Source organism: Dreissena polymorpha, chromosome 2 (assembly GCF_020536995.1).
Source record: "Dreissena polymorpha isolate Duluth1 chromosome 2, UMN_Dpol_1.0, whole genome shotgun sequence".
Taxonomy (NCBI): Eukaryota; Metazoa; Mollusca; class Bivalvia; order Myida; family Dreissenidae; genus Dreissena; species Dreissena polymorpha.
In genome coordinates this window covers 79,963,173-80,024,120 of record NC_068356.1, presented here as the reverse complement: position 1 = coordinate 80,024,120, position 60,948 = coordinate 79,963,173, and the positions used below count along the sequence as shown (strand labels likewise).

Here is a 60,948-nt window from a genome sequence, read left to right as displayed (position 1 = left end):
ACAGCAACAAAACCATAAAAACTACTTCTATAACTACGTTTACCACCAATACCAATTCATCTAACAAAACTGTTGCTGCTGCTGCTGCTGCTGCTGCTACTACTATGCCAAGCTTTATACATTCCAAAGATAGTACTACTCTTAAGCGATAAATAGTTTCATTTGTTCACAAGTCGAGGTGTCAAAAGTGATGAAAAATTGAAGAAAATAAATTTAGCAAATTACCCGTACTTAGATCTGTCGAGGCCCATTGTACAAGTAGATACGCGATACAAAAATTAGCGCCCTCTAGCCCGGCAACCTAGGTGGTCGGACGGGATTGGGATTCTAGAGTTGTGTGCAGCCTGTCGCATAAATCAGGGAGAACATGTCATCAGTTTGATTTTATTCTTTTTCTTTACAGGACTCTCATATACAGCAACCTCTAATGTAATTATACTTATTTATTTACAGTGTGTGTATACATTTTGTGTAAAACTTTGATTTAAAACAGTGTTGCATAAGTACATAATTATAGCTATTATACTATAAATATGAATATGAGTTTTTTATCGACATTTTTATTCATTTTGCCATGTTTAGTTAATATCCAATGAACGAATGCGCGATTCATGAACCTGTAGCGAAAACAAATGTCGTGTTGCACTCGCGTGTTTGTATTAAAATAATTTCTCTCTAAACACTTTGAAACCGTATTAATGGAGATTCGAATTAAAATATTACAATTTCATTATCTGTGTTGCAAAAACGGCTGCGTTATCAATCTCTGCATTCAAATGCTTGTTTTTGTTTCGTGTCGCCATCATCTAAGTCAGGTATGCGCTTTGATCATCCGGGTATTTCAAGCGATAGTCACGCGCCGTTGATCCGCCATTGTTGATATCGAGTCGCACGCAGGAAAACTGTCTTAAGAACAAGATTGACGAAGTTCAAGCGGCGCATATTTTTCTATTTGCTCAAATATTGCAACATTCCCATTGTGTCGACGAGTAGAATAAATCAGTAAATGTCGATGGCTATGTGTTCAAACGCTGTTGAGTTTAGTTTTATTATAGTTTTATCGTCCACGGTTGGTCAGGCACTGACGATTTATATTTCGCGATGAAACGTATGCGTTTAGAGTCCGGATGCTGGTGACAGACCGTTCCCGCGGCCGTCCGGGAATGACAGCGTTACAATCGGCCCGTTGTTAGCTTGCGTGAAGAGGATCTTGGCACTTCGATGGAATTGTTTAATTGATTGTAGGAAAATAAAATCATTTTACCTGTTCAAAGCAGAGTGCTCCGCCAATGAAACGAAATATATTGTCCTCATCACTTGAACTAAAATTAACCAATTTAAAACATATACCTGGGTAACACTAATGTATTATTTTCATTAGCTTATTTTTTATTATATATTTTTTACTGTTAACAACAAAACAGTTCCTTCCGAACTATCGATATTTTTAGGAAAAGTAAGATCCCGTTTGTAGTTTGGATCTGTCAAACAATCAAATCATGTTCAACTTTCACTGAAATCTTCGTGTTTCAAGTCAACGTATGTTTTGCTGATACTCAAAATGTATTTAAAAGTATTAATTAATAAAAGAAAGCATGAATATTGAATCAAGTTTTCAGTTCAATAATTTGACACCACCGGTATGTTTAATAAAGGGCTTAACTGTTTTCTAGATGCGAAAAACTTCGGGCGCTGTTTATTTCTTGGTGTACGTCCATCTGAACTGCTTGACACGGTGTCTTTTTAAAAGCTCGTTACTAACAATTACAGCCTTTGTTTGTGGTCATATTTTCTGTCTCCCGCCGCGCAAAAATAACAGCACTCGCATTTCGATATTTTATCAGCACATGCACGCACGCGCCTATTCGTGGCAGCTTCCTCGACTATTTATGCTATTTTTCTCTGAAGTGAGGCGACTTCCTCTCCGAATTCCGGTTTCTTTCTCAGCGGTAAATTGTGCATCATGTATTGCCCCGAGGCATCGCTGGAATCACTTTTAAATGAAGTAGCCTTCATATTAGATCAAGTCAACATAATCAGATACGGTTATATTTCTCTTTTTGTGACATCCGCCATGTTTCATGTCCGCCATCTTTAACCGGAAGTGAATAATGGGACTGGTTCTGCGATGCCGCCGCTATAGAATACCAGACTGCGCGTCGAGCGCTTATGCCGTAATTTTCTACAAGGGGAATCTTCAGAAATCTCGCAGAATTCTGATTAAAATATCGATGTTGTATTTGCCCGTTGGGCCTTGTTAATATATCTCATCCAATTATTTGATATGATTTATGACACTTGGTTCCATCCAGAGACTTCGGATCGTAGACGCGCTTCTAGCATTGCTCTGTACCGTTTGGATTACAATAAAAGATATTTATCATTAAATAGAAAACACAATTAATAAACATTAATAAAAACAGTTTTTATAGTTTCCTTGAGAAAATAATACAATAACAAAATAGTGTCATGTCTATGTGCGAATCTTATATACATGTATCCACGTTGTGATAAAGTATTCCCGTCCGAATACTATTAAACGGCAATGTTGGTGCAATTTCGCCGTCTTTGCAATGAACCGTGCTGTGTGAAAAAGGGGTACAATGCATGTGCGTAAAGTGTCGTACCAGATTAGCCTGTGCAGTGCGTACATGCTAACCAGGGACAACTCTTTCCGCTTTTATTATATTTTTCGTTTCAAGAAACTCTCTTCTAAGCAAAAATCAAGTTTAGGCGGAAAGTGTTGTCCCCGATTAGACTATGCGGACTGCACAGGCTTATCTGGGACGACACTTTACGCAATGCATTAAACCCCCTTTTCACAGAACACGACCAATTGTATTGTTTAAGAAAGACATTGTGCAGCTTGTTTTTCATATAAGTTTACTGTGTTAAATCCGAATTCGGATCTATTTGAGACGTTAGCTGCGTAAGAACTAAACAAGTTTGTATGAAGCAGCATTTCAAATGCATGTTTGTAGACACTGCATTTTTTAATGTGTGAAGTAAAGCTTCTTTGATGAGGTAATATGTAATATTTGGTTGTTAATTTATTTAGATTTCCGTGCAACAACGAGGCAGCACGTTAGTTTGTTTGGTAGCCAACACACCGAACAGGTTGGGTTTCTTTGTTGCGGAATGTTAGACGCCCCAACAATTGACACGCGTTCGTATCGTTCTCACCCTTCTATCAGGAAAGACAGCGCGGTAATTGTTCGTAAAAACATAATTGAACACTTCTGCAATAACTTCGATCGCAATAAATAAACAACATTCAAAACACCACCTACCGGTACTTTCGATTAACCTGTTCCCAGATGCAGTCGCTAAACGATGATAAGACAAATTAAATCCATCGAAAAAACATTTTGAACACCTTTTCATAAACTTGGAAGTAGTGAACAACATAAATATATAATTGTTATCAGACAAATAAATCAAACAATCCATCTGAAACAAAATTTGACCATTTGCATATCACCGGACGGTCAATATAGCCTGTGTGGGATTGGTCAAAATTGCGTGACCATCTTGCAATCGAAAATATTATATTTGTAAAATCCGTAGTTCATCCGTCTTTCTGTCCGTTTTCCTACAAGTTTTCAACGAACATCATTTTAACTTTGCAGTCATTGTTCATTGCGATATAAATTTATGAATATTCATATCAAACATATTTTTTAAGGAAACATAATACAACAGACTGGACCATTTGAGTTTTAATTTACAAGTCTGTGAAAAGTGAAAAAGTAAATGGTAGTTTACTGGAACCAGAAGAATTCTATTTGTCTGTCTGTGCCCGTATGTCCGTTTTTTTCTGTTCGTTTTCCTGCAGTTTTCAATGTACGTGTACAACATTAAAACTTGCAGGCGTTGTTCCTCATGCAATGCAGTTGTGCAAGTGCGATTTTTATTATTCCTTGTTGCAAATTACAAAAATATACCCCTATTTCAGGGAAGTCATTCCATAAAAACATGATCATTAATTATGATCTGGTCTCCTGTATTTGTTACCAAAAATACAACAGTATTTCAGTCAAGTATATTTGAACAGTGCTCTGTGAAAAATGGATTAAATGCATGTGCGCAAATTGTCGTCACAGTCTAATCAGGCACGACACTTTTTGCTTTTATGATATTTTTCGTTTAAAGATAGTCTCTTCGTAGCAATAATCAAGTTTAAGCGGAAAGTGTCTTTACTGATCAGCCTGTGCGGACTGCACAGGCTACTCTGGGACGTCACGTTATGCACATGCGCGAAACCCCCTTTTGCACAGATGGCTGCTCATTTGTATAATGACGGCTTATAATACACTTACTTAAAAAAAATTGCTCTGAAACCACGAGGCGTAAGGCTGAAATATTTGGTAGGTAACCTCGTATTGCGATCCTCATCAAAACGTGTAACAATCATGCCCCTAGTGTCCAAACTGACCATACACCGCGGTTCACATGATTAACATACATTTATATACATCAAAATAACTCTTTCTCTGAAAACCGCAGAGTACCGAAGTATTTGATATGTATCAGTGTATAGTGATCCAATATAATTTGTTTAAAATCATTACCCTGTAGTCAAAGACTAAGACCCATTGTCACTTTTTTTATTAACTTGCTACACAGGACGAGATGAGGCTTACAGGTTATTGTTCGACACTCTGTAACAAACTTTACTTGTTTTGTTTTTTGCTGTTACAAAACAAGTACAGAAAGAAAAATCTGCATAGTCGGATGTATCCAAGAATGACAGATACATTGAATAGCGATTAAGATCGAACAGATGGCCGCCTTGAAATCATTTTAAGTAGAAACAATTGACATTTAAAACATAAAACACTGCCATGAATATATTACAAATCAATCCCATCCCATCTCAAACAAGGCCCGCATATCAGAATCATGCTCGGAAAATCCCCTCTTCCCAATCCATTCATGTTACTAACTAGAACTCCCAACGGGACCCTCCTAGGGCCCTATTTATGTCCCCTAATAACACGATTAGCCAGCGATCTTATTATATTAGCGCAATGGCTGTTGTTAAAGACGGCTTCTACGATGCCACAACCAGCGCGCGCATATGCTGGTCATTTGTGCCCGGAATGTTTCGAACTTGATCTTCAATTAACAGCCAATGTGTTCTACCAAGATGGCGAAGCCGGGTTTAATCGGGGTTAAAATTGGATTAGCAATGAGACGGGCGATACTTCAGACTTTGTCGCAATCAATGTCAAGTATGGGATAGGACAGAGGTTAATTGGTTATGACTGAGGGCTTTACTAATTTGCAGAATGGGAGTCGTTTGTGAAGAATCAACCTTATGAGAAGAGATTTGAGCCTCGCTCTGAAAAAACGGGATTAATGGAGTCGCGTTCTGAGCAAACTGGGCATAATGCATGTGCGTAAGTGTCACTTTCCGCCTAAATTGGATTTTTGCTAAGAAGAGACTTCATTTAAACGAAAAATGTCATAAAAGCGGAAAGTGTCGTCCCTGATAAGCCTGTGCTAACTGCACATGCTAATTTGGGATGACATTTTACGCACAAGCATTATGCCCAGTTTTGTAAGAACGCGACTCATTGAATAAGCGAGAAGTATCGTCCATACAAGGGACGACAGTACGCTTTAATGAAATGTTTCGTTTGAATGAAGTCTCTACTAAACGATCCTCCAGCCTAGGCGGTAAGTGTCGTCCCTGATAAGCATGCGCGGACCGTACATGCTAACTTGGGACGATACTTAATGCATACATTAAGCCCCATTTCCCTGGATGAGGCTCAGTTCTTGATTTTTTACAAACTATGCTTCACAAATAATGCTGCTTTTCGAATATTTACTTCTCCAAACATATGTGATATATTGCAAGAATTTCGGAAGTGCCGATAGCTTGCTGATGAAATTGTACTGTTCAAGTGTCGGACCTGTCAACGATTCAAAAGAACAATTGTACATATGCAAAAATTATGGCATTTGATGATATGTTAATTTCTGGAAAATAAACATATCCATAACAGATTCAATCCAATAATTAATTATTAATATTTGCAAAATCTAATTACTAACATTTTTAATTAAAACAATTTCTTATATATAAGGAATAGTGGAATCTATTTGTGTCGTGTGAATGGGATACTGAGATCCTGTATATTTTATTGATCAGTGGTAGACAACGCGTTCAAAGATTTCAGAACATAAGCTACCCGGTGGTTGAACGGTCTGCAATAATTTCATAACGTGAACTTAGCCGTCTAAAATTATACAATTTATATAATATTTATAAGCATTTTCTATATTTATTGTGTGATTTGATACATTTTTACTCAGTAAACTGTACACTAACATATACATGTACTTGAAAAAAAAACAATGGTGCCGCAATAAGTTACCTTGGTAAAGTTCTTACTTTTTAATGCACCCGAAGAACATCTCTATTACAGATTGCCTGACAGGATACCACTTTCTCAGAGGACTAAATCTTGAATGGTAATTACTTTCCTTTTATGTTGAATTAAGATTCTTAATTGTATTTAGACGAGAGACTAAACGCGCTGTTGCCCATATGTTTGTCCTGCCACGTATGCTTTATGATGACAGGCCGGCTAATGTTCCGCCAGCATCACCCTTGGGACTGCGGGTCAGTAGCCGTGCTGTCCAGCGTGCAGCTTATTCAGGCAGTCAGTGCGCGCAGCTCAAAGTGCCTACACGTCTCTCTTCCGGCTATGGATTTTTGTGTTTAGGACATTTTGTGTAGCTTTTATATGATTGCATACCTGCGTGTAATTAATTGAAATCATCATGGAAGAAGAGGTCGTTAGAGACAATAGTGACTTTCAGTTCGATAACTGGGCGGTAGACTTAAAACTGCCACGTAAAGTTATTCAGCAACTCCGGCAAGAGGAACTCGTTACCAAAGAGGCGCTGCTTCTTGTCGAGGAAAGCGATTTGAAAGCTCTCGGTTTGCCATTAGGATGCACTAAACTTATCACCCAAGAAATTCGGAAATGGAAGGGCAGCATATCTCCTGCGTCTGGGAACCAGATGAGCCCGGATGCAGCTTCACTCGACGGAGCTGGTAAGTTACTAGATGACCTACTTAGCAGCAGCAATGGAGTACTAACCGGTGGCGACGAAACACCCACATCTACTTTCATGGACCCTCGGTCCCTATTGACAATGAAGTCAACTTCAAAGAAAGCTGTCCATATTACACAGTTCCTGTCAGAAGTGACGAAACGCCGACGACAAAGCAGGAGGAAAGATTTCGTATTACGTTCTTCGGGCACAGAGACAATCGTACTAAAAACAGAAGAGGATCATCCATACCTTGGTGTTCTCCTTGAGGAATGGGGTGCCGCAAATATGAGACTCTTGAATTATTTGCTAGAGACAAAAGAACTCAAAAGAGAGGATACTGAATACTATCTGGCCTACACAGCCCGAATCTTCGAATTTGCGGAGAAGTATGAGTGGAATAGTGTCCTTCACTACGATTTCCGATACAGAGAGCTCCAAGCTGAACACCAGTTCAAGTGGGGCACATTTTCCCCGTATATGGAACTCCAAATACTAACGCCTAGAGTCCAAAAGACCTCATACCAGCTTGGCACAGGACCAACAAGCAAACAGGAAGACTGCAAGATATTCAAGGTCAGAGGGGAATGTCCATTCGGCAACAGATGCCGGTATCGCCATAACAGAGCGACCACCTCTGACTCCCAAGAAGCAAACAAACCAAAAAACCACTAAGCCGACCTACGTCTTTAAATTTTGAAGCATGGAACCGCTATCTACCGACCAATTACGAAGAAAGAGAATTTTTATTATCAGGAATAAAGTGTGGATTTAATATCGTGGATACAGATCTCATATCGGACAGTGTCGCAGTTGAAAATTATTCATCGGCCACAAATCTTAAAATGCGCGCGCTTTGTGAAGCCCAAATTATTACGGAATTAGAAAATGGGCATTACAAAATCGTCGATGATAAACCCCTGATCACCTCGGCACTAGGAGCTATCCCCAAGGGACTTAACTCCTCAAAAGTAAGACTCATCCATGATTGCAGCCAACCGACGGGACAAGCCGTTAACGATTTCGCAAAAACTAATCATTTTAAGTACCAGTCAATAAAGGACGCAGTCAGAATGATAAGTCCCAATTGTTTTTTGGCTAAGATGGACCTGCAAAACGCGTATCGCAGTGTTAAAATTCACCCATCGAATTACCAAGCTACGGGAATAAAATGGCGATTCCACGGCTCTTCAAAATTCACGTACATGGTTGACACTAGACTCCCATTTGGCGCTGCTCGATCCCCGGAGATATTCAACAAACTTACGCAAGCCGTGCGAGTGATAATGAAAATGCAGGGACATAATTCTATTGTTGTGTATCTGGACGATTTCTTAGTCATTGATAAAACCTATGAAGGATGTCAACGTTCACTTTATGCACTAATGAGACTAGTACGTGAGCTTGGGTTTCAAATAAATTACAGCAAACTTGACGGCCCTTCCCAGGAAATCACCTTTCTCGGCCTAGTTTTAAACTCCGTTGAAAGGACTATAAGAGTACCGGAAAACAAACTACATGACATCCATTGTCTTTTGCACAAAACGCTTAACGCTCATAAGGTTACGAAACAGCATATACAGCAAATTGTTGGAAAACTTAACTGGATAACTCAATGCATCTATGGTGGTCGTTTTCATATGCGCCGTTTAATAGACCGTGCAAATACTCTACGCGCTAGTGGACACAGAACCCGTGTCACAACAGACATGAAACTGGATATATTGTGGTGGCTGGAATTTATGAAAATATTTAACGGAACCATGCCGATGATTGACGATAGGTCGGCAATTTCTGTCAGTATTGACGCTTGCAAAACTGCTTGTGGCGCCTTCTACGAAGGAGACTTTATTTACATGCCATGGACACAAACTACTTCTCAACTGCCTATTAATTATTTAGAAGTCTTATCACTGGAAATTGCTGCAAGACGTTGGTCACATATATGGTCTAATCAGATGGTTTATGTTCACTGCGATAACATTGCAGCCTGTGCCATTATTAACAAGGGTTCGAGCAGACACCCAATCGTAATGGACTCGTTACGCCGTGTTTTCTGGTTAAGCGCAGTGTTCAACTTCCGTATGCGCGCTGTTTACTACCCAGGTCGTTTTAATACACTAGCTGACAATGTATCCAGGCTTCATGAGCCAAACGGCATAAGGCGACTTGTGGAAACAATGTCTCAGGTCGGTTTTTCTACTTACAGGTAATCAAACTGAACGAGAGAGGGAGTTAGATCGTGAAGTAGCATTCTATTACAGCAACGCTTTCTCCGACAATACGAAGAGGACATACACAACACACAGAAATTCTTATATTAAATTTTGTGAGCATTTCGGCTACGCTGCCGTTCCGGCGTCGTCGAATACTATATGCCGTTATGCTGCTTTTCTTGCCAAATCCCTCAAATTTAACTCCGTCAAACAGTATCTGAATATAATCCGCCTTTTGCATGCCGAGTGGAATCTTCCGAACCCGCTTTCAAATGACTTCCGCCTTACCACAATGCTGCAAGGCATACGCCGACACCTTGGTGATAATGTGGTGCGCAAAAGACCGATTACCCCTGCTATGCTCCTCGCTATCAAATCAGCCTTGGATTTTACAAACTCGCTTGATTCAACCGTATGGGCAGTCGCACTTACGATGTTTTATGGACTTTTACGGAAAAGCAATGTTTTACCGAGTCTTGCCAAGGCCTTCCATCCTGATAAACAATTACGACTGTGTGACATAACGTATCATAATTGGGGTATTCGGTTGCACGTTCGATGGAGTAAGACTAACCAGTTCCAGTCTAAATCATTGGACATTCCTTTACCACGCCTTCAACATCATCGTCTATGCCCGGTGCAGGCAATTTTTCACGCTGCCCGACAGACTGCCGGAGCTGACCCCTTTGGCCCCGCCTTCCTGTGTGTTATCGGGGGTAACGCAAAACCATTAACTAGCGAACAATTCATAGTGCGAATACGTCAGTGCTTGGAGGCGGCCGGTATTCCTTCTTCCAACATCGCAAGCCACTCATTCCGACGCGGCGGTGCAACATTTGGTTACAGCATCGGCCTTTCTCCCGACGCTATCAAACTGTTAGGGGACTGGCGCTCCAACTGCTACCAACAATACATATCAGACGATTTTCGGCAGCGTTTCCGAACAATTCAATTAATGCAACGCGCAATCAAAGACAGCTTGTAATTATACCTCGTTACATTACGTCTACTCCTACTAACCAACACCTACACTTGGGTTTGGGAAGGTCAATAGTCAAACAGTGTTTGTTAATACAGTGCTTTTATCTCATTGTTGAATTATGTTATGTGGAACATTACGAGCTTGATATAATTGTATTTTTAGTATCATTCAATGTGCGTACCTTCGCTTTGTCATAGATCATTACTTGAATTCACATGTATCACTCAGCGCTACCAATTGGATGTTATAGATGTAACTTTCACATGGTATTTGTTGACGCATACTAGTATTTGATTTATGCTCTTTTGAGCGCGCATTTTTAACTGTTGTATATTATGTACGGTCAGCGCGCGCTTTTTACTTTGATATTATATGTTTGCGCGCGCATTTTTGTACTTTGAGCTGTAGTTAGTATGTAGGAATAAAAGCTCTCTTTCCCCCCTTTATACTTTGTTTGGTCTTAAGTTTAAGTTGAATTAAGATTCTTAATTGTATTTAGACGAGAGACTAAACGCGCTGTTGCCCATATGTTTGTCCTGCCACGTATGCTTTATGATGACAGGCCGGCTAATGTTCCGCCAGCATCACCCTTGGGACTGCGGGTCAGTAGCCGTGCTGTCCAGCGTGCAGCTTATTCAGGCAGTCAGTGCGCGCAGCTCAAAGTGCCTACAGCGCGCGCTTTTTACTTTGATATTATATGTTTGCGCGCGCATTTTTGTACTTTGAGCTGTAGTTAGTATGTAGGAATAAAAGCTCTCTTTCCCCCCTTTATACTTTGTTTGGTCTTAAGTTTAAGTGTAAGAACCTGTTTTATAACGTGACTTCCCGGTACTTGTTTCCAGTAAAAGGATATAAACAAAAAGAAAACATTAATAATATCACGCAATTGTAATTTAATTCCCCTATAAAGGACGTCATATAAACTTACGTTTTGTGCATCCTTCTGTATTTTTTGTCTTTGATTTTTTCTGATGAAATTAATCTAACTACCGGTAAATCAGTCACATAAACAAACTGTTTTCTCTCTGAATAATTTGAAGTCAAACCTGCAACGCAATTTCAAATTCTAGTATTTGAATTATCATTCTAAAACTAACAAATCAACGATGTCATTGTGGACCTCAAGTAATGAATCACGTGTATTTGAATTTAATATTTTTCACGACATCAATTCAGACTCGTTTGTCTTAAACGGCAGAGAGGCAACGATGTTAGGGGCGGCTGATTGATTTTCGATGCAAATGAAACGCAGGCGAATTAAGCAGGCTACAAAATAGAAAACGACTTAAGAAATAGCATTTTCTCCATGCCCTCCCACCTGTTTTGTTCGTCTTCTCTGCGTTCAAAGTAATGTTTTCACATACGTCGTCGCCTGAATGCAGTTGTTTGTAAATTGCTACGACAATCTTAGAAAACTAGAAACCTATCAGTTTGCGTGTCAAAGGCGCGTTGTCCTCCGAGATACTCCGAGGCACATTGAAACATCATAGTTTGGCGTGTCGCTCTGTATCGACCGTCTGCTTATCTTTGTGGTTGGTACATTTGCTTAAAATTGCACAAAAAGAATTACACAAATATTAACAGCATGTAGCTTACGTGTAGCTTCGATTCATGAATCGTTCCATTTTCGAAGAATCTACATGCTTGTCAATTGTTTGGGCTTCTTAAACAAAACGAGCCTTAACCCATTTATGCCTAGCGTCTAGAAAAAAGGCATTGGCAAACAACGTAGACCCAGTTGAGACGCCGCTGTTTGCTTGAAGGAATTTCTGTAAGAAATATTCTAAATATAGAAATACATATACTAGACATACAGAAATACATATACTAGACATCCTTAATTTTGGAAATAAATTGATCCAATTTAGAAGGATGGGAGAGTCCACTAGGCATTAATGGGTTAAGCAGGTAATGTAGTTTCGTTGCGAACGGACGTAATGCAATTCAACCAACACACTCGAATACACATATACAAACACAAGCACACACGCCATTCATGAGACCAGGAACCTTTGCGTGACATTGTAGCGATTGCGCTGTATGGTCTGGAGCTATGCTAGCCACGTATGGCATCAAACCTATTCTGAATGACGCGACTCATATGAAAACATTGTTGGAACATACCTACCTTCACGTATAGAAAATGCATTCATTTCTTGTATCGTACAAGGCTTTTCTATTTATATATAATCAAAAGAAACAATGCCAGATTTATACGTGTTTTCTTAGTTTTCAACAAGGCGTCCATCGTCGTAAATAAAGACAGCTTTATGAAAATGAAATAATTATCCAAATGTGTATCACCCGTGTATCATTCCAGAATCAAAATGCAAGATTAACGAAATGCAATAATGATTTTATTTGCAAATTACATTACACATATATAATACAAAAAAAATGCAATTAAGCTATGTAGTGAGGTGACTTCTTGCAAATTATATCATTAGATATCTAACATTTTGCCCTTTTTGATTAAAGTGTCGGACTTTTAAAAGCGGTATACGTGCGTTATATATGTATTGCGACATTTCTTTGTGATTTTTTTTTTCAAATTTGCTTCATCCCAACTGAAATAATTGTGAGTAAAATTTTGTGAAAATTTGGAAATCCTTCATCAAAGTTGTAAAATTTACGTTTGAAAAAGTCGTTAGATAATGAAGTGTTTAATTGGCAACAACAGTTCGTTAGCAAGTGCATGAATACACGACTGTCTGTCCGTGCGAATGTTCACGTCTTTGCGCGCGTTTTGCGCATTAGAAACTCAGTGAATTGTGAGATATAGGCCAAGATAGCCTAAACTTAAATTTGGACGATATGTATAAAACTTATACCCATTAGGTATGGCGCATTTGTCGACCTCGCTGTAGGTATTCTAATGTTATTGTGTATGCTATGCTTAGAAACAAGTCAGTGTTGCTGTGTTCAAAAGTACGAAGTGAAAATTTAGAAGCTGTCATGGCCGAAATACAGTTTCAACATCTCGGAATACTAAATACAGTAAACAAACAAACATTCATAAAAAATCCAATTATTTGTACATCAATACATGTTCAACTTGTTAACTAAGAGCAAAATACGGACAATACTGACCGAGAAACATTGGTCCTAATTCTAGCGGCCTGAAGTCCCAGACCTGGGTACGACTAAAACCCACGATGTTCGTCTATAAAGATGCCTCTGGGATGCAAATCTTTCTGGTTTCAGAGGAAGGCGTGGCTCCGGTGACATTTAATGTGACTCTATTGTTCACTGTTGATATATATCGCTTCGAGCACCCATAAACCTTCGTATGCACGGAGGCCTGAATGGAATGGGCGTTACCAGACCTGGAAGGAAAACATGCAGACGATAAACTCAACTCCATCGTTTGGAGATTTAATACTTTCTTGAATTTCAAACATTTAATGACTTGTTTGGAAAGCCGCGTTTACAGATGTCTTAAAATATAGTAAAAACAGTCCTCTGGAATGAATACCAAAAATCAATTACAGTTGTGTTTTATTAAAATTTGCATTTTACTATTAAGGTATTTTCTCGAAAGAGTGTTTCATGAATTGGTTCAATTCTCGTGATATTGGCCAATTAATCATTATTTGAATATGTTCAATGTACTATTAAGGCGTAATTAGCATACAGCTACGTAAATATGCATTGAATCTGTTAAATCTGTGATCGTTACGACAACGGTTTATTGTCCAACAGAAGCAGACGACAATGTTCTGGTTTCCTGGAGCGACCAAAATGGCTGCAACCGGTTGCTAAACAGAAGGACCAGACGTTCCGTCTGCAAGTACGTGAAAAGGGCGGAATACTTCTTGAGAAATTTTATTTGGTGAGAAACTGTGAGAATAATAGCAGTATAAAGACTTCACAAACGAAGCCTCGCGAGCTGGCCAATAAACGTAATTTCCACTACGAGACGACAATGTCGGAGCGCTCCAACCTTCCAAAAGCCTGCTGAGTTCTAAAGAGTAAAGCTGGTATCGTCCTGCTATATTCAAAAGCTGAAGTGATGCATCAAAACTCATCAAACCGATCTGAACAGTGCCCCCTAGTGGTCGAGGACTTACAATTTGAAAAGGGGCGCAACTCGCCCGAAGGCAACAAATTGCAGCAGGCCCGTTGTCGCGTTAATGAAGTGGGGCACTTAAAAACCCGCTGGTTTGAGAACTTCACCTCTTCAACAACCATTGACAGAATATTCAAACGAATGATGGACGCAAAGCTTATGTTTAGTACGTCTCTTATGACTTGTGTGACCCTTTAGATAATTTTTTTTATACGCAGTACAGTAATCAAAAGTAAATGTGTGATAAACACATGTGATCATTCGCTTGTCTTTAAAAGTTTAATTGCAATACTTAAGTTTATTGTGTCTTTTATGCATAAAGTGTGTCTTCTCATACAAAACGAACAAAAAACATATCGCGTCAAACATTCGAAAAGAACAAACGATAAAATATGTTCTTGCAATCAATACATGAGAACACAGTTCTTCACAGTCTGTTTTACTTTGTCCTCGTTATGACTTCAAAAAAGTTATTTAACAGAAGCCTAATATGCGAAACGCCTGATAAAAGACAAACAATAATACATACATAGCATATAGGCATAAAACACGTACCGATATAATACAAAACTAACAAGTGACCAATGGATTCATTGGTATTTAATCATGAAGACAAGATTACGTAAAGAGTTTTACAATGTCACATGTTTGATAACCATCTATCGGCGTTTGCATTCTGACAATATAGCACCAGGTAACCACGCTATCAGACATATATACGTCACTAGTATAATTATACACATACAAATCAAGCAAAATCAATGTCAATAAATTATTGTAATGCTTGATTAATGATTCAAGTAAAGGTGTGTCTTAAATACATTTGTTTAAATGTGCTTTGACGTATGTTATGTTTGAATAATATCATGATGTGCATGAATAGTTTTTCTTTCAGTATAAACAAATAAGTTAGAGCGATCCTCAAGGCTAAATGGGCACCAACTCTATACCAGGGTCAGGATCACGTGACTTTGTGGGATTCACAAATGGATGTCAATAGATGTAAACACATCTCATAACTTTTTTAAACTATTTTTTTTCAGAATTTCAATAAGTACATACAAGCAAGTTTTTAATGCGGCTTATGGCAATGAATCATACATCAGAATTACTGTATTTAATAAGCCCGTGTTCTTGACCAAACATTACATATACACAGCATTCATAAACACGGTTATGCTGCGCGCAACGTGAAATTTTGGCTCCGAATTCAGACGTATTCAATGATGTATTCTTAAATCTTAAGATATCGGCACAAATTGCAAAAAAAAAATGTCTTTTATTCCCTAAAGATTTTGGCAAATATATTTCAATAACTTGAGATATTTGCAAAAATAAAGCTGATAACTTTGTGTTTTCATTCTGTCCAGCCCCTGTGTGAACCCCTGTGAGCCCCGTTGATCATGCACACTGTATACGTAGTGTTGTTGTTTTTCTGATGATTTTCTACTTGTATGTACAGTACATTTGTGTAAATAAATTTTAGTAAAACACGCTCAGATCGAGAGACGTTCTAGACGTGGCCATTATATTCCACGAGAAAAATTTGCTATGTAATAGATTTACATTTGTTTGAATGCCATATGGAAAATATGAATATCTATGCTACTGTTTTTTTCTGTTTAAAAACACACACACAAGTTTGGAAAATAAATTTTCCGGCAAGTTAATGATGCGTAACAAATGTTATTTTTCTCATCAATTTTTATCGGCTGACTCGCGGCGAAATCCTTCGATTAGTGGTATTGTTTGTTTTGAATGTTGTTTGTTGAATAAATTCGAAGTTTTTGCAAAGGTGTGCAATTTATCTATACAAACATTTACCGCGCTGTCGTTCCCAGGGGGTGGGCGTGAACGATACCTACGCGCGTCAATTGTTGGGGCGTCTAACGTTGTGCAACCAGGTTCGAAACCGGGCGCAGAGGACTACAAAGGCCCATAAAGGACCCGGGCACGCTGGTGTTAAGAAGACATAAAGAAAATCAAAAGTACCTGATAGCAATCAAAAGAAAACACGGTTACGATTTTGACGCGCCTTGAATTGCCAAATATGCTCCACGTTTTGTGCAGTGGAGCAATTATTACACCTTTTGCCATTAATTATGTACAATTATCGAGTATGGCAGGGGCCTTAAGCATTTGTTCGCACCGTCGGACGGTCGATAGCTATCTTAGGGAAGATGTACCTTTTAAACGTTCCTTAAAATTGCAGTTATAATAATTTTGTTGCCATCATAAGTTCATGGCTTTGGTCATTGTGTCGCCAGCTCGTCCTATACCATATCGCTTCACCTATTTTATGTCCAGACATTGTCTTAAAAGGAATATATTGTGCATTTAGTAAAATATGCACATTAACGTAAAAAAACAATGCAGCTATTCATTAAACTCACGCTTAACGACAAATTTATCTATACATTAATGTGAATTTTCCTAAACATGCATATGGGTTGAAAATATTGCACACGGTTTTGTATAATCCAGTACGGAGTTCATAAAGCAATATTGACGTATGTTTATTAGACAGAAACATAATAGATTCAAGGAATATATGTTTCAGTTTCATAGAATTAACAATAAATATAGTGGCTAATATAGCGTCTAGTAGTCATTGTGACCCTATGCATTTTACATCTGTATTTTCGGCCTATGGTCGCGCTTATCAATCATGTTTTAATTTTCATCGCACGACATTTAAATAATCCAGCTTTTCATCGCCACTCTGTAAGCAGCGGTCGTATTGTATACAGAAATTAGCTTAAACCGTTTACCACGTGGCGGGTATTAGCGACTACCAATTGCTATTTAAAGTAATCATATGCTTAAATTGGTCATTTAACGAGTCATTTTCAAATTATCCATCATTATTAGCAAGAAAATACAGAGGGAGAAAATATGCTGCTCGGAATGAATGGCTGCTGAGGTATTTGTAAACGGGGAAAAATGCGATATTCGGATTATTTCGACGTTTCCCGTTGGTGGCCTTTTCCGTGTCGAGTTGGCGGCATCTCTGACATTTAGCATGACTCCAAAAAATGACATTTGAAATGGTGGTTTTTAACCGGTCAAACACTTGGAACCAGTCTAATTTTCTGATTGCGCTCTTATGATTGCCCTTCGTTTTATCCCCCTTGTTGCTGACATCTGCAGCTTTTTGGATTCAACCGCTGCGATGTATTTCGAAATGCCAACCATGGTTGTTTTGTCCGCACGTTTTCTGAGTTTGATGTTTGTTAATGTGTATCTTTTAAAATGTAATAACGAGAACTACAGCAGCCAGAGAAAACGCACAATAACTACAAATTATCCATGACAAGAACCACAACCATGACAACCACTTAAGTGCAATAATAATTTCTCCTGGTCACCAGGAAGAAACGCAAAATTATTATATTGATGTTTTTAATTCAATTTTTGTTTCATTATATGCAACGTATTCATTTATTCCCTTTTACATATGTGGCTGTCCTTGTTTCGTTTCTATATTTTTCTTTAGTATTATACATCGCATAGTATCCTTATTATAGTGACACAATTTAGGCATTTATTTTCGAGTGATGGATTCTGGTATAATTTACTGCATGCTAGTGGGCATGATGTTTAGGTTTTATGCAAACTATGTTTCTTAAATAATAAAACTAATGAAAACGCGCCCTTTTTGTTGTTGTCGTTAATTGTTTTTACTTATAGTTTGTATGTTTTCAAGTTTTCTTAAACAGTTTTGCATTTTGTTTCAACAATGTTCTTAACAAATCGGTATAAACAACTAAAAACTGAACTTTATATTTCCCACTTTACTATCAGTTAAAAATTGTTTTGCGACCAAACAAACCGACCTATGTTTTGTGCAAATTTAAACGTAAAACCAACTGGGATCGGCTGCAAGCAGGCGTCTTTTTAGCAGTTTATTGCAGTTGTCATAACTTATTGATAGAATATGGGAAAGTACAAAGTCATCGGGTGTTTATTTGTAAGATATTATCTCTCAATTTCGGTTAATGTTCTTCGCACATGTCTCCCGTACAACTTCCTGCACCGAATATTTCGGGGTCTGGCGGTTCGTCTATAGTGCGGAAACGACAGACAATACGCTTTTTTCACATTAGTGCAAATCGTACGTTCGCACCGGTTTCGGAAAAACCGATAGGCGCCTAAATCGTGTCAGTGTCGTCTGAAACGGGTCAATCCGTTTTCATCAAAACTGCTAGAAAACAATGCACATGTGTGACTTAACTTTCTTTGATTTCTCTTTCATGTCGATAACTCCCTTTTCAGTACGTAATTTGTTAATAATATTAATTTTTATGTTAATCAGAGTATTTGCGTACTTTCAGGCATTTACCGGTGAACATGCTACTTGTACGTATTAAAAGTATAGTATATTGTAATAAGTTCACTGTGACACGCACAAATATCAGATACAATAAATTGTGTCACTTTTTCAATTCTTTTTTTAATTATTTTTGAGAGTATCGTTATCATAATACGAAATCCTATCTTTATCATTATCATGATAAATTTAATTTCTTCGTAAAATGTTTATTGTTAGAAGTACTGGTTTTGTTGCGGTTCAAAATAGGTTTATTGATATGTTTGCAAAATAAAAGCATCTAATTTGCCTCAAAACACGTGTTGGATGAGCGTAATCAAATATTACTGGGGAGAAACTGAAATTAACAAATTCAACAAAATAACGGTATATGATTTACCGGTAATATTTAAGCCAATATTTACAGTAGAGACGAACAGTTATTTCACATCCTGTGCGATCTCGTTTAAAGTCTACTCGTGAATTGACAAAATGCTTATCACAATACTTTTAATTACTAAAAATCAACCACCCATGCAACTTATGTTCTCACTAAAAAATCGTGTTTCATGACTTACGCAAAACACTTTACTTCATTGCGAAAATGTGTGCATATTTTTTTGCGAAAATATTCATACTTTGCTGCCTACAAAGAAGTTAAAAGAAATCGAAAGAATTTGCAAGATATTTGTATTAACATTTTAACAGATGATATTGGATAACATGGAAAAGATACACCGAGCGTTGACAGCGAATAAGAAAGCCGATTCTTAATGCTGTCGTGTATATTGGTATGCTGTGTCATCGTTAGACCAATCGCGGTATTGAAACCAGCGACTGGGCGGAGCGTATTATGCAAATCGAGTGTTCGCAATGCCCAAAACAGATTTTTGTGTTGATTTAAGTGCTGGGCTTGTTGAGTTTGTGTGAGTAGTTAAGGGGTATATGATCAGTTGTACCTCCATATTTATCTCAAAATTACCCGTAATCAAGTCGGTTGCAAGAATTGGAGTTATTAGATGTATTAAAGGGAGGACGTCGGATGACAAAATTGCTACAGAATAATCACAGAGCGATCAGTGTTTGGGACCTCATTAAAACAGATTAGTGACACAATTGCTTTAACAGCCGGACGGTACGCTATTTAATTAATTAAAGCACATTTACTGTGATTGTAATTGTAAAAGTGCGGAGTGTGTAAAGCGATAATTGTGTAGACATCTCTCTTACCACTGGCCATGAGAGACAAAACGGCGTGTAACCTCCGTCACATGGGGGCATCCTAGTCTTCATCATCATCAGCAGCAATCGATCAGCAACCACACTGACCGCGAAGTATACCTCGTGCTCATTTTAATGTTTAACCGTTTTTATATTGTTATCGGCGCATCTTCGTCCTACGTTTGTCATTATACGGATAACATCATGAACAGAAACGTATAGACGAAAAGACCTGACGTTCTTCGTGCGTTCGTCCAGGGTGTTTTTATCATTTTATTAAGTGTTTTAGTGCTAGCGTAACAGTGGCGTCCGTATATTATAAAGACATGTTGAACATTGGTGGTGGCATTCCGGACGGTATGGACCCGGAAATGGCGCACCAGCACCAGAAGTCCGCGTTCATGGAACTGCAAAACCAGGGAATGGGCGGTCCGGGGATGGGACATCCGGCGTACCCAATCCGTGGTTCCTACCAGAGCCACCCGCATAGCGGTCAATACGACGGCGGGCTCGCCTCACAAGCGTCCCGGGGACTCAGCGGATATCCCTTTTCCATGAACTCTATGTCGATGTCTCCGACTTCTTATAACCACGGTGGTCCCACGCATCCCTTCTCCATGCCCCCGTATCACCAGTCCTCTACGCCGCCCAGAGAAGGTTCGTATCCGTTGCAATGTTTATGATTTTGGTACTTAAGTTATAATTACGCTAATATGCATGTGCTTTGACGAAGAGGTACATTTTGTTTATATTGACCCACATAAAGTGTAGTTTGCAATTTTCCAACCATGTTGATTACAACAAAAACTTCGTTACCTCTTTAGTTGCACAACATCCATTAATATAAATCATATCAACATTAATTTTGTTTTATAATAAACATTTCGCATCTCTGATGAGAGATTTTGTTGCAGTTTTAAGCGTCACATTTTTTTAAATTCCGATTATGTATCGACTTATTAACAAAACGCTTTATGAACAATTCGTTATTCACGAATCATACATTTATATATTCCCATAAAGACATAAGTTAGGGCCAGTTGTATGAAGTTTGGCAATTAAATTGAATGAATATTCGGACGACATTAAAATCGGATACACGCTCATTCATTTAGGATATCTTTGTTTTCATTCAGTTTTTAGACAAACCTCGCTTGTATTCTTATTCTATTAGTCAACAATATTTATCAATGGGTGAATCAGAACATGCGTCTACTTAAATGATTTTAAATAAAGACCCTCGGTTTCGCAGATGCCTATCTTCTCAAAGCCGTTCTGACTGTACTGTTTACAACTGTTAACACAAAGTTTCACCGTGACGTTATGTGATGGTCCTGTCGTGGAAAAAGGTGTAGCTTTGAGAATTAACCATGTGCACACTGTGTTTAAACGCTTTTGTAATTTAATTTTTAAACTCTAATATTGAGGAGTGTTGTTCAGTACAAAGTGTGACTAACGTGTACCCGTTCAATACAACAAAACAAAACGCGCAGTTATACAATATGTCCTTGAGTAGAAAGCGAAATATTAAATTAATACATGTATTCATAATTAACACAAGTTCAAATGTGAAATTCACTTTATTTGTTTTCAATTTAATTATTGACTCTGTTGGATTGTCTCTGAATTCTCTCCCTGTTTAAACACCAAAAACATTTTTGAACAGCTAGTGCATCCATTTTACGGTGCAACAGCAAACATTGTTGCAATCATTTAATACATTCCACCAATTATATTAATCGCATAATGTGTTATTTACACACACGATGAGCAGATAATAGAAAACTATTTGCAACTATATATTGAATCGATAACAATTTTAACTATTGATCATACATATTAGCGCACTTCGTATCACATTTCTGAATTATTATGCTTATACATAACGCAGTTCTTACTGGTATTTGTTTTTATTCTACAATATAATTTTTACATTTTTATGCCAGATTTATCATATTAAATAAGTACATGTATGTTGACTCGTGACAGCTTATTCTGTTATTTTGTTTAATCCAAGTTGTTTAAATATAAGATACACTTGCTTTTTCAAATCACGTCTTGACGCAGTAATAATGGTTAACAACTTGATTAATTTTGAATGGGTTTGAATACTTGATGTTATAAAACTTTTAATGGCAATTACATTGATATGAATATTGCAATTTATATCTCAAATCTACGATTAATCTCGCAACAGAAATGTGCTCACCCTGATGTACAAACGAACGTCTTTCACATTAGAGCTATAATGCTCACTTTGAAAGTTTCTATTTGCGCGAGTTGTTGCAATAAAGAACCTATTATTAATTTATTTGCATTGCAATTTTTCATTACGATGCGTAGTGCTCCGATTTATTGTCAATATGTGAATCAATTATGAAGTGGAAGAAACGGCGTTCCAAATCACCAAACGCATCCAAATCTTGCGGTTCTTTAAAATGGAAAAAGTAAATATTGTAGAATTTTAAAAGCTAGCGGAACCTTTTATAAATTAACGAATTAATATGCCTTAATTCTTCTTTTAGCAATACAAACATACCCGTTAGCAAACATTAGATAGAATGTCAAAGATCTTTACGAACTAAAATACCTTCTCGGCGCACAAATATATGCTCTTTGGTTATTTGAAAAGACAACCTTCTTGAAATTTGAACATGGTTTCCTTTTCTATACAATCTTACCATTAGAAACTTTTGTTAATGTATCACAAAAGCGCCCTGGGCCGGCGCTTCTACCGGACCTCCGACAACACACATCGCACAATAATCATTTATGTTAAAAAAGCGGGTTCCGAACTTGTCTACAAATGTAGGTGAAGATGGTTTATGGCTGGTTTTAAGAACATTAATAAATGAAACGCTTTTTACTGGAATAAAATATAAAAATATAAAGCAATAGTTAACTTTTACTTATCGACAGTATAATTTCAAAACACATTCTTAATTTAATTTGTGCAGAGTAGTAAAATTGCTTTATATAATTATCAAAGGCACATATAAGAGAAAACAATTCAATCGATATAACAACAACCATACTAGCATGCTGACGCATTTTACTTCAATATAACTGTTTTATTTATTACCGAAATATCCCAGCGATGTGTTTGTGACAAGCCATATCACAAAATAAAATTCCAAAAATCATTTTTATTTGTTTCCCAGAACGCTAACTCACAATAGTTATGCGTTAACATAAATGACAACTAATTCCGCTAATAGATTCGTGTAAACGACTCATTCAAAACGTATAACAAATGTATCAACAAAGTAAATAACTTAAATTCATATTCAAATTAAATCATTCACAAAACACATAAAGAATGTACACATAATTTAAACAAAGTTTTTGTCTAAATGAAAAACAAAAGGCTGAAATGAATAATACATTATAACACAATCTCCCGCATTGTCAACGACAACAGGTTTATATTAAATCCAGAACATGCTGAAATACATTATTGTCATAAAGTAATTGAATTCCATATTCCAGAGGACGTATGCGTAAATCATTGTAACAATGAATCCATGAAAAATTTAAGTTATCTAATGGTAGCAGATCGCAATAATAATAATAATAATAAAATAATAATAATAAAAATTATTATTATTATAACAACAATTATATTTCATGTAACATTATATAACACTATATTATTATTATTATTATTATTATTATTATTATTATTATTATATTTATTATTATTATTATCATTATTATTATTATTAGTATTATTATTAGTAGTATTAGTATTATTATTGCGCATTTATCATTGAAATATAAAGAGTTATTACGTATATAATGTTTACCATATTTTGACCAGGTTGCACTGTATCAATTGTATTGAATGGTAGACCTACAATCTGTTGTTTTTGAGTTCTTGAACACAATCTGTTGATTTCAATTCTTGTTGTAGGTGTCACAAGATTGGAAGGTTTCGTTTTTGTGCCACCTTTTTTGCAACATATTGCCCCAGTGTCACCCCAGACGATTTCAACGACCACAACACTATTATAATATTAGCATAGTGGTGTCAGAATATCAGTATTTCTGCCAAGCCAAACCGGGACCCTGGCCCTGGGGAATCTGACAACTTTAAGGCGTAAAATAGTCCCTCGAGGGACTACTTGCGTGACACGTTAAGGCGGGGGGATCTGATTCGATTACAAGTCAACAAGAAACGAATTACAAATCGAATAACAACAATCAAACATTGATAAAAATAATCCTTAGCTGAATAAAGTAATTTTGTGGTAAATTAATTTGATAACCGTTAAAAGTTTTGATTGTGATGTCGATTAGCACACCAATTATTCATTCATTAATCATTCAAAATACTAGACGCATCGCAAACTAAATGATTTAGAAGGTATTAGTTGGTATCGTTACACGACTTTAATATTACCATTTATTGTTGTCTTCATTTGCTTATTATATAAATAAAATATTTAAATCCTCTTTGCAATGGAAATTTAAAAAAAAAACGTTGAAAAAGCAAGTGGCGAAACAGTGCAGTTATCGAAGGATATTTAACATATAATAATTCATATATTACATTCGTGTATGAGTCGTCTATGGGCTTTAAAAGGAAATATCACAAACATTTAGCACATCCGTGCTGTGTTTAAATATAATACAAAGCTCACCGAGAAACATTATAATAAGGCTTGCTTATAAACAAAATACGCATCGCTATAAAGACGTTGGTAAGGCAGAAGTCTTGAAAGAAATATACAATCAAATTTTCTCCTACGACTTAACATTCTATTTTTCTATCCTTATTTCTATCAATCTTGTGCTTGACATCAGGTGACAACGTAGAATTCAACATTCGTTAGAAATGAAAATAAGAACCTTAACTTCAGGTTGTTGACAAATCTTTTAACATCAGTCCCTGGTCCCAGCGTGGAGCCCATTATGTTACCCAAATGTTCAATGCTAAATAAACTTTGCTCATCGCCTATATATAAATTAAATCGCCGAAAAGAGCCCTTTCTTCGCGACAAAAGAGCGAAATGTACTTCAATTTAACCGAAAGTCAAACATAAAACCCCAAAGTGTTTGTTTGAAGATGGCACATGATACAATATTTTTTCAGTAAATGGTGTTTAAGAGGTCCTTTCGATGGTTCTCTATCTACTGAGAGAGACCGTTTGTATTGTGGTCGATAATTAAATCAGTCTTAATGGATTTCAATGAACTATTTTTTTTAAATAAATATAATTATTCCGATCGAATTATTGCAATGAAATAGTTTAGTCGTTGATGGGTCATCGATAGTCAAGTGCAAAACGTAGATGTAATATTTACTAACTAAAAATAAAGTTAAACTTTGAAGCGTTTTATTTTTAACTATATATGTAACAACAACAATTCGAATAATAATAATAACAATAATAATAATAGTAATAACAGTAATAATTAAGATTAAGTAAGAAAGAGAAGTGTTATTTATTATAATGTATGGTATACATTAGTATAAATACTTTTACTATTCAAGTCATAATATATTTATTAGGGAAGACACTTTCCGCTATTTTTCGGAATTGTTCGTGTAATTAAAGTCTCTTCTGAAGTTCTGACCGAAAATTCAATAAAGCCCGAAAATGTCGTCCATGATAAGTCTGATAGGATTGCACAGGCTAATCTGGGACAACACTTTACGCACATGCATTAAGACCCGTTTTCCCAGAGCGAGGCTCAAACAAAATCTTATACTTTGTAACCCACGCACTGACATCTCGTGTCTAGATAAGCCCAACATGGAGGACCTACGCATGACGAAGGGTAAGAAGATGCGCAAGCCGCGCACGATATACTCCAGTCTCCAGCTTCAGCAGCTCAACCGGCGATTCCAGCGGACGCAGTACCTGGCACTACCGGAAAGAGCGGAGTTGGCCGCCTCTCTTGGGCTCACTCAGACTCAGGTGAGTTAACCTTATGGTTGAACCTTTTCTGTTGAGTTTTAGTGTGAACGTTTATGGACAAACGCATTACGCGGGCAGATTGCAAGATTTTAAGATTCAAATGGAAAGAGCTTTTGAAAACAAATTCCGAAAGCTTTCGTCTAAATATAGAATATAGAAATACTATTTATAGGAAAAACTAGTATATAGAAGAAGAATGTAAACTGCATTTTACATATTAAAGGGTCCTTTTCGCAGATTTTGGCATGTTTTGAAGTTTGTCATTTAATGCTTTATATTGATACATGTAAACATTGGATCTTAAAAGCTCCAGTAAAAAATCAAGAATAAAACTTAAAAAAAAGGTAACCCTCAGCAGGGCTCGAACCACTGACCCCTGGAGTCCTGGAGTAAAAAGTCTACTACTTAGACCACTCGGCCATACTTCCGGATACAATGCCAGATGTATTTTATACTTTATATAAGCAATCCTCGTAGTTTCACAAAATATAACGACAACAACAGAACTCTCCAAATTATTAATTCGTTTCGCGTTGCAACGCTTAATAATTTTCCGATTTTTAAATTGTCAAAAGATGCATGGATGGCTATTTTAGAGCATGGTAAATGTTCAGTATCACTGTTTCCTCACAAATATCATAACTAAAACGAAAATTTGCGAATCTGAAACAATTTTTTTCAATTTTGTCAATTTACCCAAACGTGAAAAGGCCCCTTTAATTAATTCACCAAACTTTTTCAATTTGTTTGGTTCTTTCATGGTCCCAAATCTTGTTTTATTTATCAAAAATGACATAGTTTGTGTCTAAAAGACATTGTTGGAAATAAATTATTAACACTAGTTTAATCATGCTCGTGTAAACCATTAATAATAAATATATCAATTTATTTAATGAACTATATAACATGCGACACATATAAATGTTGTTTTTTTGTGTGAAATGCATAAAACGCATTGAAAGCGAGAATATGATTATAGAGACTTGTTTACCGAGTATTGCGTTTTTCAAAAATATGATTAAATTAGTTTACTAACAAAACTGTACTATTTGGAATAGTTTTAAGTTGTAATTTAAATTATTCCACTATCTATGAAAACATTAAAAATAAAAAAGTGTCTGCCCTTGGGATGGAGCCCGGGACATATTGAAGGCTTGATAAACTAAATCTAAGTAAATATCAATATATAGATATGCATTATTCAGGAAAAAACGCAATTTTCCCATCATTCCACATTTAACAAAAGACAAAGAAATATGTTACCGCTTTATGGTGAGGCATGTTACGTACATATGGTAAATTAAAGATACGGCAACATTTTGTTTGATAATTAAAAACGCTTGGATGCAATGGGAGGGAAAAATCTAACCTTTATCTGTCTAAGACAAGAGATTGGGTTCTGTTGGAGAAAAATGTAAATTCTAGCTTTATGACATGGAATTGCTTCCGTATTTAAATGTATTTGAAATTCCACTGGAATTGCTTACGTATTTAAATCACAGAGAGTACATTAAAAGAAAACGGTCTGTAGTTAAAATAATATGGCTTATTATTTGTGGAAGTATGCATTATTAGGATAAATTACCCTTTCCTCACATGTATTTCCACGCTGTATTTAATTGTAACTTCCAGGCACCTTCCCATTTAGTTCCGTAAACAGTGTCTTCCTTAATTACTAAATTTAGGCAAGATCATATTTCTGTCTTTCGTTTTCAAACCCTATTTTAATTCGTGATTTATTATAATATGAAATTAATTATTTTGTTATGAAATAATTTTACCAAAGTACACAAGTAAATGGTGTATTTCGATCTATTGTTTGCACGGAATAATCTTATTATAATTCATAGTTTCCAAACATGTGTTTCTCTCTTTATATTAATTGTGTCGCGTTCTGAGAAATCTGGGCATAATTCATGTGCGTAAAGTGTCGTCCCAGATTAGCCTGTACAGACCGCACAGGCTAATCATGGACGACACTTTCCGCTTTTATGTTTTTTTTCGATTTAAGGAAGTCTAATCTACACAAAAAATCCAGTTAAGGCGGAAAGTGTCGTCCCTGATTAGCCTTTGCGCACTGCACAGGCTAATATGGGACGACACATTACGCACATGCCTTATGCCCAGTTTTCTCGTACGCGACTCAATTACTCTTGTTATGCACGTTCCAGTTGGTATAAAGACACAGAAAAGTTAAAGAAATTTGGTTTTGCTTAATGTTTTATGTCTGCTAGTAATATTAGTCCCCTAGATGAACATAGGCGCAATCACTATTTATGACAGTAATCATAGAATAAGAATTGAAAATTTAGAGAAAACACCCGACACGAATATATGAATCTAATATTCAAAAAATATGTATGAAATTAAAAATTAACTTAATGTGTAGAGTCTAGTAAAATAACTGCGCATTTTTCAATCCATACTAGTATATAATGTTGTTTTTTTTTGTCTACGCATTGGTTGGAAATAAAGTCCATAGTTTGTCGTAAAGACGAATAAATGACTTCCATGCGATGCTTTGCGGTATTCCAACATTTCATTTATAAAATATGTCACACAAAAATAATCCTTTGGATTAAATACGTATGTTCATGTGAACCAATTCAATACCTTCACAAGTTACTCAAGATTTTAAATCGTTTAATTTTCCGACTCCACTTAGTTTAATGCTTGGAAATAATGACACTTGGAAATGATAACTTTTACATACACACACAATAGAACACTTTAACAATTAAAACGTAGTATACTCCGCAATAATGACTCACTATGCTTTATCAACATCCCACCTTACATGTATAATAATTGTCCACTATCATCAAACAAAATCCAAATAAGTTGCGTTTAATTTTATAATCCAGAACGTATTTGTGTATGTCCCAAACAGGATCGCTAGTTTTTGTTTCTGAACCTGCAGTTTGTTTGTAATACACTTTAAACTGTCGCTTTTATATACCCTTAAAATTGACCAATTTCTATTGATGGAATAATTTCCCTCAATCTAAAGGTGATATTTACCGTTTTTGATTGGGCTAAAGTGCTAGGTTTGTCAACACGAAAATTTACCAAGATTACATGTAATTTTCATCCCGATTCTGACTTGAAATTTCATAATAGTCGTTGATTAGGTGTTTTGCTGTTTTATAGTTAATTTATTTGACAGCCATCATGGAGTTTCTTTGCGAATGACTAGAAACATAACTCTATAGATTGCCAGCGGTAGAGTCGAACAATCGCAAGAATTGATTTTAGAAGATTGTAAGGTTTAAAATAATAACATAGAATTGAGGTAAATTATCCTTATTTTCCTTAATTTTATCGAGCAGTCTCCCGGGGAAGCGGCGTCGAAAGCTGAGGTTTTCGTGCTAGATTAATGAGAAGTAATATCATACTTGGCCATAATCAATTGTAATTAATTACCGTTCAATAATCCAGGTCTGGGTTGTGTAAGAATCATAGCACATTCAGTTTACAGCTGTTGGTTATTTTTCTTCAAGCATCTAAGCAACATTTTTTTTTCTTGGTATTTTATTCATTTATTTATAAATGTCTATAAGGTTAAACATATTAATTTATTATTTGCGATTTGGTTTTTATAAGGACGATTTCGTTATAAGTATTTTAATACCATTAAATTGCGTCTTGCATAAAGGGATGTGAAAACTGCCTTCCAAAGCTGAAGCCACCGCACATAATGCAGTCGTACTTTGCGGTTGTTTGATTAACTTTTTTTCGAAGGGAATACGATACACGTTTAATGGAGTTTTTACTTCCCATTTGTAAAAAACAAACAGTTGCGTGTCGATAACAATGTCGTTCACAGTATTTCAAATGCTCATTCAATAATTGTGCTGCAAACGCACATTTTAAAACATTCTGGTGCGGCTGAGTTTACACATTCTAAGGCGATTAGGAGAATCGACGTCATACTTAGGTCAGCAAACATTCTATTTTGTTTCGTTAAAACACCAACGCTAATTACTACTACACTATTTAAAGAATGTTTTTTTCTGCGTACAATGACACAATGACCAAGTAATTAATTTATCAGAAAGATAGCAGTGGCTTAGAATCCCATTGAACTGGTCTTTATCAAGTTTCAAAATACAATTAAGCATTGATATAACCTCAAGCGTATCGTTTAGCAGGTATTAATTAATTCGCTAGAACAAGAATACCGTGTTAACGTTCTGTGACATTTCTCATTCCGCATGCGCAATGACCTTGGGGTTACCCGGTGCAGATTTACCGATTCTTACAAACTGCGGTTTTTACAACCTTAAAAACACTGCCCCACTATACTATTCACACAAAAACCCTGAGCGTAAAACCAAATGTCGCCCTTTGTTTTGTTATTTTCGGTATGTCTGATTCGGTACTATACAAAGCGGGGCCGTTATGACTGTGGAAGTAAATATGCCAAATGAAGGATGACACTTTAAAGGAATTGGACCTTTCTGTCCCCTTGGTTTTGATTCATGCTATCCATGTCGGATTCGAGGTCCCAGCTCTCAACTTAGTGGGCGGAGTCGCTTGGCGAACTCTGAAAGATTTATTGGTATTGGAAAGTTTTCCATCAATGTGCCACATTGTTTTCACCCGTATTAGTCACACGGGGCAACCGCTAATAAACCTCAATCGGCGGTTGCGAATAATGACTTTGAAACAAAATAAATGAAACCATGCTTAAACCGGTATTGACATTCTCTGTTTCCGGTAACACGAGTCGAGTGTAAGGTACAGGAATACAGAAACATAAATTGATTTTATCAAGCTTTCTGTCCAACCATTGACGTATCTGCCTACAATTGGTTACTTTGATTTTCATTAGTTTTATTTTCATCGATTCAGCGATAGCGGAATAGGGTACTCTAAATCGAGTATTCTTTAATTGGCATAGTTTCATTGTATGACACCATCGCACAACTCGCAGAAGTTGTTCACTAAAGTTTTAATCCAAGCATTAGTTAAAATACAGGTATGTTCATATTTTTATTTCCACGCGTTTGCACGAAAAACATAGATTCACATTGTAAGTATGCGCAAACTGTATTCCAATTGTGTGGCTAAAACCGTATTTCATAGCTGATTTCCTTGTTTGTTATTTGTTATGAACCGTGTATTTGAACTCGCACAGCGTCTGTGAACGCCTTCAGGGACAGTATTTCCGCATTATATGACTTAGCCCATAAGGCGAAAGAATGTTCGGTGTTGCTGTTCTGTAAGTTGAACGCGACTCGGTTGAATTACCCGTGGTGTTCAACAAGGCAACTTTCCTTGACCTTTGCGTTCTTTTTGGAACGATCGGTTAGTAAGATGTATGACCCTAGTACCAGAATGCATGCAAAGGACCAATTGCGTATATACATGTATATCGTATATTGAGCCTTAAGTGTAAGAAGAACTTGTTGATGTATCAACAATACGTTACTAAAATGTAACCAAAGAAGATTCTGTCTGACTGAAACCCTGAAGTGAACTTTGCTAAACCCACATACCGGCTCTAGTTTTTTGGTCACGTGACACCTTGAGTAAGGATAGAGGAGGTAGACCGACCGCGTTTGAAGACAATAACGACTGCCTCACACCTGTTGGTCATAAATAACAGCCATCAGCACCTGACACCACTTCTAACAAAACACATACAGCCGGATACAAACTTACGTATTCACAGTATACAAATGAAAGGGATAGATGAGTCGGGACGTGTGATGTAACCTGTCGTGTAGCGTTACATATACGATGCAAAAGGTTCGTGGCTAATCTTTTTTGATGTCGATGCGATTTACCAATATTTTGGCAGATTATTTCGTTACCATTGTACCAATGTTCGAAGAACAGCTTACATCATGTGTCATTGCAAGGTGAAAATATGTTGGCACTTGATTTTCTTTAGCATCAATGCACGATCCAAGCAGTTTGCATATGCCTTGCGTAGATTCGTGAATCGTTACATAAACCGAACTTACCGAAACACCAACTGATCACTGAGTGGCCAAGTTGCCGCCTTTTAGGACAATACATGTATGATTTTGCATCGTTTTATTAAACGGTCGATGCTTCCTCTGACCACACCAGTCTTACAGTCAATTCTATCGTGGTGTATTTGTAATTATTCGTTGTGACTGAATGTTGTTTTAGCACCTTTGACTTGTTTTCTTTGGTTGGTATGTTGGTAATCCATACACTAAGTCATTTCTTATAACTTACAAAAGCAGCTGTATTGTTAGCAAACAGCAGTTGTGCAGTATATAGTTGAGATCTTAAATACTTATAGCATATACACTGCCCGACATATTTCATAACTTGTTGCCATTAGTTCATTACAAGTCCGAATGTATGTGTTTACATATTTATTAGTCAAATTGTGTCAGTCAATTTACATTCTTGTCAAGCAGCTGTTTGGGGCCTTTATCCATCGCGTTTCACATTCTTTACCCATCGTAAATATGGTATAATAAATGTAGCATTTAGCATTTAAATGGCCGTCCTGACTCATGCTAGGCGCTAACGTGTTACTATGGCAGTGAGGTTGTCAACTTTGGTTGTGGTCTCCATACGTGGAAACCTGAGTCCGTCTAGAGCCATATCAAAGTACATTTTTATATAAGTTGTTAAAAGTTTACTAACGTTTTACTACTTGCACAGGTGGTTTGGGAAAGCATTTTAACAAAACTGCACTGATCGTATCTACGGGTTTATCTATGTAAAAACGGGATGGGATTGTAGGCCCAATGTCACATCTAATAATCGTGTTGTACGCATCGCTTGAAGATTATTGTATGACAATGAAGAGGTTTATGAGAATATTAAACTTTATATTGGCGGATTAAATATCAGTGACAGGTTTTATTACGGAAACGATATGCTTACTATTTCATCAATGAAGTACGGGGGCTGTATAGAAACGCAGCCGCCCGGTATCTTAAGAACTTATACTTTAAGAAAAACACGAATGTCTGGTTCTTGAATAATCTTGTACTTAGCTGACAAAGCTTCCTCATTTGCCTCATTTGTGTATTTATTGACTCTTTGCATATGATCCTTCTAAAATCTTAATCGTATCTTTCAACATAGCACACATTGTATATACACGTATAATTTAAACATTACATCGTTGTGTTTGCAATCATTTCTTATTTTATTTTCCTATTCTACTTGATATGAATACATTTTTATGTCCCCCACAACTATAGTTGGGGACATATTGTTTTTGCCCTGTCTGTTGGTCTGTACGTTGGTCTGTTGGTTTGGTCAAACTTTAACATTTGCCATAACTTTTGAAATATTGAAGATAGCAACTTCATATTTGGCATGCATGTGTATCTCATAGAGCTGCACATTTTGAGTGGTGAAAGGTCAAGGTCATCCTTCAAGGTCAAAGGTCAAATATATATTGGTCAAAATCGCTCATTTAATGTACACTTTTGCAATATTGAAGCAAGCAACTAGATATTTGGCATGCATGTGTATCTCATGGAGCTGCACATTTTGAGTGGTGAAAGGTCAAGGTCATCCTTCAAGGTCAAAGGTCATATATATGGGGACATAGTGTTTCACAAACACATCGCTTGTTTTTATTTAGTATGCACCTACACCAATTATGCTTTTTCTCATGGTAGTGAATTGGGTGAATATAATTTATTATGATATGATTTAATAATACTCTATATAATATAGTGAAATATAATGAACTGTTATATAATATAATATTATGAATTATTATATTATATTATTTTATTTTATTATAATATTATATTATATTATGTTATAGTATATGTCAACCATTCTTTACAGCGTTAATACGGTTTGTAGCAATATCATAGCATATCACAGTGGCTTGATATAGAGATTGTATGCCTCGCTTTTCCGTGCTAAGTTAAACAATATTAGCTAAATGGCTCCTTGAGTCAGCGAAAACTGCCACCATATTTGAAAAGGAACACAGGGTCACAATTTTAAACGCATAAAAGTGCAATCAAAACCTCCGAGACCGCCAGAGGCATAAATGCTTTAATACCAATATCAGCCCACCGCGCGATCGTCGTGTTTAAGCAGAGTTTAAGTTTGTTGGCGTTTGTGGTATAGTAGTGCATTGATTTGCTTTCCGTTGTAAATATATTAATTGTTCAAGAATACTCTATTAAGTCCGCGTCAAGTGATTGAACACAGGAACCTCCATGTACGATGACGGAAATCCCTTAACCCGGTAATGAAATTGACCGAAAACCTATCCACGTTCAAAATGAAAATATTTTAGCCCTCAACGCTCGTCCCCGATCCGCCGCGCTTTGCACCGCCTGACACGAATTTAAGGGCCACGGAAAATGCCGGCGATCTCGCTCACGGGTTTCCACACCTGCCGCGGACGCACATTGAAGAGATTTGCGAGGCGGCTTCTGTAGGTGTGCTTTGAAGTACGCGAGAGGCTGTCGCATCTGATCGCCTTGCTGCATGTAGTCGCTGTCGTTATAGCCAATTAACTACCAATTATAGTTCAGACCATCTTAAACAAGAACTGCTAGCGATTAGTTTCCAACTCTTCCAAACGAACGCGGTTCACAATAGAAATATATTTATTGTCCCCTACCGGTAAAACCGGAGGGGACTTATGGTTTGCGCTCTGTGTGTCAGTCAGTCAGTAAGTTAGTAAGTCAGTAAATCAGTAAGTCAGTAAGTCAGTCAGTCAGTCAGTCAGTCAGTCAGTCAGTCAGTCAGTCAGTCAGTCAGTCAGTCAGTCAAGTCAGTCAGTCAGTCTGTCCGTCACACTTTTCTGGATACTGCGATAACTTTCTTAAGTTCTTCATATTTTTTTCATGAAACTTGAAACATGGGTAGATGGCAATATGGAGATTATACAAGTCATTTCATTTTGTTCCTACGTCAAGTATTCTGGTAGCTATGGCAACAAATAAAACAAAAATCTGACAATGGTGGAATTTCACCGGTAGGGAACCATATTGCTTGGCAATCTCTTGTTTTAATTTAATTGTATAAGGCTTTGAAGGCCATTTTGATCATTACTTGTGTGATTGTCGTCGTCATTATCTCACATATCATAATCGTCATCCTTGTCATAATCATCCTTAACATTATCAACGTATTTGTCATCACAACATTTATAAATAATATGATGTACTGTAAACATGTTAGATTGTATTTGCCGTTTTACTAAATACGCAATTTCCATGGAAATAACAAAACTAACATTTATGGTAAGAATATCGAATTCGAAACCATGACAACTTGGCCGGAGTTTAAAACCGAATCAGATTTCGAATCTTCAGAATTCTTCCCGATTCTCACAACCTCGTATTTGGTTTACTGATATAATCTACACCATAAAGCAGCCTATGTAAACAGACGTTTGATTGACGTCTTCTTTCCCTCCCATCCCTTCGCCTCAAAGCAGACGACAAAAATTCGAAGCGAACATCAAACGGCCAAGGAATTCGTTGTATGAGAACGAATAGGCTCGCTCTACACGGATAAAATTGAGAGATATTGTTGTCTGATAAGAACGAACTGTCGATTTTAACTTTAAAAATGTTAACTTTGTTATTATGTCGCTTTCCATTGTCGCGTGTTAGCGTCATGAATATACGTCATGCGCAATTCTTTAAAGAACGAGATCGCGTTTATCCACATGGTCCGATGGCGCTTCTTTCGTGGTATGGATGTTTCTTGTGACTAGCAAAATGAGAAATAAAGCAAGTAAACATTACATACTGCAACTTTTTTTCTCAAAAGTGATATTGGGTTTGCCCTATAATACGAATGATACTAGCAATTATTTTTATTTGAAAATACATTTGTTTCTACTTAAATTCTTGCAATAGGTCGATTCCACACATAGGGCATCGATGTTTCTTAATTAACAATAGTATTTATATGTGTTGTGTAATGATGTGTTTGTGAATTGGTCAATGCGGATTGAATGAGTGAATTAGAGGGGGTGACTAATAAATAATTGAACAATTACTAAATTTATTAATTAATTAATGATTGCATGTATGATTAAATTATTAAAATCTGAATTAATAAACAAACAAGAACGAATGGGTCAAACAAAAAGATGTATATTCATGTATACATACACTGAAAAATAACAATAAATAAATTACAAACTTCTAACCATGCTGAGTCACCGGGCAAGCTATTTACTGTGAGAATGAGCCCTCGCGTATTCCTTCAGGCGTTTTAGTTGTCGGATAGGTTTTCATCGCGACCAAATACCCACACACGTATTTAATAGGATGCAAAACATTTGACAGGTGTTAAATGGTGTAGGTTTTATTCACCGAATATAAACATATCACATCTTTGATACGGCATGCATGCAATTTTACCTCACCGATTCGGTAATAAAAAGTTGCGTTGGTTTTTATTGTATATTGCAACTAAAAGTGTGCCTTTGAGTATTTGCTTTTTGTTTGTTTGTTTTTAGTAATTCCACTGTATTTGTGGTGGGTTTTCTCTGAAATCACGTCAAAAAAAGTTCGATTGGGGCAATATTCTAATTAAAGGTTATTGGGGTTTATTTCCAGAGTATGTGCTTTTTGTTTGTTCGTTGTTGTTTTTTATACTTCCAGTGTACTTTTGCTAGTTTTTCTCTACAGTCAAGTCAATACAGGTTTGATTTGGACAATTGTCGAATTATTCTATAAAGATAATTGGGGTTTATAATGCAACGTGTTTTAATCCAATATTTCAAGAAGTATGATCAAAGTGATAGTACAATATGTTACCCCATCAGGACTTTATTAAGTCCAGCGGGTGATGTGTCATTTCTCACAAGTGCCCGACACGTCTCGGTGGGGAACGCGCCATCTTGGCTCTCGTCCATACAAACGAGATCTCGCGTCTTGCGTGACGTGCACGAGGATATCTGCACACAGGTTTCGCTTTTCCGGCCCATTGTGACCATATTTAAGGCTTAATGAAAATTTCCGTGAAATACCAATAGAGCTTCCTGTCAAGTTTAGTGGGTGGGGTAACGTGACTAATGATGAACCGTTTCTGCCGGGCACCATTGTTGTATTGTAAGGATGATGGTCTCTAACTTCAAGGGTCACCGCAGTAGTCAGCGTGAAATGCAATGCTGGGCTCCACGGAAGGTCACAATAACGTTACACGCCTTTTTCATTTCTTTTGTGGGCTATTGTCGGTTACCCTGCGGGTTACACTGGTTGGGTCGCAAAGGGGTTAGATAATGTCCGTTTTAATAGCCACTTAATGATGATACGGCGTTCTTGTTCGATTAGGAACCTGTCCTATACGTTATAAACACCCATTGAACAGCTAATGTTGCTAAATGTTCGGAAAATGGACCTGTTTTTCATGGCCATATGAAGGTTAATGGTCCATCATTGATGTAGATTGCGTGTGAAGGGTAAATAACTATATATGTCTTATCTTGATGGATGAAGTCAATATTGAATATGTAAACCGAGTAAAATATTCAAATCACTTTTGGAGTGGTAATTGCAACTCTGAATTACAGAAAAATTGTAAGAAATCACTAACTTTTACCCTGATGCACTTTATGACTATTTTTCATGTACTCATATAAACAAGTTTAAATTGAACTGAACTGTTCTGACACACAAAACTAATGATTTGCATATTTTAACTAAATTCATCCGATAGTGCTTCGCACGACTATACAACTTTATTTGCCTGCAAATTCTCCATTACACTTTATTACCACGAAGTCTTGTTGCGCAATAAACCTTTGGAAACGCATGGCCATAAACACGCACACTGCAAAGTACGTCTCTTGTATCAAGATATCAGTTAGCAAAAAACATCCAAGCAAAGATGAATTTCTCTCTCTTGCTGTTATTGTTGTCTTTGTTGTGAAAACCCCTCGTTTTATGCTGATGTTTTTCTTGTAACTAGTTTTTTTTTAAGAAACGAATGCGGACGCATGTTCCACGTAAATAATGCTTCTAGCAAATTTCAGTTTTTGTTTTTTCCTGCATTATTTGCACCTTTTGGTTAGAAAAAGTACTTGGACAAGCAAAATAAATTAACGACAGTTGATTTATTAAGTCAATAAGACAAAAACAATTATAATAAAATACATAAATTAATACAAGAAAAAAATCAATGAACACTTGATATTAACAATATAAACGAACGAAGAACCCCGCAAAACAAAACCGCTGCGTAGTCCATTTCTCTTTCATGTGGGGTACGTAAGTTTTTCAGATACTATTTTTGCGCTTCTGTAACCGTATACCCGTGTGCAATACATCTTATTAGCCTCACGTCAGTATTCCCAAATGTTCTCGCATTTGCGTATTTACGACTGAGTGAAAACGCTCGAATAAATTTCGTTACATCCCATTCTTTGGTGCTATGCCCTTTAATTTGTTATGATATTTGATTTGGTATATCTACAACCGAGACTCATTCGTTGTAATCCATACACGCAGGCTCGTTTTTTTGTTAAGACTGCAAAGTTTATGTTTTGTTTGAATGCAGTGCAGAAGGTTGCGTACAGTAAGATGCAAGATCTGTGAGAATTTTGAGTTCCATGGTTTCTCACTAATACAAAATTACAAGACCTGACCTTTGCGGGATTGTAAAAGGCAATAGTCTTGTCCATATCTATTGCTGTGTTCACTAACAGCATTGGTCACTAGTTGAAACGAAGTGTGGTGGAGTCCCTTTTGCACTGATATGCCATGACGCGTTAACTTTGGACGAGTACTGCGAGTGCTGATGAACAAAACATGGTCGAAATTGTGTATACCTGAATGTTGTCAGCATTCATATACGTTATTAGCGTGAGCGTTAGCTCACACTAATGTTACAGAGCAAATTTTGCATATCAGTATGCACTAAACTGCTTAGCTACGCTATGGAAAGACAACCACTGCCTGTTGCAGACGACAAATGCTCATGACAAATGCTATGAGCGTCTGCTAGGAAAGATAACCACCACATCTGCCTGTTTATACCAGTAGTACACTGCAGTGGGTGTATACAGGGTCCCTGGTGTATATGACTAACAGTGTTTAACATCTTGTAAGACGACATTGGCCAGTCTAGTGTTTATCATTGAAATCTGTACATATTGGCTGCTTTTAGGGAAAACGGGGCTTAATACATGTCAAATAAGATAAGCCTGTGCACACTGATTAGCCTGTGCAATGCGCACAAGCTAATTAAGGACAACATATCTGATTTTATAAAGTGTTTAGTTTAAAGAGAGTCTCTGGTACTGGGATGACAATTAAGGCATTTGCATTCAGCCCTGTTTTCCCAAAAAGAAGCTTAAATTATATTTTGTATTAATGATTAAAAAAAACACATCTGGACCTGTGCTTAAAGACACTCTCTTTATAAATTTGAATGGGTTGTGTTCATATTAAACTTGCAAAATAAAAAGCTATAACATTTTTTTTAAACTGAGTTGCGTCTAAAATTACATCAGCGAACAGCGCTTTGATTATGTTTCTCATCGATCATGACTTTATGTATTTTCAGGTGAAAATCTGGTTCCAGAACAGACGCTCAAAGTACAAGAAGATAATGAAACAGAGCCCTGGAAGCACGCACAGTCAAATGAGCGGCGGAAATCCGGGTTCCGAGACACCGCTTCCGGACCAGGGCTCATCGCCACCACCGTCGCATGGCGCTGAGATGACGCCGACGTCACAACACGGTCAGGTGCCGCCCCACCAACAGCAGCAGCAGCAACAGCACATGTCCAACAACAACAACCTTCCGAACGGACACCACCATCCGATGATGCCGCCGCAGGCGTCAAGCGTCAGTCCGCAACCGGAAATGAAGTGGTCCGATATGAACAATATGAACACTTCCGCTGCCAGTAACGCGTACATGCCAGGCATGTCTATGTCGGGAATGGCGCCGCACCATTACGCGTGGTACTCTCACCCGCACCCTCATCAACAGTCGCTCCTTACCTAATCACATTAGAGGCTTTTGTGGATTGATTGTTGATAAAGGTTTGCAATTATTGCCAATGCAAGTTCATTTGCTTCAAAACTACCACGATATTAAGCCGCTTGAATGTGTGAAATATCTGTTACTGCGAATCGCGGCGTTGTTGGCTCTTATTTTTGTTTAAAGTTATCTTGTGAAAAATTCTCGTGCATGAACTTGGAAAGACCAACATGTAACAAATGTCCCCAATAAATGGACACTATGAACAGGTAGGGTGATGGCAGGTAATGCTGCACTTGCATTCATTTTTACTTGCTTAAAAAACTATTGTATTTAAACCGTTTTGGCGTCAGAAAAAAACGACAAACCACAAGCAACGGTTTTTGACGCATTGTCAATATAAGTTCAGATGAGAGTGTTGAATATTATGCGTCTATTGTCTCTGGACGAAGTGATCTGTATGCTCAAGCATTAATTAAAGTGTTCAAGGCCAATTGTATTGCGGCTTAAGTTGTAGACCTGGGACCTTTCAAGGCGCGTTGAACTACGTTGTACTAATGCAGCGCCAACGTCCCGTCGTGGCCCCATGAGCCAAAATAGACCTGAGAATTTTGTGGCAGTGTGACACGTTATATACCGGTACAAGCGTCTCAAGTTTGTTACATAATGACGTCATGTATGACGTCATAAAACGTCGATGATGCGTGCGTCTGTGCATGCGTGCATTTATTCTAGTTACTATTTGCAATTGTTATGTCCGTGATGTGAACGTGAATATTGTTGGTGTCTTTTGCCAAAATTAGTATGGATATTGTAAGATAGTCGAAATCAAATTTATATGTATATATTTATTGCACAATATTTTTAATGTTTTATATGTTGTAATGTTACTTCAGAAATATATTGTTTTCTTTTTTATTTTCAATGTATGATTTTTTTAAGTTAATTCTTTATTCACTCCGTGGAGAAAGTGTTAAGTGATTTTATTACAATTTATACAATTGGGTCATTTTATAATGCCAACAATTATTGGTTTACATTAAGGCAAATTTCTGAAATAAATTACACTTTACCAGTGCTCATTTTGTTTCTGTTAAACCTGTTATGTTATTCTGCGATTATAGAATAGTTATAGTTTAACAATGGCCTCTTCAACTTACATATAACTATTGATTGTTGTTTTCATGGAGATTTCAAAGTTTTACTTTACAGATTGGTACACATGTTTATACTGAGAATCTAATTTATTTGTATAAAAAGATAGTCACCAAATATTTAAAAAGTTAACAAATACTCATTGTGTTTTTTTATCAACAAAATATGCGATTACTGCTATGTTAACTTCACCTGATACAAGATATCTTGGTTTGTATTGTTTGACTTTGGATTCTCCATCAATTGTATTATTATTTTGTGAAACATTCCTAAGTAAAAACTGTGAAGTGGTAAAACCACTTTGTATTTATTATGATGTAGAAGAATGAAAAATAAAATATTGAACAATTGATGATGTAACTTTTTCGTCATGGAATATATTAACTTGTTAAGCAATTTGTGAAGATGAATTGTTTTCCTATCGCTTGAAAATCGTTCGATTTCAAATCAATTCTCTTTTAACACACTTTCAAAATAGGTGTAAACACACATGTAATATGTGTGTAAACATTAAGAAGCTGTATGCATATTTGCAAATAAATATGTTTACCAGCCACGCCTAAGTTGAAATAAAGGTTTTATTTTTTATTTTTATTTTTGGTAGAAATCGAAACAGATGTCAAGACATGATAAAAAAGTGTAACATGAAAAGCAATGCTTCATTGAGCGACAATGGTATATGTTATAGAAAACCAAGATTTATACATTAAGTCCACTACCATTTTATGATTGTCGCAATGAAATCGTCATTTAGGCTACCTTTGTAGTTGTCGTTATATCTCTATTGTCTTCGATTTACGACAACCATAAATCGAAAGGTATAATCATCGACAGATATAAAGTCGTGCGAGATTTACGAAGTTCAATAAAATGGAAATGTAATTTCAAATTACATAAGCGCACTTTTTACTCCACCCGCTATGAAACTTGGCAAATACTTTTAGCATCGCTAATGTTTTAAGGGATGAAAAGCTACAAGTTTCATCAAACCAAGAGCTATACCGAGAGATTCATGCTCGCTTTCACTGACACGTGGTACCAAGAAAACATTTACAATGTACACGTGTTTGCTAGATGTATGCACTTACCGTCTATGAACACTTAAACTTGAGCTTATAATTCATTTACTTTACAATTCTGTCCACAAATACCAATGAAAATGCGCAAATCATGGTACGCAGTTACAAAATTCTATTGAACATCAGCTCGTACATCAAAGAAAATAATAGCTTTGACCTCAAATAGAGGGTCATAAAAACTCAAAAATAAAAACTAAGATTTTATACAAATACACTTATCACTAGCCAAACGGATAGGCATACTAATATCATATGTGTTGTGTTCTGAGAAAACTGGGCATAATGCATGTGCGTAAAGTGTCGTCCCAGATTAGCTTTTGCAGTCCGCACAGGCTAATCATGGACGACACATTCCGCCTAAATTGGATTTTTGCTCAGAAGAGACTTCATTTAAACGAAAAATTAAAGCGGAAAGTGTCGTCCCTGATCATATGAGTTGTGTTCTGAGAAAACTGGGCATAATGCATGTGCGTAAAGTGTCGTCCCAGATTAGCTTTTGCAGTCCGCACATGCTAATCTGGGACGACACTTTACGCACATGTGTTATGCCCAGTTTTCTCAGAACGCGGCTCATATCTGTATAACTTGTTCATTAAAGTGTAATCGCAGTGGACAGCCATTACTCCTTAGTTGGATATTTACTATCAAACGTTCTAACGCCTTTTTTTGCAAATCGCGATAGAATATTTTGAATCTTAAATAGCCTCTTAAATAAGTGACCTTTTAGTATAGTAATCCATTTTGCGTAAAGAAAAATTACCTTTTTCAAGACGATAAAATACACACACACAAGGATTGAAAGGCATTAAACATTGCACTTATCCGTCTGGAAGCTACGAAGGTAGTGGGTTGATGCCCTCTTGAAATAGTGGTTGGATTTCGTTCAAACTTTCACAGTTGAATGACCTTTGTGTATATGTAAGTAAAAAACGGGTTTTCCAACAGAGAATATATAGTCACCTAAAAACTGTGTTTTCAACCCCAATTCCTCTTTAATTACTGGCTTTATTTCGGTCAAATGTTCACAGTTGAATTACCTTAGTGTTTAGATGATTTTAAAGTAAGAAATTTGGTTACGACGATTTTAGGCAGAATTATGGCTCTTTGTTTTTCCACTATGGGATATATTGTCTCCACATTTTGTGTTTTCAACATTTCATTAACAAGTGGGAGGATCTCGCTCAAACGTTCACAGTTGCATGTCCTTAATGTATATATGCAAGAGAGAAATGTTGGCTGCCACGATTTTAAAAGGATAATGGCCCTTTGTATAGTAGGGAATACAGATAAAGGCCATAATTCTAAAGAAAATCGACGCAGCCGCAATTCCCTTCTTGACCATCATCTAAACATGAAGATCGTCAAATTATTAATTATGAGCGACATCCACCCAGTAGTTAACCCATTTATGCCTAGTGGACTCTCCAATCACTCTAAATTGGATCAATTTATATCCAAAATTAGGGATGTCTAGTATATTACTATATTTAGATTATTTCTTACAGAAATTCCCTTAAGAAAACAGCGCAGACCCATATGAGACGCCGCAGCATGCGGCGTCACATCTGGGTCTACGCTGTTTGCCAAGGCCTTTTTTTCTAGACGCTATGCATGAATGGATTAAAAAGGAGTTGAAAACACAACATTTGTGACTATACATTCTTAAGTGTATTAACATTTATAATTAATAGCACTGTTGCAATACTCCGAATGTCCAAGTAACAATATAATAAAATACGCAATATATACTTAACTTATATTAATTATACACACGTGGTCCAGTTTAAATAGAACCTGATGAAGCAGTTTTGATCAAACGTCGTGTCAAACTTCCTGCAAAAGTAATGTTTTTGGCGTTCAACTTTTGAAGATTTTAGTCACATCTCTCGTATTTAACCCATTTATGCATAGTGGACTCACCCATCCTTCTAAATTTGATCAATTTATTATTATTTTTAGGGATGTCTAGTATATTTATTTCTATATTTAGAATATTTCTTACAGAAATTCCTTAAAGCAAACAGCGTACACCCAGATGAGACGCCGCATCATGCGGCAAACAGCGTAGACCCAGATGAGACGCCGCATCATGCGGCGTCTCATCTGGGTCTACGCTTTTAGCCAATGCCTTTTTTCTAGACGCTAGGCATACGGGTTAACCTATAACCTATTCGATCGTTTTTAGTTAAAGTTTCGTAAGATATTTATGCCGATTTTCTCTTTTCAAACCTTGCTGCCCAAGTATGATGTTGCGATTCCTTTCATCTTTTCAAAACTGTAAGTAACTAGACGCATTCCAGACAACTAAGTTATGGGCAATTAAACAAATTATTAAACATTCCACGTATTATGAACTCACATCCTATTTATCATGCAATATCATCTATTAAACACGGTATGCGTGTGTTCATCGTAAATTAAAACGGCATTTGAAATCTTATCAGCTTTTGCTCGTGCAAAAGGTTAATGAATATTAATGGAGCCAAACAAGTGCACAATTAAAATCTGTGTTCAAGTTTGATTGCACGACCTCTATCAAATAATTTATTTCGGTTTTTATTTTTCTTCAAATCTTGAGGGTCACTTTAAATGAACAGAATGTGTGACCTTTTTAAAAAAGCTAAGCGAACATCAATCGCGTACACTGACGTGCTTTCGATTTCTTACCGATACAGTAAATTGATTAAAACGTGAGTTTATGACAGCCTTAAATATGTGGACTGCAAAGTTATAAATACGTATAAGAGATAAAATCTTATTCACTTAAGGACTTTTTATTCCGATCGAGGCCCGTTTGCGGTTTTTTTTTTTGCGAAGACGACCAACAACATTGTATTGTGCAAAACGTTGAAAATAAGGATTTCTCGCTTTGCTTCCCGAAATCGCAAATGGGATCTATTTAGAAATGTGTTGTTGAAATAATATCAATATTAATATCAACTGCGCTCACGATGACTATAAACACATGCTAATGAGCAGGAAGAGCTAACTGATGTGGTCGCAAAGATCGAGCCTTGACATATTCAAAACCAACTCCTTCACTGGTAAACAAGCATTTATATTTCTCCAAACGCAATCATGTACATATTAACCCAGTTATGCCTAGCGTCTAGAAAAAAGGCCTTGGCAAACAGCGTAGACCCAGATGAGACGCCGCACGATGCGGCGTCTCATCAGGGTCTGCGCTGTTTGCTTAACGGAATTTCTGTGAGAAACATTCTAAATATAGAAATAAATATACTAGACATCCCTAACTTTTGGAAATAATTAATCCAGTTTAGAAGGATGGGAGAGTCCACTAGGCATTAATGGGTTAAGCGTAGAATATGCAATGTATTATTTATAATTGTGTAAAACTGAATGCACTAAACGATTAAAACACGTGTTGTCATGCATTTTCCCAATTTAATAGACTATGCATTCAAACTATGCTTGATCAAGGACGAATTGTATATTACAGCGAATATTAGACATTTTCAGCGAAGTACTCTTTTGACAATGTTTAAACATTACTCCCACAACTATTTTCTGCAGAATCCTCCAACGATATAATCGGCTGGTGGACGGAATAATCGTAAAAAAAACGCGAGGCGGCCATTTATGTTCAGAGTTACGTACAATCTTTGCGTTAACAATCAACTAAATCCAGAAATCATCAGAACTTGCTATCAATGTCGAGCACATGACCTGATTTGTTAAGCTTTGTGCAAGGAATTTGGTAGAAATCATTATATTTTTATATACTTAAATTTGATAATAAAATCCTAACAAACGCATCAACATATAAAAATGTATGCTTCCTTATCTCCTTTTATCTGTTTTTATGTCTGCATATGGTTAATAAAATTCTTGTGCTTACTCAAATGTCATCATCGATTTATATCGATTCATTTAAAATTTAGATACATTATGTTCAATATTGAATCAGCTGAGCATAATTTTATTTAACACTTCAAAGATTTCACACTATTTTAGTTATAGCGTGTGTGAATTACACAGTATATCTTATTTTGGAACAGGTGAATTCTACAAGATATGTTGATGGAAGACGTAAAGCTAAGAAAAGCTCCACACTGTTCGACTCCGAGAATAATGCGTTCTTAAAGTTACTGGGAAGCGTGATGTCTTGAACAGACATTTGAAATCAGCATATTCTACTCATAGGTGAAGGTGGAAAGGATATACAAGATGACTTTTTTCGTTGAAAGTTTTTTAAATCCAGATAACGGGTATTCCGAAAAAACTGTTTAACCGGACAAATGACTTACGGTTAAAGCTATATCCACTTGTTGGCGAATGTTTAAAAACCTATTTCGGGCCTCATAGGAAGAGTTCGCATCAGAAAAATCGCAATAAACATTATTAATCTTTTAAACACAATTTTGTGTATTTTATCGCCAAAGACTATCGCTATAAAGCCAACCGTTCACTTTGAGCTCTCTAGTATGAAGACATATATTTACTAACGCGTTTTAGCTCCGTGAACGCATGAGCAGACGCTTTGTCAATAATAAAATTTACCGTTTTTACACTTAATAAATTTAAGAAACCCTTTGAAAAGGCTTTTGTTGATACACATATTGTACAATTTGATGTTTATTTTTATTATTATTTGAGGTAATCGGAAAGTTACCTAAAGGAATATTTCGATACAGTGTAAAGATTCGTTAAAATTCAGATGTTTTACATCCAGTAAAAGGTTTAACATGTTTTAAAGAGAACACTACATATCTACTTTAAATTGTTTGTAGAAATATATACATGTGCATCATTTTATAACCTTAGGTGTAATGTAGTGTATATATCTTTTGTTGGAAAATTGTAAACGAAAATTAATTAGAACATAAAGTTCTGGTACAAACGGTAGTTATAAAAATATAACCATGATGAAGACTATGCGTGCGACATATAATTATAAATACATATACGACACATGCCTGGAAAAGTGATTTGAAAAAAAAATATATATAATATAATCATTATAAAGACAAATACGTGATGATGGTGGAAATGGTGATACAGATTTTTCTGCTTGTATTTTTGCTTATGATGAAAGCAAATTTGAAAATATATTTAAAGGGATCTTTTCACGCTTTGGTAAATTGACAAAATTGAAAAAAGTTGTTTAAGATTCGCAAATTTTCGTTTTAGTTATGATATTTGTGAGGAAACAGTAATACTGAACATTTACCATGGTCTAATAGAGCCATTATATGCATCTTTTGACGATTTTAAAACCTAAAAATTATAAAGCGTTGCAACGCGAAACGATTGAATAATTTGGAGAGTTCTGTTTTTGTCGTTAAATTTTGTGAAACTACGAAGATTGCTTATATAAGGTATAAAATACGTTAAGCATGTGTATTCGGCGGAATAGCTCAGTAGGCTAAAGCGTTTTTACTTCAGGACTCTGGCAGGACTCCAGGGGTCACTGGTTCGAAACCTGGCCCGGGCAATGTTCTTTTCCTTTTTTTAATTTTATTCTTGATTTTTTACTGGAGCTTTTACGATCCAATGTTTACATTTATCGATATAAAGCATTTAATGAATAAGTTAAAAAATGCCAAAATCTGTGAAAAGGCCCCTTTAAGGTATAAAGAAGATGATGATATAAAACAATTCTGGACGCAATATATCAACAGCGCACATATTTATTACGCACATGCAAAGAAGGACTGAAATAGTGACGACATATCACATATTCCTTAAAGCATACTTAGTTAAACAAAGTTTTTTTTATAAACTCTATCAATTTGCTCATAAAACTGATTAATTTGCGACACAAACCATACACATCACCGGTGTAAAGAGTTAGTTGTTTAATTTCAGCCATTTATTGCTTGTTGAATCTGTAGGTATGATATAAACTTAAACGACCTTTAAGTAGATATCAATGTCAAAATTATTTTATCTCGGTCGCAAATTTACCCCATCTAATAGCAATTATATGTTGTCATGACAAATCGCTGAAGTGTGCTTTCTTATTGAAATGTAAAGATTGTTATTATAACTTAGCTGATATCACATTGCTGTACATACAAATCAACTTATTATCAATCAATAGATGAAATATATATTTGCGTTCAAACGCGATTGTATTATTAACTTCAATGTGAAAAGAATGACAAATAAAACAATATGAACACAATATATTTGTGTAGGTGTATGAATACTATTACATATGCCCTATCTTACAATAAACTGTATTTTCCAACACTCTTCGTTGTTTCGCCTTATTTAAAATTGCGCCGTGCTCTGTGAAAAGGGGGTTTAATGCATGTGCGCAAAGTGTCTTCTGTGCTGCCAGGAATATACACAACCTCTCATAGACGATGCTTTTCTGGGTTCCTCACTAAATTACCACTTTTCTCTGTCTTAAAGTTATTCTGTAAAAATCAATGTAAAATTGCCGGTTTCCCGCAAAATTTGCGTGCTGCTGTCTGGAAGCAGACGACATAGTTTTTCCAGTTTGGCATTTCATCATGGAAGTCGTGCGCATGGGCATTAAACGTGGGGATACTTAGAAATCGGGGCAATTTTCAATATGGAAATTATTGAATTCACCAATAAATAACCACTAATAAGCCTAGTTGGATGTCAGTTCATATATCAAACCGACAAACAAACATTGCGACCGTTCCATTGTCTCGGAGAGTGACGTTATTGCCACATAAGACGCGAGATTTACGACCTACAAGGCTATGGGTCCTCGTTGGTTTGCCCATGGTTTGCAAAATCTTCTTCTTTGAAGATTGTTCATTTTATATAAATATGAGCCGTGCTATGTGAAGATGGGGTTTAATGCATGTGTGTAACTTGTCGTTCCAGCTTATCCTTTGCAGTCCACACAGGCTATTCAGGGATGACACTCTCCGCCTAAACTTGTTTTTGCAACGAAGAGATTTTCTGTAAACGAAAAATACCATAAAAGCGGAAAGTGTCGTCCCTGACGAGCCTGTGTGGACTGCACTGGCTAATCTGTGACGCCACTTTACGCACATTCATTGAACCCCCCTTTTCACAGAACACGGCCCATATATATGACTTGATTTGAACAGAACCAGGTGACGTTCGTCAAATATATTTGAAATCTTAAAGCATGCCATTAAAGCTTTTATATGTGTGTTTTTTTTAAATGTAATAATATGTTTTATTATACGTGTACGTGTATTTGATTAATTTATTTGCGCTGTATAGACGTAAAAATATCCGTGTTTTATAATGGGTTTGCTTGAACGTTTCTAAGAACATACAAGTGTTAACGTTTCTTTGTATTTTATATTGAAGATAATGTTTGAACATATAATTATTATGTGTATAAACACAACTTATATATTATTCGAGATTAAACGCAAATAAATGTTGAATGCGTATTAACCACAAACCGAATATTGCTGCAGAAATGATACATTTTGCGCCAGTAGTCATTTATAACGACTTCGTACAGAAGGTATCGTCTAATAAACAAAGCTTTAAAGAGCATATTATAACTACTAAATCGTCTCCATATGCACCGATGGAAACGTTATCATGTGTATTTGCGTTGATTTGACAATAGATTTATGTCGCACACCACTAATATACGAAACGCAAACTCGATATGTTTACTTGTTGCTAAATTCCATATTGAAATATGCCACTATCATTTTTAGTCTATTGGCTTTGATAGTTTATCATCACTTTTATCTTCATTTCGTTATTACTTGGTTTTAATATGAAAGGTTGTCCAATTACAGAGTAAAATGATTTACATCGCAGAATGATGAATGACGTGATATGATTTATTTCATTTCCAAAATAAAAGTTCAAATTGTTGTCCTTGGACATGTTTAAATGCTACTATAAAAGTTTCAAATTTAATATAAACATATACTGTATATGCGCACCTTCTTTAAAATTATACGATGTAGCAATTGTACAATAATAAAGACAGTGGCGCGCAAACGTTTTACACCATACGAATAATGCACATTGTGTTTGCGCAGTAAGTGCATGTATAGCTCTCCCTATATAGATATGAATGTTTATCAAGCAACTATTACCGAAGATGAGATACACGTTTGTTCAATAAAATCATGTACGCCATTAATGCATAAATATTGACATAGTTGAAAGCTGCTGTCGTATTTTCATCCTAAATTGAAATCTGATTAACTGATACATTACACGTATTTCCTTGTAACGCTTTCGTTTCAGTTTTCCTTTTTATGCGAATATGTATTGTGCTGCACTGTACTGCGTCTGGTGTATAGAAACATTTCAATTTTACGTTCAATAAAGAAGCCAAGTAATAATTGCTATCCTAAATTGAAAAGTCATTTTTAAATATTGCTCATTCGGTAACATGAAAGGCATGTTTTCTAATTGCATCCACACCTTTTTTCAACCCCCTATATGAATTTTATATAATCGCAAACCACTATTCGTCGTCCGTCATTGATCAACGATATTGCAATTTGAATTGAGTAAACATGATTTTTAAGCGAATTTTTTAACGATCGAGTCTCAATAAATCACGGTTTTGTAAGTTAACAACAATAAAGCTGTTTTGCAAGAGTTTTGTTTGACCGATACACGAACCATTTAGGCGATAAAAAACCTTTTAGATTGATGATTTTCCATATCAACGTTGTGTGGAACGTTTTAAAGCGGACAAAAATAGTTTTGCTGCAAAGTAGCCTTGTCTGCTAGGATTAATGTTCCGACTTTGCTAATTCGTGTAAAAAAAAGATAACTGTATTAGAATAATTATGTCGTCCATTCACATATATTTTGTGTTGAATTAATTTAAATATTTACATGAAATACATTAAATACGTATCTTCAATATTATAAAATCTAATATGTTTCGAACGTCTTATTTTTATATTGGTGTATTTCAGTTCTTTTCCTAAGTCTATGGATTAATAAAATGTTATAATCCATATCAAATAAGAGCTTCAAAATGTTGCCATGTATTATATTTATAACTTCTTTCAACCGACATTCCGGGGATGTTATGCTCAAACAGTTGACCTTTTCAGATATGAAGCGTTTTGGTCGTCCAGAAAATCCGCGTAAATCGTTGACTGTGTTTAAATGTGACATTTCGCGTCATGGTGTAAATTGATTTTACTAAACAAATGCCAGGGGTCCATGCGCCTAAGCCATTTGTTCCAAGCATTTTTCCGGCAGCGGGAAATACGCTGTATTCTATTTCTCATAATTAAATCTGCTATTATAGGCAATTATCCAGGGGAGCACTTATTTAACCATTATCTTTACGCGCCAAATGATGTATGCAACATTACAGCGGCATCGACGGCCTTTGACAAAATGACATTCTTGTGTTAACTGCTGTACTATTACGCATATGACATATATGAATGTATGAAAACAGCAAAGGGTTTAGTAAAAAATAAGAATTTTGTCAGTTCGAGTTATCAATGCTTCAAGTTAAAAACATGAATGTCTTGAATCAAAGTATCTGCTCAATCCACATTAAATATTATTCTATAAGACGCATTTTTTTCGAATTAGAAAGCAACAGTAGAACATATGATTATAATAATAATAATTATTATTATTATTGATATTATTATTATTATTATTATTATTATTATTATTATTATTATTATTATTATTATTATTATTATGAGAAGAAGAAGAAAAGAAGAAGAAGTAGAAGAATGTGATGATGATGATAATAATAATAATAATAATAATAATAATAATAATAATAATAATAATAATAATAATAATAATAATAATAATAGTAATAATAATAATAATAATAATAATAATAATAATAATAATAATAATAATAATAATAATAATAATAATATACAGCACACTACTATTTTTACTTGATAAAAACAACTATAAAGCGTCTTTTTCAACTTGTCCACATATCAAATTTACAGCTCGAAGTTCATTATTTATACGCAGCCAACATCAAAAGATGGCCAAAAGTAAAACGCAAATGTATTATTTCGCTATCTGAACACGTTCTCCAAGTTTGTATAAGAAAAATGCGGCGAAGGCAACATGATATGGCTAAACAGCATTTCGTGACAAAGGGACATCAGGTCTCTTCGACCGCTTCGTGCGCGTAGGTTTGATGAACGGCCACCCCTATGCTTCATCCGCCGGGAGCAAAGTAGTCCCACATGCGCGAGGTTGCGGTCGGAGAATATTTCATCTAAACTTTGTCAAAATCTGGCGGTATTACGCGGTAGTTTATTATTTCTAAATATATCAAGCATCACGTGACATTTGTGATCAGTTCTGAACGTTTCCACCGTAACACGTGCAATGACGCGATGAGCACGTGCCAAGTTAAAAATTATGATCTTCTATTCATTAAAGCGCAGAGATTCCTCGCATTTCTTGGCGAAATGCTTCCACGCTCGATAGAAACTTCACGTGACTTCGACGTCAAATCACGTGCTGCCCTGTGCCGAGTCAGAGATTTTCAGTTTTGGTTTCCTAAGATAGCATAACATTTGGTTTTAATGTGACCGAATCCCATGCGTGCATGTTCTTAGAATACATGATTGAAATTAAGCAGGCATGGTCTGAACATAATGCATGCTCATGCAACTTGCTACACGACTTGCAACCATAACAGTTGTCGAGAATAATACAGGTCTTAATAAAAAATATAGGTCTGTAACAAATATAGGTCTGTACAATCTATAGGTCTGTACAAAAAACACGTATAGGTATGTACAAAATACATGTTTGTACTCAGTATAGTTTTCATGTCCCGAATTTTTAGCTTTGCTTGGTGATGACTGGCATACAATTGCATTTTGAATAACCAAACTGTGAGATATAGTAATAAAAAGTAACAAAATAAATACTGTTATCATGTATTTTGACTGCCCCCTTTCCTCTAAACTTTGTCAAAACTTATGCACGATAGCAATCGCTGTTTCTCTGAGCATGTTTATATAGAAATCAATCTACTCAATGTACTCATTTATTTCTTAAGCATTTTGATATCCGTGTGCATGCATGTAGTCTCTACACTTATGAGGCTGAACTTTCGCGCATTTTTATCTAAGAAGGATGCTTCGTTATGACATTGCTGTTAGTTTTAATATCGGATGACATAAATTATATTGATATTGTAATCGTACGACTCTTATTTCACCAGTCAAACTGCAAATTATTGCAACAGCATACACTTTCAATTCATATGATGATCTGACACAACTTGTATTGCTCGTGTATATTATTTCAACACCGGGTTTTATTATAATATGAACTATTGAGCTCACGCTAATCTAGTTATGACAGAAAAGAGAATTTTCGAGAAAATGTGACCTGATTTCGCGTGTGCTCCTACGCTAGGGAAGTCTGGAATGCACAGTTAATGTATTAACAGTTTTTCAAACAAAAAAAGCATTGCAGCAACTCTGCAAAAACAATTTGCTGCACCAAGACATTAAAGAAACGACACTAATGCAGTTTCCCAATCGAACAAGGATCCGTTATGCCATTGGTCACTAGCGGAAATAGCAACGTCCAATCGAATCTTAGTTTCGGCGCCATCTGACTTCTCAACTTCGTGTTGCTATTGGAGAGGACGATGGAAGCGCTGTCACATGATTAAGTTATCCATATTTGACGCCATGGCATTATTTGACAAGCTTTTATGAGGAATTATTTATTTCAGATCGCTATCTGACCCTGCATTATCCTATAGATGGTTCGAAGAGATTGTATCGCGGTTGTTGTCATGTTTTTCATTGTTATTGTATTTCATTACATGGTTTTATGACAAAGGTTGACAGTAAAACCTGAATTGTGTACGCCTGGTCAATAGCCTAAACCAACTGTGAATATTTACGGGAGTAAACTTGTTGTACATAATACGGTTACTATTTATGAATTTATGGCCTTTTATGTCTTGTAATATGAAGTAAGGACCATATTTACAACCTTTTTCATTTATTGATCAGACTGTTAATTCAACAAGAAAGATTAGCGCATCGTTGATCAAAATTGCCTGTAATACCATTACGAATTACAACCTATCGTATATATATTATTCAATACATTAAATTTCTACGAGCACGCCGTTATTTTAAATTTCTTATACATTTATATTCTTATACATTCTGATAGCTTGCAACCTAAGATGTGCTGTACCTTTCGACGGTGGCAGATACAGTTAGCAGTGCCCAACTAAGCTTTTCGGTGGAAACTAAGTGGTTTATAATGTTAAGTTTATGAATTTAAATCCTATATTTCTGCAAAGCTTCAACATATTTGTAAGATTATTAAAGTTTTATGTGACTTATCCAACTGCAATGCATTTTATCCACCTAAATGGTACGATTACAAACATTTCTGACGAATAACATATTCAATCAGATATGAAGCGCCCTAAAGCCAGTCTCATCCACTACTTTGAAGTCCCGCTACAGTGGACGGCTTATTTCCAAGAATAATCATTCATTAGGACATTCTACGCGCGTAATTCGCGGCGTAAGTGATCATTTGGAGGCAGCGTCAAGTGCAACGACTGCCGGCGTGTTCATTAGCGCTCATTGTGGCGGCACACAGTTCGCGATCTCCGTTGCGGCCGCCCCTTCGTCTTCCGCTAGACGAGCTCGGCCGTCTCTCGAGCCGTGTTATTACAAGAGATTTATAGAAATTAATCGTTTTCGCTACTCACTTTCCTTGATTGGCATGCATTGATCTCGAGTCCGCGGAGACTGCCACTTATCGTCGCCGGCATTTCTGGAGACTTTAAAGGGCGGTATACAGGATTTTTTCCTCGAAAAAAATGTAAGCATTAGAGAATTGTACGTGTTGAACAAGACGCAAGAGTATACTAGATTAGGATCTCTACCAGTAAACTTGTGTTTGTTTAGCAGAAGAATACTTTGTTTCCTACGTCGCACATAAGGAATCGATGTAAAAACAAGCACAAACTTATTAAAACAACAGCAAATACACAATATTTAGAGCAATAGCTTACGTGGAACGAAGAAACTGTTGAGGTAAACGTTTACCTTTATATACATTCAACTATGAAACTAGTATCTATGTACACAATAAGGTTACATGCGATAGATTTTGAACACGAAACAAAATTTGATTTTAATCTATTATATACGGCTACCGCCTCTTGTCTATATACGTCTGTTCCCAAAGAAATTAGGGTTTGGAAACATCCCACACTTCATATATTCCTAAAGTAACCGTAATGACATCCACAATATTTTCTCATAGTATATTTAATCATTTTTTGTACACAAACAATTTTGTTAAGCACATACCAATTACGGTAGTAGATAATGTATTCCCTTGCGGTTAATAAACATATGATATGCTTTTAATTGATGAAAGAACAAGTACATTGGTCACTTATAATTTTAAACTAGAATATACACTAAATGAAATCCGTGCATTGAAAGTATAATTACAAATATAGAATGCAAACAAATAATGTTATATTATTTGACAAATAAATAAAATATAACAATCTTAATTACTTTGTAACATATAGTTATTCCGAAGAATCAATATATGGATCTTTTTCTGTGAAAATGGGGTTATAAGCATTTGCGTAAAGTGTCGTCCCAGAATAAGGAAGGCACTTTCCTCTTCATGATATTTTTCGTTTGAAGAAAGTCTCTTCTTAAAGCAAAAAGGAAGCTAAGGAAAGTTTCGTCCCGAAACTTTACGCACATGCTTTAAACTTCTTTTTCACAGAACACGGCCCATATATATTTAACGAAATGAAACTATCGTAAGTTTTCATTCAGGTGTGGATTGACAACCGCTAGGCATGCACATCTTTGACTACCAGCCTTTAGTACAACTTCACTCTGTATGCGCAGAAAAAGCTTCTTCGACAAACATTCTCTGAGTACAATAACCTTAATAGGATATAAAGCTTGCATCAGACCAAACGGGCAATCGCAGAACAATTGTCTTCTTAATGCACAAGTCAATGGCTATTAATGCACACCGTGGCTGCAAGATCGGGCTTGTGGGAGGACATGGACGCCGTCAGTCTCCACATTGGCTTCAAGATCAGTGTTTTGGGAGGACATGGACGCCGTGAGTCTCGCTCTGGGAAAATGGTGCTTAATGTTTAAGCGGGATGTGTCGTGCCAGATTAGCCTGCGTAGTCCAGACAGTCTACTCAGGGACGACACTTTCCTATTTAATGGTATTTTTAGTTTAAAGAAGGTCTCTTTCTAGCGCAAGTTCAGTTAAGGCAGAAAGTGTCGTCCCAGAATAGCTTGTGGAAATGCCACTTAACGTTCATGAACTTTGCCCCGTTTTCCGAAATCGAGGCTCATAATTAGCATTTATTATATATGAAACATCAATATTGCTTGAATCTAGACCAGTTTCCCTGTGAGTGACTCGTACTTCTCTTGCATTTTGCTCGACATCTTGAAGCATATATATATAGTTTTAACAATTTTGAAATTAGTTAAAATTATCCAGACAAATTCGTAGGATATGAAGGTTTTGCGCAAGTTTTCACAAAATTTATGTTAGTTATGTAGGTATATATGCTATTTAGTTGGAAAATAAATTAGCATGCATTGTTGTTGTTGTTTTTTGCGCTTGGTGATGCGGGGAGAGTTTCATATTGTCATGCACATTACCAATGTACTGTGTCATTCGGAAATGGATGGAAAACGGGTAGCGGTATCATAAAGTATGCACCACTCCCTCCGCCGACCCATATCCTCATGCTCAAGGATTTGAAATGTTTACTAAAAATGTATTCTATACACACAAATATAAGTCATTCATAGGTCAGAAATGGTCATCCACATTATTCGAACATTTACATAAATTCCATTCCACTGTCATTTATTAAAAAATGTGATAGGATAAGACATATAAATATGCATTTTCTATTCCAGGTATGTCAGTCAAAATGTATTAAAAGATTTCACAATAGAGGTTAATCGGAGCAGACCATTTGTACCAAAGATGTATTTGTCGTCATATGAAAACACTTTGCATGTATACTTAAGCAAACTCATTGTATCATGAAAATGTATATAAGAAAGACGGAAAATGCAAAATGCTAATTTAGAGCTCAATGCCAGTTAAAAAATGACTTAGCAAAATTCAATTTTCGATTACAAATGTCGTTGAAGCAATTGCATGAATTCAAGTGCAAACCCACAAAACAGCACAATAAAAAAACATACAGCCTGTCTGTTAATTGTTCATTAAAAAAAATATGGTTTATTATTTTATGTTCTTTTTTCTCCCATTCGGCAGCGAGACCCGCGGGCTCCTGACAGTCTCGGGTAGCTGAGGCGGCCCCTTTGATGTGCTCGTGCAAATTACCAAACGCTACTAAGTCTCGTTGAAGTCTGGGGTTATGCGGTGTATCCCAAGTTTGCGAGGGTGTTCGAGGCCCTATGATATCTCGACTGAGACGCTACATGACTGCTGTCGGTGTGTTTTATGACAGGGAGAGTGTTTCACTGTCGTACGTGGAATGTTTGGTTATGGCTCAACTATGTGTTTTACTGCTGGTTGTGAATCATTCCGATGTTAATTCTAGCTTTGTAGCTTTGCAATATTCACGTATGTTGCCAGTTATTGTTATACTATTATGTTTTAATGTATGTACAATATTTTAGATGCACCGTGCCTTGCTGCGAAAGTTTAAACATCCATGATTCGATTTTAAAAACGCAATTAAATCATGACAGTGAAAACGATCGTGTTATCATTTCTATGGACTTATATTGCCTTCGGTATAACTACACTCGCATTTTAAAATCATATTAAAAAAATATCAATGTTCCGGCATATTAATTAAAACAAATTATACAAAATACATAGTCATTAATGATAAATTAAAAACCTTGTTTCAGGAATCAGTAACACAAAGAATACGGCTTAAAAGTAGATTGTTGTTAATCATGGAATCAACTCCATAGAGTATCCAGCGGAAGAAAACAAAACAAAATATCAAAATTATTTAATAAAACATAGCGTATTAACTATCATGGCAAAACATAGGTCTTTTTGTAGCATGTACCTGCGACATCTGATAGAAATCGAATTCAATAGCAAATGTGAAGTGTAAGTTAACGACTGAAGTTGTTGTAAATGTACTTATGACACACGTCCTACCTTACATTTATGGGACAGTAAAAAAGCACGAAGTCCAAAACAAAAATACGTAATAACTGAAACATGAGGTGGAATTTATGTAAGACGAACTGTATAATCGTATTGGTAGTTATTTGGTCGGTTACTTAACGCACATTTTTTTCACTCCTTATGATATTGACATATCACTAAACTAGAGAACAATACGGACACCGCAATAATGATTTTCCTCATGAACTTGTTTGGTAGAAACCCCTCAAACTGTGCGCACATGTCACGAAGTTTGACCAGAATTCAGGCTGCCATGATGTGCTATGGAGCGGTCGTTTTGAATATTTTTGGCAGAGGACCAAATCATGATTATTTGTGTGAAATAAATAACAAATCTGACTATAACTTAAAATAAAAAATGGTTTAACATATTTCTATTTTTAGCTAAAGTATTAACATAATTAAGTAGAACTAAATGCACACGTTTGGTGAAGTACCCTCCATTGGCGTAAATTTTGCGAAGAATTTCAGAAAATATGACAGGAATACAAAACGTCAACGACACCAAAACGCATGAACGCCCATCCCGCCCATCCGTCCGGTGCCCGCCCATCCGTCCAGTTTCTGCTTATTTATATGCTGAGATTTTACGTCCTTCGAAACATACAAGTATTTTCATTAACGTTTGCCTTTTAAAGTTTGCTTACTGCTGGTCATAGATAAATTATTAATTTTCATCGATAGCAAATATTCTCTAAAATAATGAAACGACATAATAGAGTGCTTTGGACAAAAATGTCTTATGAACATAAGCTTTTGAAAATCATTTATCTTAAAATGATCACAAAATATTCAAACTCTATGGACGATTTCCACATTGACTGACTAAGTACATTTACCACAAGTTTGTACTGGAAGTTAAATGTTACCACTGTTTGTGCGAAAAAAACAACAGAATTATAGTTTCAATTGCATTTTTCGTAAGGAAACTATATGGTCAGTGAAACTTAAGCTGTGATGATATGGCAATACTTGCACCCACTGATCACAGTGCAACAAGTGCGAATGTAGCGCCCTGTATCTGGAAATGGCGGCGCGAGGTCCATCTATGTCGCGTGCCGCATTACCGCAAGGGCGTGGCAGGTCAGAAATGCACTGCGAACCGCGACTGCGAGCAAGCATGCGGTCTCAATATGGGAATGAAATAAGCAATAAACGTTACCTATAATAGGCGGGTTGGTAAGCCTGGTTGACCAAATTTGAAATATTAAATATGAAAATAAGAGGGTGCATTGTTGGTTTTCAACGCACAAGGCATAATTTTGACTCGCAAAGGGTAGCCATGCTGAAAGGCAACGGTTAGTCCCGGTAATTCGGTGACTGAGGAATATGCGAGAGCGACAGTAGATGAATTAGTTGAAATGCCTGCGGTTAATTAACCGCGCGACAGTACATCGTGTCGGCGTATGTGCAAAACTACTTGCGTTAAAGTGAGTATTGTTAGTAAGTTGACTGTGCATATTCTAAGATAATATAACTCATGCAAATAAACAATGATTTTAAATGTTAAACGTTTTGTGACAGAAACTGTTAATGGGTTCATTTATTTATGTAAATAACACGCATGTAAATAATAAGTACACATTTAAACCCTTTTAAACATGGGAAACATTACCTTGGACATGGAAATGCAATCCAGTCGAGATAAAGCTCTTTTCCCTATTAGTATGAAAACGTAGAAAACAGCGCATTAGGAAAATTAACCTATAGGTACTCAGCAATTTGTCATCTATCTTGAGGATTAGTAAGAAAACCATATCCTTTTACAAACTACTCGTTTGTAGGTAACGAACGAGTACAAACTTTCCATTGTTGCGATCCTACATCGGCATGTTTTATTACGGTTTCCTGACCGGCTGTTTGTAGTGAAACATACCTAACGCAAGTTCCAACTATTCCGTATCATCAGTTATTCACTCTACACAATGTTAAGTAATTTATTCCCTGTAAATTAATACACCTTAAAAGGACGAGTTCTCCACAAGAAATGCGATATTCTATTACCCTGATCTATGCGAACGATGGCGAATTTAGACATAATCCATTGAAAGATTTCGTGTGATCTTCAACCCCTTTCAAAAAGTCTTTGAGAGTCAAGAATGATCTGTTTCACAAATCGGTAGATGTCGCAGGAGATATAGTACTCGACGAGATTAATCTTTGGCAGCCAGAAAAACGAGTAACAGTGAGTGACAATGAAGCGTTTAAACGACCCGTTAAGCATTTGCATTAATTGGGAAAAGAGAAACAAAAACGGAAGGATAGTATTGAACGGATATGATTGAATATGCTTCAAGAGACTGCACGCGTAGTAGGTGATCCAGAAAGATAGATGCTTGCAGTGCCTTCTGAAAAGGTGAGCTGGCGATGATTTAACAGTTGCACTCGATAGGGCGACAAGCGATTAAAAAAGTTAATGAGTGCGTCTTTTGTTATTTTCAAATCAATTAGGCTTTCGGTGACAATCCTGTGTTATACGGATTGAAGGCGAACGGAAGGTTTAGTTGTTTTGAACGAGGAATAAGATTTCAGGATTTAATGTTAAATAACTATTTTATCGACAGTTCGGTTTTGTTTTCCCGTTGGCGTGCAGTTGTTTCTCGATTATAAGTGTTTAGACTGAACAATATTTAACAGCAAGAGCCTTCGAAATGTGTATATTTTATTCCATTCCATTCTTGATGGATAATACATTCAAATATTCATTTACTAACTCACATCGAAAAGCGGTCGCGCTGCTAATAAGAAAACTTAATGAGAAACCAGCACCTGTCGTGATACATTATTTAAAATGTATTCTTCACAGAACCCTTTTACAAAATTCATAACATAACAAGTATAAAAAAACAA

General features: G+C 36.2%; 2 protein-coding genes across 2 annotated transcripts; both read left to right on the top strand.

Annotated features, from left to right (window-relative positions):
• Window positions 1–8,834: 8,834 nt before the first annotated feature.
• LOC127869863 (uncharacterized) lies at window positions 8,835–10,804 on the top strand. The gene is made up of 2 exons (XM_052412520.1): window positions 8,835–8,871; window positions 9,236–10,804. Exons 1-2 carry the CDS (start codon window positions 8,835–8,837, stop codon window positions 10,270–10,272), a joined length of 1,074 nt encoding a protein of 357 aa, XP_052268480.1. The 3' UTR covers window positions 10,273–10,804.
• An 8,422-nt stretch (window positions 10,805–19,226) lies between these two features.
• Window positions 19,227–41,220, top strand: LOC127867748 (homeobox protein Dlx6a-like). Its single transcript, XM_052409107.1, has 3 exons — window positions 19,227–20,525; window positions 25,617–25,792; window positions 39,293–41,220. The coding sequence occupies exons 1-3, from the start codon at window positions 20,195–20,197 to the stop codon at window positions 39,737–39,739; spliced, it is 954 nt and encodes a 317-aa protein (XP_052265067.1). The 5' UTR covers window positions 19,227–20,194; the 3' UTR covers window positions 39,740–41,220.
• The last annotated feature ends 19,728 nt before the right edge of the window (window positions 41,221–60,948 follow it).

Excerpts from the sequence above, each read along its gene's own strand:
- LOC127867748 (XM_052409107.1), top strand. The coding sequence starts at position 20,195 with ATGTTGAACATTGGTGGTGGCATTCCGGACGGTATGGACCCGGAAATG. Across the intron at positions 20,526-25,616 it reads CTCTACGCCGCCCAGAGAAG|ATAAGCCCAACATGGAGGAC; the intron begins GTTCGTATCCGT and ends TCTCGTGTCTAG. Across the intron at positions 25,793-39,292 it reads TTGGGCTCACTCAGACTCAG|GTGAAAATCTGGTTCCAGAA; the intron begins GTGAGTTAACCT and ends ATGTATTTTCAG.
- LOC127869863 (XM_052412520.1), top strand. The coding sequence starts at position 8,835 with ATGCCGATGATTGACGATAGGTCGGCAATTTCTGTCA. Across the intron at positions 8,872-9,235 it reads TAGGTCGGCAATTTCTGTCA|GCGACTTGTGGAAACAATGT; the intron begins GTATTGACGCTT and ends AAACGGCATAAG.